Here is a 72,089-nt window from a genome sequence, read left to right as displayed (position 1 = left end):
AGCACTGACCCTCCGACAGTGTGGCACTCCCTCAGCACTGACCCTCCGACAGTGCGGCGCTCCCTCAGCACTGACCCTCCGACAGTGCGGCGCTCCCTCAGCACTGACCCTCCGACAGTGCGGCGCACCCTCAGCACTGACCCTCCGACAGTGCGGCACTCCCTCAGCACTGACCCTCTGACAGTGCGGCGCTCCCTCAGCACTGACCCTCCGACAGTGCGGCACTCCCTCAGCACTGACCCTCCGACAGTGCGGCACTCCCTCAGCACTGACCCTCTGACAGTGCGGTGCTCCCTTAGCACTGACCCTCCGACAGTGCACACTCCCTCAGCACTGACCTCTGACAGTGTGGCACTCCCTCAGCACTGACCCTCCGAAAGTGCCCGGTACCTCAGCACTGACCCTCCGACAGTGCCGACTTCCTCAGCACTGACGCTCAGAAAGTGCGGCGCTCCCTCAGCACTGACCCTCCGACAGTGCACACTCCCTCAGCACTGACCCTCTGACAGTGTGGCACTCCCTCAGCACTGACCCTCCGAAAGTGCCCGGTACCTCAGCACTGACCCTCCGACAGTGCCGACTTCCTCAGCACTGACGCTCAGAAAGTGCGGCGCTCCCTCAGCACTGACCCTCTGACAGTGCGGCACTCCCTTAGCACTGACCCTCCGACAGAGCGGCATTCCCTCAGCACTGACCCTCCGAAAGTGCCCGCTCCCTCAGCACTGACCCTCCGACAGTGCGGAAATCCCTCAGCACTGACCCTCCGACAGTACCCACTCCCTCAGTACTGACCATCTGACAGTGCGGCGCTCCCTCAGCACTGACCCTCCGACAGTGCGGCACACCCTCAGCACTGACCCTCCGACAGTGCGGCGCTCCCTCAGCACTGACCCTCCGAGAGTGTGGCACTCCCTCAGCACTGACCCTCCGAAAGTGCCCGCTCCCTCAGCACTGACTATCCGACAGTGCGGCGCTCCCTAAGCACTGACCCTCCGACAGTGCGGAACTCCCTCAGCACTGTCCCTCAGACAGTGCCCACTCCCTCAGCACTGACCCTCCGATAGCGCCCGCTCGCTCAGCACTGACCCTCCGAAGGTACCCACCGCCTCAGCACTGACCCTCCGACAGTGCCCACTCCCTCAGCACTGACCCTCCGACAGCGCCAGCTCCCTCAGCACTGACCCTCCGACAGTGCCCACTCCCTCAGCACTGACCCTCCGACAGTGCCCACTCGCTCAGCACTGACCCTCCGAAGGTACCCACCGCCTCAGCACTGACCCTCCGACAGTGCCCACTCCCTCAGCACTGACCCTCCGACAGTGCGGCGCTCCCTCAGCACTGACCCTCCGACAGTGCCCACTCCCTCAGCACTGACCCTCCGACAGTGCGGCACTCCGACAGTGCGACACTCCCTCATCACTGACCCTCCGACAGTGCAGCACTCCCTCAGCACTGACCCTCCGACAGTGCCCACTCCCTCAGCACTGACCATCTGACAGTGCCCACTCCCTCAGCACGGACCCTCCGACAGTGCGGCACTCCCTCAGCACTGACCCTCCGACAGTGTGGCACTCCCTTAGCACTGACCCTCTGACAGTGCGGCGCTCCCTCAGCACTGACCCTCCGACAGTGCGGCACTCCCTCAGCACTGACCCTCCGAGAGTGCCCGCTCCCTCAGCACTGACCCTCCGACAGTGTGGCACTCCCTCAGTACTGATCATCTGACAGTGCCCACTCCCTCAGCACTGACCCTCCGACAGTGCGGCACTCCGACAGTGCGACACTCCCTCATCACTGACCCTCCGACAGTGCAGCACTCCCTCAGCACTGACCCTCCGACAGTGCCCACTCCCTCAGCACTGACCATCTGACAGTGCCCACTCCCTCAGCACTGACCCTCTGACAGTGCAGCGCTCCCTCAGCACTGACCCTCCGACAGTGCACACTCCCTCAGCACTGACCCTCTGACAGTGCGGCGCTCCCTCAGCACTGACCCTCCGAAAGTGCCCGGTACCTCAGCACTGACCTTCCGACAGTGCGGCACTAACTCAACACTGACCCTCCGACAGTGCGGCGCTGCCTCAGCACAGACCCTCTGACAGTGCGGCACTCCCTCAGCACTGACCCTCCGATAGCGCCCGCTCGCTCATCACTGACCCTCCGAAGGTATCCACCGCCTCAGCACTGACCCTCCGACAGTGCCCACTCCCTCAGCACTGACCCTCCGACAGCGCCCGCTCCCTCAGCACTGACCCTCCGACAGTGCCCACCCCCTCAGAACTGACACTCCGACAGTGCGGCGTTCCCTCAGCACTGACCCTCCGACAGTGCGGCTCTCCCTCAGCACTGACCCTTCGACAGCGCGGCACTCCCTCAGCACTGATCCTCCGACAGTGCGGCGCTCCCTCAGCACTGACCCTCCGACAGTGCGGCGCTTCCTCAGCACTGACCCTCCGACAATGCGGCACTCCCTCAGCACTGACCCTCCGACAGTGCCCGCTCGCTCAGCACTGACCCTCCGAAGGTACCCACCGTCTCAGCACTGACCCTCCGACCGTGCCCACTCCCTCAGCACTGACCCTCCGACAGCGCCCGCTCCCTCAGCACTGACCCTCCGACAGTGCCCACTCCCTCAGCACTGACCCTCCGACAGTGCCCACTCCCTCAGCACTGACCCTCCGACAGTGCCCACTCCCTCAGCACTGACCCTCCGACAGCGCGGCACTCCCTCAGCACTGACCCTCCGACAGTGCCCACTCCCTCAGCACTGACCCTCCGACAGTGCCCACTCCCTCAGCACTGACCCTCCGACAGTGCGGCGCTCCCTCAGCACTGACCCTCCGACAGTGCGGCGCTCCCTCAGCACTGACCCTCCGACAGTGCGGTGCTCCCTCAGCACTGACCCTCCGACTGTGCGGCGCTCCCTCAGCACTGACCCTCCGACAGTGCCCACTCCCTCAGCACTGACCCTCCGACAGTGCGGCACTCCGACAGTGCGACACTCCCTCAGCACTGACCCTCCGACAGTGCCCACTCCCTCAGCACTGACCATCTGACAGTGCCCACTCCCTCAGCACGGACCCTCCGACAGTGCGGCACTCCCTCAGCACTGACCCTCCGACAGTGTGGCACTCCCTTAGCACTGACCCTCTGACAGTGCGGCGCTCCCTCAGCACTGACCCTCCGCCAGTGCGGCACTCCCTCAGCACTGACCCTCCGAGAGTGCCCGCTCCCTCAGCACTGACCCTCCGACAGTGTGGCACTCCCTCAGTACTGATCATCCGACAGTGCCCACTCCCTCAGCACTGACCCTACGACAGTGCGGCACTCCCTCAGCACTGACCTTCCGACAGTGCGGCACTCCCTCAGCAATGACCCTCCGACAGTGCGGCCCTCCCTCAGCACTGACCCTCCGACAGTGCGGCGCTCCCTCAGCACTGACCCTCCGACTGTGCGGCCCTCCCTCAGCACTGACCCTCCGACAGTGCGGCGCTCCCTCAGCACTGACCCTCCGACAGTGTGGCGCTCCCTCAGCACTGACCCCCCGACAGTGCGGCGCTCCCTCAGCACTGACCCTCCGACAGTGCGGCGCTCCCTCAGCACTGACCCTCCGACAGTGCGGCGCTCCCTCAGCACTGACCCTCCGACAGTGCGGCGCTCCCTCAGCACTGACCCTCCGACAGTGCGGGGCTCCCTCAGCACTGACCCTCCGACAGTGCGGCGCTCCCTCAGCACTGACCCTCCGACAGTGCCCACTCCCTCAGCACTGACCCTCCGACAGTGCCCACTCCCTCAGCACTGACCCACCGACAGTGCCCACTCCCTCAGCACTAACCATCTGACAGTGCCCACTCCCTCAGCACTGACCCTCCGACAGTGCGGCGCTCCCTCAGCACTGACCCTCCGACTGTACGGCGCTCCCTCAGCACTGACCCTCCGACAGTGCCCACTCCCTCAGCACTGACCCTCCGACAGTGCGGCGCTCCCTCAGCACTGACCCTCCGACAGTGCCCACTCCCTCAGCACTGACCCTCCGACAGTGCGGCACTCCGACAGTGCGACACTCCCTCATCACTGACCCTCTGACAGTGCAGCACTCCCTCAGCACTGACCCTCCGACAGTGCCCACTCCCTCAGCACTGACCATCTGACAGTGCCCACTCCCTCAGCACGGACCCTCCGACAGTGCGGCACTCCCTCAGCACTGACCCTCCGACAGTGTGGCACTCCCTCAGCACTGACCCTCCGACAGTGCGGAACTCCCTCAGCACTGACTCTCCGACAGTGCGGAACTCCCTCAGCACTGACCCTCCGACAGAGCCCACTCCCTCAGCACTGACCCTCCGACAGTGCGGCGCTCCCTCAGCACTGACCCTCCGACAGTGCGGCGCTCCCTCAGCACTGACCCTCCGACAGTGCGGCGCTCCCTCAGCACTGACCCTCCGACAGTGCGGCGCTCCCTCAGCACTGACCCTCCGACAGTGCGGTGCTTCCTCAGCACTGACCCTCCGACAATGCGGCGCTCCCTCAGCACTGACCCTCCGACAGTGCGGCGCTCCCTCAGCACTGACCCTCCGACAGTGCCCACTCCCTCAGCACTGACCCTCCGACAGTGCCCGCTCGCTCAGCACTGACCCTCCGAAGGTACCCACCGCCTCAGCACTGACCCTCCGACAGTGCCCACTCCCTCAGCACTGACCCTCCGACGGCGCCCTCTCCCTCAGCACTGACACTCCGACAGTGCCCACCCCCTCAGCACTGACACTCCGACAGTGCGGCGTTCCCTCAGCACTGACCCTCCGACAGTGCGGCTCTCCCTCAGCACTGACCCTCCGACAGCGCGGCACTCCCTCAGCACTGACCCTCCGACAGTGCGGCGCTCCCTCAGTAATGACCCTCCGACAGTGCGGCGCTCCCTCAACACTGACCCTCCGACAGTGCCCACTCCCTCAGCACTGACCCTCCGATAGTGCGGCGCTCCCTCGGCATGGACCCTCCGACAGTGCGGCACTCCCTCAGCACTGACCCTCCGACAGTGTGGCACTCCCTTAGCACTGACCCTCTGACAGTGCGGCGCTCCCTCAGCACTGACCCTCCGACAGTGCGGCACTCCCTCAGCACTGACCCTCCGAGAGTGCCCGCTCCCTCAGCACTGACCCTCCGACAGTGTGGCACTCCCTCAGTACTGATCATCTGACAGTGCCCACTCCCTCAGCACTGACCCTACGACAGTGCGGCACTCCCTCAGCACTGACCTTCCGACAGTGCGGCGCTCCCTCAGCACTGACCCTCCGACAGTGTGGCACTCCCTCAGCACTGACCCTCCGAAAGTGCCCGGTACCTCAGCACTGACCTTCCGACAGTGCGGCGCTCCCTCAGCACTGACCCTCCGACAGTGTGGCACTCCCTCAGCACTGACCCTCCGATAGCGCCCGCTCGCTCAGCACTGACCCTCCGAAGGTACCCACCGCCTCAGCACTGACCCTCCGACAGTGCCGACTTCCTCAGCACTGACGCTCAGAAAGTGCGGCGCTCCCTCAGCACTGACCCACCGACAGTGCGGCATTCCCTCAGCACTGACCCTCCGAAAGTGCCCGCTCCCTCAGCACTGACCCTCCGACAGTGCGGAAATCCCTCAGCACTGACCCTCCGACAGTACCCGCTCCCTCAGTACTGACCATCTGACAGTGCGGCACACCCTCAGCACTGACCCTCCGACAGTGCGGCGCTCCCTCAGCACTGACCCTCCGACAGTGTGGCACTCCCTCAGCACTGACCCTCCGAAAGTGCCCGCTCCCTCAGCACTGACCCTCCGACAGTGCGGAACTCCCTCAGCACTGTCCCTCAGACAGTGCCCACTCCCTCAGCACTGACCCTCCGATAGCGCCCGCTCGCTCAGCACTGACCCTCCGAAGGTACCCACCGCCTCAGCACTGACCCTCCGACAGTGCCCACTCCCTCAGCACTGACCCTCCGACAGCGCCCGCTCCCTCTGCACTGACCCTCCGACAGTGCCCACCCCCTCAGCACTGACCCTCCGATAGCGCCCGCTCGCTCAGCACTGACCCTCCGAAGGTACCCACCGCCTCAGCACTGACCCTCCGACAGTGCCCACCCCCTCAGCACTGACCCTCCGATAGCGCCCGCTCGCTCAGCACTGACCCTCCGAAGGTACCCACCGCCTCAGCACTGACCCTCCGACAGTGCCCACTCCCTCAGCACTGACCCTCCGATAGCGCCCGCTCGCTCAGCACTGACCCTCCGAAGGTACCCACCGCCTCAGCACTGACCCTCCAACAGTGCCCACCCCCTCAGCACTGACACTCCGACAGTGCGGCGTTCCCTCAGCACTGACCCTCCGACAGTGCGGCTCTCCCTCAGCACTGACCCTCCGACAGCGCGGCACTCCCTCAGCACTGACCCTCCGACAGTGCGGCGCTCCCTCAACACTGACCCCCCGACAGTGCGCCGCTCCCTCAGCACTGACCCCCCGACAGTGCAGCGCTCCCTCAGCACTGACCCCCCGACAGTGCGGCGCTCCCTCAGCACTGACCCCCCGACAGTGCGGCGCTCCCTCAGCACTGACCCTCCGACAGTGCGGCGCTCCCTCAGCACTGACCCTCCGACAGTGCGGCACTCCCTCAGCACTGACCCTCCGACAGTGCCCGCTCCCTCAGCACTGACCCTCCGACTGTGCCCACTCCCTCAGCACTGACCCTCCGACAGTGCCCACTCCCTCAGGACTGTGCCCACTCCCTCAGCACTGACCCTCCGAAGGTGCCCACTCCCTCAGCACTGACCCTCCGACAGTGCGGCACTCCCTCATCACTGACCCTCTGACAGTGCGGTGCTCCCTCAGCACTGACCTTCGGACAGCGCCCACTCCCCCAGCACTGACCCTCCGACAGTGCGGCACTCCCTCAGTACTGACCATCTGACAGTGCGGAACTCCCTCAGCGCTGACCCTCCAACAGGGCCCGCTCCCTCAGCACTGACCTCCGACAGTGCGGCACTCCCTCAGTACTGACCATCTGACAGTGCGGCGCTCCCTCAGCACTGACCCTCCGACAGTGCGGCGCTCCCTCAGCACTGACCCTCCGACAGTGCGGCGCTCCCTCAGCACTGACCCTCCGACTGTGCGGCGCTCCCTCAGCACTGACCCTCCGACAGTGCCCACTCCCTCAGCACTGACCCTCCGACAGTGCGGCGCTCCCTCAGCACTGACCCTCCGACAGTGCCCACTCCCTCAGCACTGACCCTCCGACAGTGCGGCACTCCGACAGTGCGAAACTCCCTCATCACTGACCCTCCGACAGTGCAGCACACCCTCAGCACTGACCCTCCGACAGTGCGGCTCACCCTCAGCACTGACCCTCCGACAGTGCGGCGCTCCCTCAGCACTGACCCTCCGACAGTGTGGCACTCCCTCAGCACTGACCCTCCGAAAGTGCCCGCTCCCTCAGCACTGACGATCCGACAGTGCGGCGCCCCCTCAGCACTGACCATCCGACAGCGCCCTCTCCCACAGCACTGACCCTCCGACAGTGCGGTGCTCCCTCAGCACTGACCATCTGCAGCGCCCACTCCCTCAGCACTGACCCTCTGACAGTGCGGCACTCCCTCAGCACTGACCCTCCGACAGTGCGGCACTCCCTCAGCACTGACCCTCCGACAGTGCCCGCTCCCTCAGCACTGACCCTCCGACTGTGCCCACTCCCTCAGCACTGACCCTCCGACAGTGCCCACTCCCTCAGGACTGTGCCCACTCCCTCAGCACTGACCCTACGAAGGTGCCCACTCCCTCAGCACTGACCCTCCGACAGTGCGGCACTCCCTCATCACTGACCCTCTGACAGTGCGGTGCTCCCTCAGCACTGACCTTCGGACAGCGCCCACTCCCCCAGCACTGACCCTCCGACAGTGCGGCACTCCCTCAGTACTGACCATCTGACAGTGCGGCACTCCCTCAGCGCTGACCCTCCGACAGTGCAGCACTCCCTCAGTACTGACCATCTGACAGTGCGGCACTCCCTCAGCACTGACCTCCGACAGTGCGGCACTCCCTCAGTACTGACCATCTGACAGTGCGGCGCTCCCTCAGCACTGACCCTCCGACAGTGCGGCACTCCCTCAGCACTGACCCTCCGACCGTGCGGCACTCCCTCAGCACTGATCCTCCGACAGTGCGGCGGTCCCTCAGCACTGACCCTCCGACAGTGCGGCACTCCCTCAGCACTGATCCTCCGACAGTGCGGCACTCCCTCAGCACTGACCCTCCGACAGTGCCCACTCCCTCAGCACTGACCCTCTGACAGTGCGGCGCTCCCTCAGTACTGACCCTCCGACAGTGCGGCGCTCCCTCAGTACTGACCCTCCGACAGTGCGGCACTCCCTCAGCACTGACCCTCCGACAGTGCGGCACTCCCTCAGCACTGACCCTCCGACAGTGCCCACTCCCTCAGCACTGACCCTCCGACAGTGCAGCACTCCCTCAGCACTGACCCTCCGACAGTGCCCACTCCCTCAGCACTGACCCTCCGACAGTGCAGCTCTCCCTCAGCACTGACCCTCCGACAGTGCGACACTACCTCAGCACTGACCCTCCGACAGTGCGGAACTCCCTCAGCACTGACCCTCCGACAGTGCGGAACTCCCTCAGCACTGACCCTCCGACAGTGCGGCACTCCCTCAGGACTGACCCTCCGACAGTGCGGCACTCCCTCAGCACTGACCCTCCGACAGTGCGGCGCTCCCTCTGCACCTACCCTCCGACAGTGCCCACTCCCTCAGCACTGACCCTCCGACAGTGCGGCACTCCGACAGTGCGACACTTCCTCATCACTGACCCTCCGACAGTGCGGCGCTCCCTCAGCACTGACCCTCCGACAGTGTGGCACTCCCTCAGCACTGACCCTCCGAAAGTTCCCGCTCCCTCAGCACTGACTATAAGACAGTGCGGCGCCCCCTCAGCACTGACAATCCGACAGCGCCCACTCCCACAGCACTGACCCTCCGACAGTGCGGTGCTCCCTCAGCACTGACCATCCGACAGCGCCCACTCCCTCAGCACTGACCCTTGGACAATGCGGCGCTCCCTCAGCACTGACCCTCCGACAGTGCGGCACTCCCTCAGCACTGACCCTCCGACAGTGCCCGCTCCCTCAGCACTGACACTCCGACTGTGCCCACTCCCTCAGCACTGACCCTCCGAAGGTGCCCACTCCCTCAGCACTGACCCTCCGACAGTGCGGCACTCCCTCATCACTGACCCTCTGACAGTGCGGTGCTCCCTCAGCACTGACCTTCGGACAGCGCCCACTCCCCCAGCACTGACCCTCCGACAGTGCGGCACTCCCTCAGTACTGACCATCTGACAGTGCGGCACTCCCTCAGCGCTGACCCTCCGACAGTGCGGCACTCCCTCAGTACTGACCATCTGACAGTGCGGCGCTCCGTCAGCACTGACCCTCCGACAGTGCGGCGCTCCCTCAGCACTGACCCTCCGACAGTGCGGCGCTCACTCAGCACTGACCCTCCGACAGTACGGCGCTCCCTCAGCACTGACCCTCCGACAGTGCCCAATCCCTCAGCACTGACCCTCCGACAGTGCCCACTCCCTCAGCACTGACCCTCCGACAGTGCCCACACCCTCAGCACTGACCCTCCGACAGTGCCCACTCCCTCTGCACTGACCCTTCAACAGTGCCCACTCCCTCAGCACTGACCCTCCGAGAATGCCCACTCCCTTAGCACTGCCCCTCCGACAGTGCTCACTCCCTCAGCACTGCCACTCCGACAGTGCCCACTCCCTCAGCACTGACCCTCCGACAGTGCGCACTCCCTCAACACTGACCCTCCGACAGTGCCCGCTCCCTCAGCAATGACCCTCCGACAGTGCCCACTCCCTCAGCACTGACCCTCCGACAGTGCGGCACTCCCTCAGTACTGACCCTCCGACAGTGCCCACTCCCTCAGCACTGACCCTCCGACAGTGCCCACTCCCTCAGCACTGACCCTCCGACAGTGCGGCACTCCCTCAGCACTTACCCTCCGACAGTGCGGTTCTCCCTCAGCACTGACCCTCCGACAGTGCCCACTCCCTCAGCTCTGACCCTCCGACAGTGCCCACTCCCTCAGCACTGACCCCCCTACAGTGTGGCGCTCCCTCAGCAATGACCCTCCGACAGTGCGGCACTCCCTCAGCACTGATCCGCCGACAGTGCGGCGCTCCCTTAGCACTGACCCTCCAACAGTGCGGCGCTCCCTCAGCACTGACCGTCCGACAGTGCGGTGCTCCCTCAGCACTGACCTTCCGACAGCGCCCACTCCCTCAGCACTGACCCTCAGACATTGCGGCACTCCCTCAGCACTGACCTTCTGACAGTGCAGCACTCCCGCAGCACTGACCCTCCGACAGTGCCCGCTCCCTCAGCACAGACCTTCCGACAGTGCGGCACTCCCTAAGCACTGACCCTCCGACAGTGCTCACTCATTCAGCACTGACCCTCCGCCTGTGCCCACTCCCTCAGCACTGACCCTCCTACAGTGCACACTCCCTCAGCACTGACCCTCCGCCTGTGCCCACTCCCTCAGCACTGACCCTCCGACGGTGCGGCCCTCCCTCATCACTGACCCTCCGACTGTGCCCACTCCCTCAGCACTGACCCTCCTACAGTGCACACTCCCTCAGCACTGACCCTCCGCCTGTGCCCACACCCTCAGCACTGACCCTCCGAAAGTGCCCACTCCCTCAGCACTGACCCTCCGACGGTGCGGCCCTCCCTCATCACTGACCCTCCGACAGTGCGGCACTCCCTCAGCACTGACCCTCCGACAGTGCCCACTCCCTCAGCACTGACCCTCCGACAGCGCCCACTCCCTCAGCACTGACCTTCCGACAGTGCCTGCTCCCTCAACGCTGACCCTCCGACAGTGCTGCGCTCCCTTAGCACTGACCCTCCGACAGTGCGGCACTCCCTCAGCACTGACCCTCCGACAGTCCAGCGCTCCCTCAGCACTGATCCTCCGACAGTGCCCATTCCCTCAGCACTGACCCTCCGACAGTGCGGAACTCCCTCAGCACTGACCATCCGACAGCGCCCACTCCCTCAGCACTGACCCTCTGACAGTGCCCACTCCCTCAGCACTGACCATCCTACAGCGCCTACTCCCTCAACACTGACCCTCCGACAGTGCGGCGCTCCCTCAGCACTGACCTTCTGACAGTGCCCGCTCATTCAGCACTGACCCTCCGACAGTGCGGCGCTCCCTTAGCACTGACCCTCCGACAGTGCGGCACTCCCTCAGCACTGACCCTCCGGCAGTGCGGCGCTCCCTCAGCACTGACCTTCCAACAGCGCCCACTCCCTCAGCACTGACCCTGTGACAGTGCGGCGCTCCCTCAGCACTGACCCTCCGACAGTGCGGTGCTCCCTCAGCACTAACCCTCCGAGAGTGCCCACTCCCTCAGCACTGACCCTCCGACAGTGCCCACTCCCTCAGCACTGACCCTCCGACTGTGCGCACTCCCTCAGCACTGACCCTCCGACAGTGCCCACTCCCTCAGCACTGACCCTCCAACTGTGCCCACTCCCTCAGCACTAACCCTCCGACAGTGCGGAACTTCCTCAGCACTGACCATCCGACAGTGCCCACTCCCTCAGCACTGACCCTCTGACAGTGCGGCGCTCCCTCAGCACTGACCTTCCGACAGTGCCCGCTCCCTCAGCACTGACCCTCCGACAGTGCCCACTCCCTCAGCACTGACCCTCCGACTGTGCCCACTCCCTCAGCACTGACCCTCCAACTGTGCCCACTCCCTCAGCACTGACCCTCTGACAGTGCCCACTCCCTCAGCACTGACCCTCCGACTGTGCCCACTCCCTCAGCACTGACCCTCCAACTGTGCCCACTCCCTCAGCACTGACCCTCCGACAGTGCGGTGCTCCCTCAGCACTAACCCTCCGAGAGTGCCCACTCCCTCAGCACTGACCCTCCGACAGTGCCCACTCCCTCAGCACTGACCCTCCGACTGTGCGCACTCCCTCAGCACTGACCCTCCGACAGTGCCCACTCCCTCAGCACTGACCCTCCAACTGTGCCCACTCCCTCAGCACTGACCCTCTGACAGTGCCCACTCCCTCAGTACAGACCATCTGACAGTGCGGCGCTCCCTCAGCACTGACCCTCCGACAGTGCGGCGCTCCCTCAGCACAGACCCTCCGACAGTGCGGAACTTCCTCAGCACTGACCATCCGACAGTGCCCACTCCCTCAGCACTGACCCTCTGACAGTGCGGCGCTCCCTCAGCACTGACCTTCCGACAGTGCCCGCTCCCTCAGCACTGACCCTCCGACAGTGCCCACTCCCTCAGCACTGACCCTCCGACTGTGCCCACTCCCTCAGCACTGACCCTCCAACTGTGCCCACTCCCTCAGCACTGACCCTCTGACAGTGCCCACTCCCTCAGTACTGACCATCTGACAGTGCGGCGCTCCCTCAGCACTGACCCTCCGACAGTGCGGCACTCCCTCAGCACTGACCCTCCGACAGTGCGGAACTTCCTCAGCACTGACCATCCGACAGTGCCCACTCCCTCAGCACTGACCCTCTGACAGTGCGGCGCTCCCTCAGCACTGACCTTCCGACAGTGCCCGCTCCCTCAGCACTGACCCTCCGACAGTGCCCACTCCCTCAGCACTGACCCTCCGACTGTGCCCACTCCCTCAGCACTGACCCTCCAACTGTGCCCACTCCCTCAGCACTGACCTTCCGACAGTGCCCGCTCCCTCAGCACTGACCCTCTGACAGTGCGGCACACCCTCAGCACTGACCCTCCGACAGTGCGGCGCTCCCTCAGCACTGACCCTCCGACAGTGCGGTGCCTCCTCAGCACTAACCCTCCGACAGTGCCCACTCCCTCAGCACTGACCCTCCGACAGTGCCCACTCCCTCAGCACTGACCCTCCGACTGTGCCCACTCCCTCAGCACTGACCCTCCGACAGTGCCCACTCCCTCAGCACTGACCCTCCAACTGTGCCCACTCCCTCAGCACTGACCCTCTGACAGTGCCCACTCCCTCAGTACAGACCATCTGACAGTGCGGCGCTCCCTCAGCACTGACCCTCCGACAGTGCAGCACTCCCTCAGCACTGACCCTCCGACAGTGCGGCGCTCCCTCAGCACAGACCCTCCGACAGTGCGGAACTTCCTCAGCACTGACCATCCGACAGTGCCCACTCCCTCAGCACTGACCCTCTGACAGTGCGGCGCTCCCTCAGCACTGACCTTCCGACAGTGCCCGCTCCCTCAGCACTGACCCTCCGACAGTGCCCACTCCCTCAGCACTGACCCTCCGACTGTGCCCACTCCCTCAGCACTGACCCTCCAACTGTGCCCACTCCCTCAGCACTGACCCTCTGACAGTGCCCACTCCCTCAGTACTGACCATCTGACAGTGCGGCGCTCCCTCAGCACTGACCCTCCGACAGTGCGGCACTCCCTCAGCACTGACCCTCCGACAGTGCGGCGCTCCCTCAGCACAGACCCTCCGACAGTGCGGAACTTCCTCAGCACTGACCATCCGACAGTGCCCACTCCCTCAGCACTGACCCTCTGACAGTGCGGCGCTCCCTCAGCACTGACCTTCCGACAGTGCCCGCTCCCTCAGCACTGACCCTCCGACAGTGCGGCACTCCCTCAGCACTGACCCTCAGACAGTGCGGCGCTCCCTCAGCACTGACCCTCCGACAGTGCCCACTCCCTCAGCACTGACCCTCCAACTGTGCCCACTCCCTCAGCACTGACCCTCTGACAGTGCCCACTCCCTCAGTACAGACCATCTGACAGTGCGGCGCTCCCTCAGCACTGACCCTCCGACAGTGCGGCGCTCCCTCAGCACAGACACTCCGACAGTGCGGAACTTCCTCAGCACTGACCATCCGACAGTGCCCACTCCCTCAGCACTGACCCTCCGACAGTGCGGCGCTCCCTCAGCACAGACCCTCCGACAGTTCGGAACTTCCTCAGCACTGACCATCCGACAGTGCCCACTCCCTCAGCACTGACCCTCTGACAGTGCGGCGCTCCCTCAGCATTGACCTTCCGACAGTGCCCGCTCCCTCAGCACTGACCCTCCGACAGTGCCCACTCCCTCAGCACTGACCCTCCGACTGTGCCCACTCCCTCAGCACTGACCCTCCAACTGTGCCCACTCCCTCAGCACTGACCCTCTGACAGTGCCCACTCCCTCAGTACTGACCATCTGACAGTGCGGCGCTCCCTCAGCACTGACCCTCCGACAGTGCGGCACTCCCTCAGCACTGACCCTCCGACAGTGCGGAACTTCCTCAGCACTGACCATCCGACAGTGCCCACTCCCTCAGCACTGACCCTCTGACAGTGCGGCGCTCCCTCAGCACTGACCTTCCGACAGTGCCCGCTCCCTCAGCACTGACCCTCCGACAGTGCCCACTCCCTCAGCACTGACCCTCCGACTGTGCCCACTCCCTCAGCACTGACCCTCCAACTGTGCCCACTCCCTCAGCACTGACCTTCCGACAGTGCCCGCTCCCTCAGCACTGACCCTCTGACAGTGCGGCACACCCTCAGCACTGACCCTCCGACAGTGCGGCGCTCCCTCAGCACTGACCCTCCGACAGTGCGGTGCCCCCTCAGCACTAACCCTCCGACAGTGCCCACTCCCTCAGCACTGACCCTCCGACAGTGCCCACTCCCTCAGCACTGACCCTCCGACAGTGCCCACTTCCTCAGCACTGACCCTCCGACAGTGCCCACTCCCTCAGCACTGACCCTCCGACTGTGCCCACTCCCTCAGCACTGACCCTCCGACAGTGCCCACTCCCTCAGCACTGACCCTCCAACTGTGCCCACTCCCTCAGCACTGACCCTCTGACAGTGCCCACTCCCTCAGTACAGACCATCTGACAGTGCGGCGCTCCCTCAGCACTGACCCTCCGACAGTGCAGCACTCCCTCAGCACTGACCCTCCGACAGTGCGGCGCTCCCTCAGCACAGACCCTCCGACAGTGCGGAACCTCCTCAGCACTGACCATCCGACAGTGCCCACTCCCTCAGCACTGACCCTCTGACAGTGCGGCGCTCCCTCAGCACTGACCTTCCGACAGTGCCCGCTCCCTCAGCACTGACCCTCCGACAGTGCCCACTCCCTCAGCACTGACCCTCCGACTGTGCCCACTCCCTCAGCACTGACCCTCCAACTGTGCCCACTCCCTCAGCACTGACCCTCTGACAGTGCCCACTCCCTCAGTACTGACCATCTGACAGTGCGGCGCTCCCTCAGCACTGACCCTCCGACAGTGCGGCACTCTCTCAGCACTGACCCTCCGACAGTGCGGCGCTCCCTCAGCACAGACCCTCCGACAGTGCGGAACTTCCTCAGCACTGACCATCCGACAGTGCCCACTCCCTCAGCACTGACCCTCTGACAGTGCGGCGCTCCCTCAGCACTGACCTTCCGACAGTGCCCGCTCCCTCAGCACTGACCCTCCGACAGTGCGGCACTCCCTCAGCACTGACCCTCAGACAGTGCGGCGCTCCCTCAGCACTGACCCTCCGACAGTGCCCACTCCCTCAGCACTAACCCTCCGAGAGTGCCCTCTCCCTCAGCACTGACCGTCCGACAGTGCGGCACTTCCTCTGCACTGACCCTCCGACAGTGCCCACTCCCACAGCACTTTCCCTCCGACAGTGCCCACTCCCTCAGCACTGACCCTCCGACAGTGCCCACTCCCACAGCACTGACCCTCCGACAGTGCCCACTCCCTCAGCAGTGACCCTCCGACAGTGCCCACTCCCTCAGCACTGACCCTCCGACAGTGCGGCACTCCCTCAGCAATTACCCTCCGACAGTGCGGTTCTCCCTCAGCACTGACCCTCCGACAGTGTCCACTCCCTCAGCACTGACGCTCCAACTGTGCCCACTCCCTCAGCACTGACCCTCTGACAGTGCCCACTCCCTCAGTACTGACCATCTGACAGTGCGGCGCTCCCTCAGCACTGACCCTCCGACAGTGCGGCACTCCCTCAGCACAGACCCTCCGACAGTGCGGCACTCCCTTAGCACTGACCCTCCGACAGTGCCCACTCCCTCAGCACTGACCCTCCTACAGTGCACACTCCCTCAGCACTGACCCTCCGCCTGTGCCCACACCCTCAGCACTGACCCTCCGAAAGTGCCCATTCCCTCAGCACTGACCCTCCGACGGTGCGGCCCTCCCTCATCACTGACCCTCCGACAGTGCGGCACTCCCTCAGCACTGACCCTCTGACAGTGCCCACTCCCTCAGCACTGACCCTCCGACAGCGCCCACTCCCTCAGCACTGACCTTCCGACAGTGCCTGCTCCCTCAACACTGACCCTCCGACAGTGCTGCGCTCCCTTAGCACTGACCCTCCGACAGTGCGGCACTCCCTCAGCACTGGCCCTCCGACAGTGTGGCACTCCCTCAGCACTGACCCTCCGACAGTCTGGCGCTCCCTCAGCACTGATCCTCCGACAGTGCCCTCTCCCTCAGCACTGACCCTCCGACAGTGCGGAACTCCCTCAGCACTGACCATCCGACAGCACCCACTCACTCAGCACTGACCCTCTGACAGTGCCCACTCCCTCAGCACTGACCATCCGACAGCGCCTACTCCCTCAACACTGACCCTCCGACAGTGCGGCGCTCCCTTAGCACTGACCCTCCGACAGTGCGGCACTCCCTCAGCACTGACCCTCCGGCAGTGCGGCGCTCCCTCAGCACTGACCCTCCGACAGCGCCCACTCCCTCAGCACTGACCCTGTGACAGTGCGGCGCTCCCTCAGCACTGACCCTCAGACAGTGCGGTGCTCCCTCAGCACTAACCCTCCGACAGTGCCCACTCCCTCAGCACTGACCCTCCGACAGTGCCCACTCCCTCAGCACTGACCCTCCGACTGTGCCCACTCCCTCAGCACTGACCCTCCAACAGTGCCCACTCCCTCAGCACTGACCCTCCAACTGTGCCCACTCCCTCAGCACTGACCCTCTGACAGTGCCCACTCACTCAGTACTGACCATCTGACAGGGCGGCGCTCCCTCAGCACTGACCCTCCGACAGTGCGGCACTCCCTCAGCACTGACCCTCCGACAGTGCGGCACTCCCTCAGCACAGACCCTCCGACAGTGCGGAACTTCCTCAGCACTGACCATCCGACAGTGCCCACTCCCTCAGCACTGACCCTCTGACAGTGCGGCGCTCCCTCAGCACTGACCTTCCGACAGTGCCCGCTCCCTCAGCACTGACCCTCTGACAGTGCGGCACACCCTCAGCACTGACCCTCCGACAGTGCCCACTCCCTCAGCACTGACCCTCCGACAGTGCCCACTCCCTCAGCAATGACCCTCCGACTGTGCCCACTCCCTCAGCACTGACCCTCCGACAGTGCCCACTCCCTCAGCACTGACCCTCCTACAGTGCCCACTCCCTCAGCACTGACCCTCCGACAGTGCGGTTCTCCCTCAGCACTGACCCTCCGACAGTGTCCACTCCCTCAGCACTGACCCTCCTACAGTGCCCACTCCCTCAGCACTGACACTCCAACTGTACCCACTCCCTCAGCACTGACCCTCTGACAGTGCCCACTCCCTCAGTACTTATCATCTGACAGTGCGGCGCTCCCTCAGCACTGACCCTCCGACTGTGCGGCACTCCCTCAGCACAGACCCTCCGACAGTGCGGCACTCCCTTAGCACTGACCCTCCGACAGTGCGGCAATCCCTCAGCACTGACCCTCCGACAGTGCCCACTCCCTCAGCACTGACCCTCCTACAGTGCACACTCCCTCAGCACTGACCCTCCGCCTGTGCCCACACCCTCAGCACTGACCCTCCGAAAGTGCCCACTCCCTCAGCACTGACCCTCCGACGGTGCGGCCCTCCCTCATCCCTGACCCTCCGACAGTGCGGCACTCCCTCAGCACTGACCCTCCGACAGTGCCCACTCCCTCAGCACTGACCCTCCGACAGCGCCCACTCCCTCAGCACTGACCTTCCGACAGTGCCTGCTCCCTCAACACTGACCCTCCGACAGTGCTGCGCTCCCTTAGCACTGACCCTCCGACAGTGCGGCACTCCCTCAGCACTGACCCTCCGACAGTCCGGCGCTCCCTCAGCACTGATCCTCCGACAGTGCCCACTCCCTCAGCACTGACCCTCCGACAGTGCGGAACCCCCTCAGCACTGACCATCCGACAGCGCCCACTCCCTCAGCACTGACCCTCTGACAGTGCCCACTCCCTCAGCACTGACCATCCGACAGCGCCTACTCCCTCAACACTGGCGCTCCCTTAGCACTGACCCTCCGACAGTGCGGCACTCCCTCAGCACTGACCCTCCGACAGTGCGGCGCTCCCTCAGCACTGACCCTCCGACAGTGCGGTGCTCCCTCAGCACTAACCCTCCGACAGTGCCCACTCCCTCAGCACTGACCCTCCGACAGTGCCCACTCCCTCAGCACTGACCCTCCGACTGTGCCCACTCCCTCAGCACTGACCCTCCGACAGTGCCCACTCCCTCAGCACTGACCCTCCAACTGTGCCCACTCCCTCAGCACTGACCATCCGACAGCGCCCACTCCCTCAGCACTGACCCTCTGACAGTGCCCACTCCCTCAGCACTGACCATCCGACAGCGCCTACTCCCTCAACATTGACCCTCCGACAGTGCGGCGCTCCCTTAGCACTGACGCTCCGACAGTGCAGCACTCCCTCAGCACTGACCCTCCGACAGTGCAGCACTCCCTCAGCACTGACCCTCCGGCAGTGCGGCGCTCCCTCAGCACTGACCCTCCGACAGCGCCCACTCCCTCAGCACTGACCCTGTGACAGTGCCGCGCTCCCTCAGCACTGACCCTCAGACAGAGCGGTGCTCCCTCAGCACTAACCCTCCGACAGTGCCCACTCCCTCAGCACTGACCCTCCGACAGTGCCCACTCCCTCAGCACTGACCCTCCGACTGTGCCCACTCCCTCAGCACTGACCCTCCAACAGTGCCCACTCCCTCAGCACTGACCCTCCAACTGTGCCCACTCCCTCAGCACTGACCCTCTGACAGTGCCCACTCACTCAGTACTGACCATCTGACAGGGCGGCGCTCCCTCAGCACTGACCCTCCGACAGTGCGGCACTCCCTCAGCACTGACCCTCCGACAGTGCGGCACTCCCTCAGCACAGACCCTCCGACAGTGCGGAACTTCCTCAGCACTGACCATCCGACAGTGCCCACTCCCTCAGCACTGACCCTCTGACAGTGCGGCGCTCCCTCAGCACTGACCCCCCGACAGTGCCCACTCCCTCAGCACTGACCATCCGACAGTGCCCACTCCCTCAGCAATGACCCTCCGACTGTGCCCACTCCCTCAGCACTGACCTTCCGACAGTGCCCGCTCCCTCAGCACTGACCCTCTGACAGTGCGGCACACCCTCAGCACTGACCCTCCGACAGTGCCCACTCCCTCAGCACTGACCCTCCGACAGTGCCCACTCCCTCAGCAATGACCCTCCGACTGTGCCCACTCCCTCAGCACTGACCCTCCGACAGTGCCCACTCCCTCAGCACTGACCCTCCGACAGTGCCCACTCCCTCAGCACTGACCCTCCGACAGTGCGGTTCTCCCTCAGCACTGACCCTCCGACAGTGTCCACTCCCTCAGCACTGACCCTCCTACAGTGCCCACTCCCTCAGCACTGACACTCCAACTGTACCCACTCCCTCAGCACTGACCCTCTGACAGTGCCCACTCCCTCAGTACTTATCATCTGACAGTGCGGCGCTCCCTCAGCACTGACCCTCCGACAGTGCGGCACTCCCTCAGCACAGACCCTCCGACAGTGCGGCGCTCACTCAGCACTGACCCTCCGACAGTACGGCGCTCCCTCAGCACTGACCCTCCGACAGTGCCCAATCCCTCAGCACTGACCCTCCGACAGTGCCCACTCCCTCAGCACTGACCCTCCGACAGTGCCCACACCCTCAGCACTGACCCTCCGACAGTGCCCACTCCCTCTGCACTGACCCTTCAACAGTGCCCACTCCCTCAGCACTGACCCTCCGAGAATGCCCACTCCCTTAGCACTGCCCCTCCGACAGTGCTCACTCCCTCAGCACTGCCACTCCGACAGTGCCCACTCCCTCAGCACTGACCCTCCGACAGTGCGCACTCCCTCAACACTGACCCTCCGACAGTGCCCGCTCCCTCAGCAATGACCCTCCGACAGTGCCCACTCCCTCAGCACTGACCCTCCGACAGTGCGGCACTCCCTCAGTACTGACCCTCCGACAGTGCCCACTCCCTCAGCACTGACCCTCCGACAGTGCCCACTCCCTCAGCACTGACCCTCCGACAGTGCCCTCTCCCTCAGCACTGACCCTCCGACAGTGCGGCACTCCCTCAGCACTTACCCTCCGACAGTGCGGTTCTCCCTCAGCACTGACCCTCCGACAGTGCCCACTCCCTCAGCTCTGACTCTCCGACAGTGCCCACTCCCTCAGCACTGACCCCCCTACAGTGTGGCGCTCCCTCAGCAATGACCCTCCGACAGTGCGGCACTCACTCAGCACTGATCCGCCGACAGTGCGGCGCTCCCTTAGCACTGACCCTCCAACAGTGCGGCGCTCCCTCAGCACTGACCGTCCGACAGTGCGGTGCTCCCTCAGCACTGACCTTCCGACAGCGCCCACTCCCTCAGCACTGACCCTCAGACATTGCGGCACTCCCGCAGCACTGACCCTCCGACAGTGCCCGCTCCCTCAGCACAGACCTTCCGACAGTGCGGCGCTCCCTCAGCACTGACCGTCCGACAGTGCGGTGCTCCCTCAGCACTGACCTTCCGACAGCGCCCACTCCCTCAGCACTGACCCTCAGACATTGCGGCACTCCCGCAGCACTGACCCTCTGACAGTGCCCACTCCCTCAGCACTGACCATCCTACAGCGCCTACTCGCTCAACACTGACCCTCCGACAGTGCGGCGCTCCCTCAGCACTGACCTTCTGACAGTGCCCGCTCATTCAGCACTGACCCTCCGACAGTGCGGCGCTCCCTTAGCACTGACCCTCCGACAGTGCGGCACTCCCTCAGCACTGACCCTCCGGCAGTGCGGCGCTCCCTCAGCACTGACCTTCCAACAGCGCCCACTCCCTCAGCACTGACCCTGTGACAGTGCGGCGCTCCCTCAGCACTGACCCTCCGACAGTGCGGTGCTCCCTCAGCACTAACCCTCCGACAGTGCCCACTCCCTCAGCACTGACCCTCCGACAGTGCCCACTCCCTCAGCACTGACCCTCCGACTGTGCGCACTCCCTCAGCACTGACCCTCCGACAGTGCCCACTCCCTCAGCACTGACCCTCCAACTGTGCCCACTCCCTCAGCACTGACCCTCTGACAGTGCCCACTCCCTCAGTACAGACCATCTGACAGTGCGGCGCTCCCTCAGCACTGACCCTCCGACAGTGCGGCGCTCCCTCAGCACAGACTCTCCGACAGTGCGGAACTTCCTCAGCACTGACCATCCGACAGTGCCCACACCCTCAGCACTGACCCTCCGACAGTGCGGCGCTCCCTCAGCACAGACCCTCCGACAGTGCGGAACTTCCTCAGCACTGACCATCCGACAGTGCCCACTCCCTCAGCACTGACCCTCTGACAGTGCGGCGCTCCCTCAGCACTGACCTTCCGACAGTGCCCGCTCCCTCAGCACTGACCCTCCGACAGTGCCCACTCCCTCAGCACTGACCCTCCGACTGTGCCCACTCCCTCAGCACTGACCCTCCAACTGTGCCCACTCCCTCAGCACTGACCCTCTGACAGTGCCCACTCCCTCAGTACTGACCATCTGACAGTGCGGCGCTCCCTCAGCACTGACCCTCCGACAGTGCGGCACTCCCTCAGCACTGACCCTCCGACAGTGCGGAACTTCCTCAGCACTGACCATCCGACAGTGCCCACTCCCTCAGCACTGACCCTCTGACAGTGCGGCGCTCCCTCAGCACTGACCTTCCGACAGTGCCCGCTCCCTCAGCACTGCCCCTCCGACAGTGCTCACTCCCTCAGCACTGCCACTCCGACAGTGCCCACTCCCTCAGCACTGACCCTCCGACAGTGCGCACTCCCTCAACACTGACCCTCCGACAGTGCCCGCTCCCTCAGCAATGACCCTCCGACAGTGCCCACTCCCTCAGCACTGACCCTCCGACAGTGCGGCACTCCCTCAGTACTGACCCTCCGACAGTGCCCACTCCCTCAGCACTGACCCTCCGACAGTGCCCACTCCCTCAGCACTGACCCTCCGACAGTGCCCTCTCCCTCAGCACTGACCCTCCGACAGTGCGGCACTCCCTCAGCACTTACCCTCCGACAGTGCGGTTCTCCCTCAGCACTGACCCTCCGACAGTGCCCACTCCCTCAGCTCTGACCCTCCGACAGTGCCCACTCCCTCAGCACTGACCCCCCTACAGTGCGGCGCTCCCTTAGCACTGACCCTCCAACAGTGCGGCGCTCCCTCAGCACTGACCGTCCGACAGTGCGGTGCTCCCTCAGCACTGACCTTCCGACAGCGCCCACTCCCTCAGCACTGACCCTCAGACATTGCGGCACTCCCTCAGCACTGACCTTCTGACAGTGCAGCACTCCCGCAGCACTGACCCTCCGACAGTGCCCGCTCCCTCAGCACAGACCTTCCGACAGTGCGGCACTCCCTAAGCACTGACCCTCCGACAGTGCGGTTCTCCCTCAGCACTGACCCTCCGACAGTGCCCACTCCCTCAGCTCTGACCCTCCGACAGTGCCCACTCCCTCAGCACTGACCCCCCTACAGTGTGGCGCTCCCTTAGCACTGACCCTCCGACAGTGCGGCACTCCCTCAGCACTGACCCTCCGGCAGTGCGGCGCTCCCTCAGCACTGACCTTCCAACAGCGCCCACTCCCTCAGCACTGACCCTGTGACAGTGCGGCGCTCCCTCAGCACTGACCCTCCTACAGTGCTCACTCATTCAGCACTGACCCTCCGCCTGTGCCCACTCCCTCAGCACTGACCCTCCTACAGTGCACACTCCCTCAGCACTGACCCTCCGCCTGTGCCCACTCCCTCAGCACTGACCCTCCGACGGTGCGGCCCTCCCTCATCACTGACCCTCCGACTGTGCCCACTCCCTCAGCACTGACCCTCCTACAGTGCACACTCCCTCAGCACTGACCCTCTGCCTGTGCCCACACCCTCAGCACTGACCCTCCGAAAGTGCCCACTCCCTCAGCACTGACCCTCCGACGGTGCGGCCCTCCCTCATCACTGACCCTCCGACAGTGCGGCACTCCCTCAGCACTGACCCTCCGACAGTGCCCACTCCCTCAGCACTGACCCTCCGACAGCGCCCACTCCCTCAGCACTGACCTTCCGACAGTGCCCGCTCCCTCAACACTGACCCTCCGACAGTGCTGCGCTCCCTTAGCACTGACCCTCCGACAGTGCGGCACTCCCTCAGCACTGACCCTCCGACAGTCCAGCGCTCCCTCAGCACTGATCCTCCGACAGTGCCCATTCCCTCAGCACTGACCCTCCGACAGTGCGGAACTCCCTCAGCACTGACCATCCGACAGCGCCCACTCCCTCAGCACTGACCCTCTGACAGTGCCCACTCCCTCAGCACTGACCATCCTACAGCGCCTACTCGCTCAACACTGACCCTCCGACAGTGCGGCGCTCCCTCAGCACTGACCTTCTGACAGTGCCCGCTCATTCAGCACTGACCCTCCGACAGTGCGGCGCTCCCTTAGCACTGACCCTCCGACAGTGCGGCACTCCCTCAGCACTGACCCTCCGGCAGTGCGGCGCTCCCTCAGCACTGACCTTCCAACAGCGCCCACTCCCTCAGCACTGACCCTGTGACAGTGCGGCGCTCCCTCAGCACTGACCCTCCGACAGTGCGGTGCTCCCTCAGCACTAACCCTCCGACAGTGCCCACTCCCTCAGCACTGACCCTCCGACAGTGCCCACTCCCTCAGCACTGACCCTCCGACTGTGCGCACTCCCTCAGCACTGACCCTCCGACAGTGCCCACTCCCTCAGCACTGACCCTCCAACTGTGCCCGCTCCCTCAGCACTGACCCTCTGACAGTGCCCACTCACTCAGTACTGACCATCTGACAGGGCGGCGCTCCCTCAGCACTGACCCTCCGACAGGGCGGCGCTCCCTCAGCACAGACTCTCCGACAGTGCGGAACTTCCTCAGCACTGACCATCCGACAGTGCCCACACCCTCAGCACTGACCCTCCGACAGTGCGGCGCTCCCTCAGCACAGACCCTCCGACAGTGCGGAACTTCCTCAGCACTGACCATCCGACAGTGCCCACTCCCTCAGCACTGACCCTCTGACAGTGCGGCGCTCCCTCAGCACTGACCTTCCGACAGTGCCCGCTCCCTCAGCACTGACCCTCCGACAGTGCCCACTCCCTCAGCACTGACCCTCCGACTGTGCCCACTCCCTCAGCACTGACCCTCCAACTGTGCCCACTCCCTCAGCACTGACCTTCCGACAGTGCCCGCTCCCTCAGCACTGACCCTCTGACAGTGCGGCACACCCTCAGCACTGACCCTCCGACAGTGCGGCGCTCCCTCAGCACTGACCCTCCGACAGTGCGGTGCTCCCTCAGCACTAACCCTCCGACAGTGCCCACTCCCTCAGCACTGACCCTCCGACAGTGCCCACTCCCTCAGCACTGACCCTCCGACTGTGCCCACTCCCTCAGCACTGACCCTCCGACAGTGCCCACTCCCTCAGCACTGACCCTCCAACTGTGCCCACTCCCTCAGCACTGACCCTCTGACAGTGCCCACTCCCTCAGTACAGACCATCTGACAGTGCGGCGCTCCCTCAGCACTGACCCTCCGACAGTGCAGCACTCCCTCAGCACTGACCCTCCGACAGTGCGGCGCTCCCTCAGCACAGACCCTCCGACAGTGCGGAACTTCCTCAGCACTGACCATCCGACAGTGCCCACTCCCTCAGCACTGACCCTCTGACAGTGCGGCGCTCCCTCAGCACTGACCTTCCGACAGTGCCCGCTCCCTCAGCACTGACCCTCCGACAGTGCCCACTCCCTCAGCACTGACCCTCCGACTGTGCCCACTCCCTCAGCACTGACCCTCCAACTGTGCCCACTCCCTCAGCACTGACCCTCTGACAGTGCCCACTCCCTCAGTACTGACCATCTGACAGTGCGGCGCTCCCTCAGCACTGACCCTCCGACAGTGCGGCACTCCCTCAGCACTGACCCTCCGACAGTGCGGCGCTCCCTCAGCACAGACCCTCCGACAGTGCGGAACTTCCTCAGCACTGACCATCCGACAGTGCCCACTCCCTCAGCACTGACCCTCTGACAGTGCGGCGCTCCCTCAGCACTGACCTTCCGACAGTGCCCGCTCCCTCAGCACTGACCCTCCGACAGTGCGGCACTCCCTCAGCACTGACCCTCAGACAGTGCGGCGCTCCCTCAGCACTGACCCTCCGACAGTGCCCACTCCCTCAGCACTGACCCTCCAACTGTGCCCACTCCCTCAGCACTGACCCTCTGACAGTGCCCACTCCCTCAGTACAGACCATCTGACAGTGCGGCGCTCCCTCAGCACAGACCCTCCGACAGTGCGGAACTTCCTCAGCACTGACCATCCGACAGTGCCCACTCCCTCAGCACTGACCCTCTGACAGTGCGGCGCTCCCTCAGCACTGACCTTCCGACAGTGCCCGCTCCCTCAGCACTGACCCTCCGACAGTGCCCACTCCCTCAGCACTGACCCTCCGACTGTGCCCACTCCCTCAGCACTGACCCCACTCCCTCAGCACTGACCCTCTGACAGTGCCCACTCCCTCAGTACTGACCATCTGACAGTGCGGCGCTCCCTCAGCACTGACCCTCCGACAGTGCGGCACTCCCTCAGCACTGACCCTCCGACAGTGCGGAACTTCCTCAGCACTGACCATCCGACAGTGCCCACTCCCTCAGCACTGACCCTCTGACAGTGCGGCGCTCCCTCAGCACTGACCTTCCGACAGTGCCCGCTCCCTCAGCACTGACCCTCCGACAGTGCCCACTCCCTCAGCACTGACCCTCCGACTGTGCCCACTCCCTCAGCACTGACCCTCCAACTGTGCCCACTCCCTCAGCACTGACCTTCCGACAGTGCCCGCTCCCTCAGCACTGACCCTCTGACAGTGCGGCACACCCTCAGCACTGACCCTCCGACAGTGCGGCACTCTCTCAGCACTGACCCTCCGACAGTGCGGCGCTCCCTCAGCACAGACCCTCCGACAGTGCGGAACTTCCTCAGCACTGACCATCCGACAGTGCCCACTCCCTCAGCACTGACCCTCTGACAGTGCGGCGCTCCCTCAGCACTGACCTTCCGACAGTGCCCGCTCCCTCAGCACTGACCCTCCGACAGGGCGGCACTCCCTCAGCACTGAACCTCAGACAGTGCGGCGCTCCCTCAGCACTGACCCTCCGACAGTGCCCACTCCCTCAGCACTAACCCTCCGAGAGTGCCCTCTCCCTCAGCACTGACCCTCCGACAGTGCCCACTCCCACAGCACTGACCCTCCGACAGTGCCCACTCCCTCAGCAGTGACCCTCCGACAGTGCCCACTCCCTCAGCACTGACCCTCCGACAGTGCGGCACTCCCTCAGCAATTACCCTCCGACAGTGCGGTTCTCCCTCAGCACTGACCCTCCGACAGTGCCCACTCCCTCAGCACTGACGCTCCAACTGTGCCCACTCCCTCAGCACTGACCCTCTGACAGTGCCCACTCCCTCAGTACTGACCATCTGACAGTGCGGCGCTCCCTCAGCACTGACCCTCCGACAGTGCGGCACTCCCTCAGCACAGACCCTCCGACAGTGCGGCACTCCCTTAGCACTGACCCTCCGACAGTGCACACTCCCTCAGCACTGACCATCTGACAGTGCGGCGCTCCCTCAGCACTGACCCTCCGACAGTGCGGCACTCCCTCAGCACTGACCCTCCGACAGTCCGGCGCTCCCTCAGCACTGATCCTCCGACAGTGCCCTCTCCCTCAGCACTGACCCTCCGACAGTGCGGAACTCCCTCAGCACTGACCATCCGACAGCACCCACTCCCTCAGCACTGACCCTCTGACAGTGCCCACTCCCTCAGCACTGACCATCCGACAGCGCCTACTCCCTCAACACTGACCCTCCGACAGTGCGGCGCTCCCTTAGCACTGACCCTCCGACAGTGCGGCACTCCCTCAGCACTGACCCTCCGGCAGTGCGGCGCTCCCTCAGCACTGACCCTCCGACAGCGCCCACTCCCTCAGCACTGACCCTGTGACAGTGCGGCGCTCCCTCAGCACTGACCCTCAGACAGTGCGGTGCTCCCTCAGCACTAACCCTCCGACAGTGCCCACTCCCTCAGCACTGACCCTCCGACAGTGCCCACTCCCTCAGCACTGACCCTCCGACTGTGCCCACTCCCTCAGCACTGACCCTCCAACAGTGCCCACTCCCTCAGCACTGACCCTCCAACTGTGCCCACTCCCTCAGCACTGACCCTCTGACAGTGCCCACTCACTCAGTACTGACCATCTGACAGGGCGGCGCTCCCTCAGCACTGACCCTCCGACAGTGCGGCACTCCCTCAGCACTGACCCTCCGACAGTGCGGCACTCCCTCAGCACAGACCCTCCGACAGTGCGGAACTTCCTCAGCACTGACCATCCGACAGTGCCCACTCCCTCAGCACTGACCCTCTGACAGTGCGGTGCTCCCTCAGCACTGACCTTCCGACAGTGCCCGCTCCCTCAGCACTGACCCTCTGACAGTGCGGCGCTCCCTCAGCACTGACCCTCCGACAGTGCCCACTCCCTCAGCACTGACCCTCCGACAGTGCCCACTCCCTCAGCAATGACCCTCCGACTGTGCCCACTCCCTCAGCACTGACCCTCCGACAGTGCCCACTCCCTCAGCACTGACCCTCCGACAGTGCCCACTCCCTCAGCACTGACCCTCCGACAGTGCGGTTCTCCCTCAGCACTGACCCTCCGACAGTGTCCACTCCCTCAGCACTGACCCTCCTACAGTGCCCACTCCCTCAGCACTGACACTCCAACTGTACCCACTCCCTCAGCACTGACCCTCTGACAGTGCCCACTCCCTCAGTACTTATCATCTGACAGTGCGGCGCTCCCTCAGCACTGACCCTCCGACAGTGCGGCACTCCCTCAGCACAGACCCTCCGACAGTGCGGCACTCCCTTAGCACTGACCCTCCGACAGTGCCCACTCCCTCAGCACTGACCCTCCTACAGTGCACACTCCCTCAGCACTGACCCTCCGCCTGTGCCCACACCCTCAGCACTGACCCTCCGAAAGTGCCCACTCCCTCAGCACTGACCCTCCGACGGTGCGGCCCTCCCTCATCACTGACCCTCCGACAGTGCGGCACTCCCTCAGCACTGACCCTCCGACAGTGCCCTCTCCCTCAGCACTGACCCTCCGACAGTGCGGAACTCCCTCAGCACTGACCATCCGACAGCACCCACTCCCTCAGCACTGACCCTCTGACAGTGCCCACTCCCTCAGCACTGACCCTCCGAAAGTGCCCACTCCCTCAGCACTGACCCTCCGACGGTGCGGCCCTCCCTCATCACTGACCCTCCGACAGTGCGGCACTCCCTCAGCACTGACCCTCCGACAGTGCCCACTCCCTCAGCACTGACCCTCCGACAGCGCCCACTCCCTCAGCACTGACCTTCCGACAGTGCCTGCTCCCTCAACACTGACCCTCCGACAGTGCTGCGCTCCCTTAGCACTGACCCTCCGATAGTGTGGCACTCCCTCAGCACTGACCCTCCGACAGTCCGGCGCTCCCTCAGCACTGATCCTCCGACAGTGCCCACTCCCTCAGCACTGACCCTCCGACAGTGCGGAACTCCCTCAGCACTGACCATCCGACAGCGCCCACTCCCTCAGCACTGACCCTCTGACAGTGCCCACTCCCTCAGCACTGACCATCCGACAGCGCCTACTCTCTCAACACTGGCGCTCCCTTAGCACTGACCCTCCGACAGTGCGGCACTCCCTCAGCACTGACCCTCCGACAGTGCGGCGCTCCCTCAGCACTGACCCTCCGACAGTGCGGTGCTCCCTCAGCACTAACCCTCCGACAGTGCCCACTCCCTCAGCACTGACCCTCCGACAGTGCCCACTCCCTCAGCACTGACCCTCCGACTGTGCCCACTCCCTCAGCACTGACCCTCCGACAGTGCCCACTCCCTCAGCACTGACCCTCCAACTGTGCCCACTCCCTCAGCACTGACCATCCGACAGCGCCCACTCCCTCAGCACTGACCCTCTGACAGTGCCCACTCCCTCAGCACTGACCATCCGACAGCGCCTACTCCCTCAACACTGACCCTCCGACAGTGCGGCGCTCCCTTAGCACTGACCCTCCGACAGTGCGGCACTCCCTCAGCACTGACCCTCCGGCAGTGCGGCGCTCCCTCAGCACTGACCCTCCGACAGCGCCCACTCCCTCAGCACTGACCCTGTGACAGTGCGGCGCTCCCTCAGCACTGACCCTCAGACAGTGCGGTGCTCCCTCAGCACTAACCCTCCGACAGTGCCCACTCCCTCAGCACTGACCCTCCGACAGTGCCCACTCCCTCAGCACTGACCCTCCGACTGTGCCCACTCCCTCAGCACTGACCCTCCAACAGTGCCCACTCCCTCAGCACTGACCCTCCAACTGTGCCCACTCCCTCAGCACTGACCCTCTGACAGTGCCCACTCACTCAGTACTGACCATCTGACAGGGCGGCGCTCCCTCAGCACTGACCCTCCGACAGTGCGGAACTTCCTCAGCACTGACCATCCGACAGTGCCCACTCCCTCAGCACTGACCCTCTGACAGTGCGGCGCTCCCTCAGCACTGACCTTCCGACAGTGCCCGCTCCCTCAGCACTGACCCTCTGACAGTGCGGCACACCCTCAGCACTGACCCTCCGACAGTGCCCACTCCCTCAGCACTGACCCTCCGACAGTGCCCACTCCCTCAGCAATGACCCTCCGACTGTGCCCACTCCCTCAGCACTGACCCTCCGACAGTGCCCACTCCCTCAGCACTGACCCTCCGACAGTGCCCACTCCCTCAGCACTGACCCTCCGACAGTGCGGTTCTCCCTCAGCACTGACCCTCCGACAGTGTCCACTCCCTCAGCACTGACCCTCCTACAGTGCCCACTCCCTCAGCACTGACACTCCAACTGTGCCCACTCCCTCAGCACTGACCATCCGACAGCGCCCACTCCCTCAGCACTGACCCTCTGACAGTGCCCACTCCCTCAGCACTGACCATCCGACAGCGCCTACTCCCTCAACACTGACCCTCCGACAGTGCGGCGCTCCCTTAGCACTGACCCTCCGACAGTGCGGCACTCCCTCAGCACTGACCCTCCGGCAGTGCGGCGCTCCCTCAGCACTGACCCTCCGACAGCGCCCACTCCCTCAGCACTGACCCTGTGACAGTGCGGCGCTCCCTCAGCACTGACCCTCAGACAGTGCGGTGCTCCCTCAGCACTAACCCTCCGACAGTGCCCACTCCCTCAGCACTGACCCTCCGACAGTGCCCACTCCCTCAGCACTGACCCTCCGACTGTGCCCACTCCCTCAGCACTGACCCTCCAACAGTGCCCACTCCCTCAGCACTGACCCTCCAACTGTGCCCACTCCCTCAGCACTGACCCTCTGACAGTGCCCACTCACTCAGTACTGACCATCTGACAGTGCGGCGCTCCCTCAGCACTGACCCTCCGACAGTGCGGCACTCTCTCAGCACTGACCCTCCGACAGTGCGGCGCTCCCTCAGCACAGACCCTCCGACAGTGCGGAACTTCCTCAGCACTGACCATCCGACAGTGCCCACTCCCTCAGCACTGACCCTCTGACAGTGCGGCGCTCCCTCAGCACTGACCTTCCGACAGTGCCCGCTCCCTCAGCACTGACCCTCTGACAGTGCGGCACACCCTCAGCACTGACCCTCCGACAGTGCCCACTCCCTCAGCACTGACCTTCCGACAGTGCCCACTCCCTCAGCAATGACCCTCCGACTGTGCCCACTCCCTCAGCACTGACCCTCCGACAGTGCCCACTCCCTCAGCACTGACCCTCCGACAGTGCCCACTCCCTCAGCACTGACCCTCCGACAGTGCGGTTCTCCCTCAGCACTGACCCTCCGACAGTGTCCACTCCCTCAGCACTGACCCTCCTACAGTGCCCACTCCCTCAGCACTGACACTCCAACTGTACCCACTCCCTCAGCACTGACCCTCTGACAGTGCCCACTCCCTCAGTACTTATCATCTGACAATGCGGCACTCCCTTAGCACTGACCCTCCGACAGTGCGGCAATCCCTCAGCACTGACCCTCCGACAGTGCACACTCCCTCAGCACTGACCCTCCGCCTGTGCCCACACCCTCAGCACTGACCCTCCGAAAGTGCCCACTCCCTCAGCACTGACCCTCCAACGGTGCGGCCCTCCCTCATCACTGACCCTCCGACAGTGCGGCACTCCCTCAGCACTGACCCTCCGACAGTGCCCACTCCCTCAGCACTGACCCTCCGACAGCGCCCACTCCCTCAGCACTGACCTTCCGACAGTGCCTGCTCCCTCAACACTGACCCTCCGACAGTACTGCGCTCCCTTAGCACTGACCCTCCGACAGTGCGGCGCTCCCTCAGCACTGATCCTCCGACAGTGCCCACTCCCTCAGCACTGACCCTCCGACAGTGCGGAACTCCCTCAGCAATGACCATCCGACAGCGCCCACTCCCTCAGCACTGACCCTCTGACAGTGCCCACTCCCTCAGCACTGACCATCCAACAGCGCCTACTCCCTCAACACTGGCGCTCCCTTAGCACTGACCCTCCGACAGTGCGGCACTCCCTCAGCACTGACCCTCCGACAGTGCGGCGCTCCCTCAGCACTGACCCTCCGACAGTGCGGTGCTCCCTCAGCACTAACCCTCCGACAGTGCCCACTCCCTCAGCACTGACCCTCCGACTGTGCCCACTCCCTCAGCACTGACCCTCCGACAGTGCCCACTCCCTCAGCACTGACCCTCCAACTGTGCCCACTCCCTCAGCACTGACCATCCGACAGCGCCCACTCCCTCAGCACTGACCCTCTGACAGTGCCCACTCCCTCAGCACTGACCATCCGACAGCGCCTACTCCCTCAACACTGACCCTCCGACAGTGCGGCGCTCCCTTAGCACTGACCCTCCGACAGTGCGGCACTCCCTCAGCACTGACCCTCCGGCAGTGCGGCGCTCCCTCAGCACTGACCCTCCGACAGCGCCCACTCCCTCAGCACTGACCCTGTGACAGTGCGGCGCTCCCTCAGCACTGACCCTCAGACAGTGCGGTGCTCCCTCAGCACTAACCCTCCGACAGTGCCCACTCCCTCAGCACTGACCCTCCGACAGTGCCCACTCCCTCAGCACTGACCCTCCGACTGTGCCCACTCCCTCAGCACTGACCCTCCAACAGTGCCCACTCCCTCAGCACTGACCCTCTGACAGTGCGGCACACCCTCAGCACTGACCCTCCGACAGTGCCCACTCCCTCAGCACTGACCTTCCGACAGTGCCCACTCCCTCAGCAATGACTCTCCGACTGTGCCCACTCCCTCAGCACTGACCCTCCGACAGTGCCCACTCCCTCAGCACTGACCCTCCGACAGTGCCCACTCCCTCAGCACTGACCCTCCGACAGTGCGGTTCTCCCTCAGCACTGACCCTCCGACAGTGTCCACTCCCTCAGCACTGACCCTCCTACAGTGCCCACTCCCTCAGCACTGACACTCCAACTGTACCCACTCCCTCAGCACTGACCCTCTGACAGTGCCCACTCCCTCAGTACTTATCATCTGACAGTGCGGCGCTCCCTCAGCACTGACCCTCCGACAGTGCCCACTCCCTCAGCACTGACCCTCCGACAGTGCCCACTCCCTCAGCAATGACCCTCCGACTGTGCCCACTCCCTCAGCACTGACCCTCCGACAGTGCCCACTCCCTCAGCACTGACCCTCCGACAGTGCCCACTCCCTCAGCACTGACCCTCCGACAGTGCGGTTCTCCCTCAGCACTGACCCTCCGACAGTGTCCACTCCCTCAGCACTGACCCTCCTACAGTGCCCACTCCCTCAGCACTGACACTCCAACTGTACCCACTCCCTCAGCACTGACCCTCTGACAGTGCCCACTCCCTCAGTACTTATCATCTGACAATGCGGCACTCCCTTAGCACTGACCCTCCGACAGTGCGGCAATCCCTCAGCACTGACCCTCCGACAGTGCCCACTCCCTCAGCACTGACCCTCCTACAGTGCACACTCCCTCAGCACTGACCCTCCGCCTGTGCCCACACCCTCAGCACTGACCCTCCGAAAGTGCCCACTCCCTCAGCACTGACCCTCCAACGGTGCGGCCCTCCCTCATCACTGACCCTCCGACAGTGCGGCACTCCCTCAGCACTGACCCTCCGACAGTGCCCACTCCCTCAGCACTGACCCTCCGACAGCGCCCACTCCCTCAGCACTGACCTTCCGACAGTGCCTGCTCCCTCAACACTGACCCTCCGACAGTACTGCGCTCCCTTAGCACTGACCCTCCGACAGTGCGGCGCTCCCTCAGCACTGATCCTCCGACAGTGCCCACTCCCTCAGCACTGACCCTCCGACAGTGCGGAACTCCCTCAGCACTGACCATCCGACAGCGCCCACTCCCTCAGCACTGACCCTCTGACAGTGCCCACTCCCTCAGCACTGACCATCCGACAGCGCCTACTCCCTCAACACTGGCGCTCCCTTAGCACTGACCCTCCGACAGTGCGGCACTCCCTCAGCACTGACCCTCCGACAGTGCGGCGCTCCCTCAGCACTGACCCTCCGACAGTGCGGTGCTCCCTCAGCACTAACCCTCCGACAGTGCCCACTCCCTCAGCACTGACCCTCCGACTGTGCCCACTCCCTCAGCACTGACCCTCCGACAGTGCCCACTCCCTCAGCACTGACCCTCCAACTGTGCCCACTCCCTCAGCACTGACCATCCGACAGCGCCCACACCCTCAGCACTGACCCTCTGACAGTGCCCACTCCCTCAGCACTGACCATCCGACAGCGCCTACTCCCTCAACACTGACCCTCCGACAGTGCGGCGCTCCCTTAGCACTGACCCTCCGACAGTGCGGCACTCCCTCAGCACTGACCCTCCGGCAGTGCGGCGCTCCCTCAGCACTGACCCTCCGACAGCGCCCACTCCCTCAGCACTGACCCTGTGACAGTGCGGCGCTCCCTCAGCACTGACCCTCAGACAGTGCGGTGCTCCCTCAGCACTAACCCTCCGACAGTGCCCACTCCCTCAGCACTGACCCTCCGACAGTGCCCACTCCCTCAGCACTGACCCTCCGACTGTGCCCACTCCCTCAGCACTGACCCTCCAACAGTGCCCACTCCCTCAGCACTGACCCTCCAACTGTGCCCACTCCCTCAGCACTGACCCTCTGACAGTGCCCACTCACTCAGTACTGACCATCTGACAGGGCGGCGCTCCCTCAGCACTGACCCTCCGACAGTGCGGCACTCCCTCAGCACTGACCCTCCGACAGTGCGGCACTCCCTCAGCACAGACCCTCTGACAGTGCGGAACTTCCTCAGCACTGACCATCCGACAGTGCCCACTCCCTCAGCACTGACCCTCTGACAGTGCGGCGCTCCCTCAGCACTGACCTTCCGACAGTGCCCGCTCCCTCAGCACTGACCCTCTGACAGTGCGGCACACCCTCAGCACTGACCCTCCGACAGTGCCCACTCCCTCAGCACTGACCCTCCGACAGTGCCCACTCCCTCAGCAATGACCCTCCGACTGTGCCCACTCCCTCAGCACTGACCCTCCGACAGTGCCCACTCCCTCAGCACTGACCCTCCGACAGTGCGGCACTCCCTCAGCACTGACCCTCCGACAGGGCCCACTCCCTCAGCACTGACCCTCCGACAGTGCGGTTCTCCCTCAGCACTGACCCTCCGACAGTGCCCACTCCCTCAGCACTGACACTCCAACTGTACCCACTCCCTCAGCACTGACCCTCTGACAGTGCCCACTCCCTCAGTACTTATCATCTGACAGTGCGGCGCTCCCTCAGCACTGACCCTCCGACAGTGCGGCACTCCCTCAGCACAGACCCTCCGACAGTGCGGCACTCCCTTAGCACTGACCCTCCGACAGTGCGGCAATCCCTCAGCACTGACCCTCCGACAGTGCCCACTCCCTCAGCACTGACCCTCCTACAGTGCACACTCCCTCAGCACTGACCCTCCGCCTGTGCCCACACCCTCAGCACTGACCCTCCGAAAGTGCCCACTCCCTCAGCACTGACCCTCCGACGGTGCGGCCCTCCCTCATCACTGACCCTCCGACAGTGCGGCACTCCCTCAGCACTGACCCTCCGACAGTGCCCACTCCCTCAGCACTGACCCTCCGACAGCGCCCACTCCCTCAGCACTGACCTTCCGACAGTGCCTGCTCCCTCAACACTGACCCTCCGACAGTGCTGCGCTCCCTTAGCACTGACCCTCCGACAGTGCGGCACTCCCTCAGCACTGACCCTCCGACAGTCCGGCGCTCCCTCAGCACTGATCCTCCGACAGTGCCCACTCCCTCAGCACTGACCATCCGACAGCGCCCACTCCCTCAGCACTGACCCTCTGACAGTGCCCACTCCCTCAGCACTGACCATCCGACAGCGCCTACTCCCTCAACACTGGCGCTCCCTTAGCACTGACCCTCCGACAGTGCGGCACTCCCTCAGCACTGACCCTCCGACAGTGCGGCGCTCCCTCAGCACTGACCCTCCGACAGTGCGGTGCTCCCTCAGCACTAACCCTCCGACAGTGCCCACTCCCTCAGCACTGACCCTCCGACAGTGCCCACTCCCTCAGCACTGACCCTCCGACTGTGCCCACTCCCTCAGCACTGACCCTCCGACAGTGCCCACTCCCTCAGCACTGACCCTCCAACTGTGCCCACTCCCTCAGCACTGACCCTCTGACAGTGCCCACTCCCTCAGTACTGACCCTCCGACAGTGCGGCGCTCCCTCAGCACTGACCCTCCGACAGTGCGGCACTCCCTCAGCACTGACCCTCCGACAGTGCGGCGCTCCCTCAGCACAGACCCTCCGACAGTGCGGAAATTCCTCAGCACTGACCATCCGACAGCGCCCACTCCCTCAGCACTGACCCTCTGACAGTGCCCACTCCCTCAGCACTGACCATCCGACAGCGCCTACTCCCTCAGCACTGACCCTCAGACAGTGCGGCGCTCCCTTAGCACTGACCCTCCGACAGTGCGGCGCTCCCTCAGCACTGACCTTCCGACAGCGCCCACTCTCTCAGCACTGACCCTGTGACAGTGCGGCGCTCCCTCAGCACTGACCCTCAGACAGTGCGGTGCTCCCTCAGCACTAACCCTCCGACAGTGCCCACTCCCTCAGCACTGACCCTCCGACAGTGCGGAACTTCCTCAGCACTGACCATCCGACAGTGCCCACTCCCTCAGCACTGACCCTCTGACAGTGCGGCGCTCCCTCAGCACTGACCTTCCGACAGTGCCCGCTCCCTCAGCACTGACCCTCCGACAGTGCCCACTCCCTCAGCACTGACCCTCCGACTGTGCCCACTCCCTCAGCACTGACCCTCCAACTGTGCCCACTCCCTCAGCACTGACCATCCGACAGTGCCCACTCCCTCAGCACTGACCCTCTGACAGTGCGGCGCTCCCTCAGCACTGACCTTCCGACAGTGCACGCTCCCTCAGCACTGACCCTCCGACAGTGCGGCACACCCTCAGCACTGACCCTCCGACAGTGCGGCGCTCCCTCAGCACTGACCCTCCGACAGTGCGGTGCTCCCTCAGCACTAACCCTCCGACAGTGCCCACTCCCTCAGCACTGACCCTCCAACTGTGCCCACTCCCTCAGCACTGACCCTCCGACTGTGCCCACTCCCTCAGCACTGACCCTCCGACAGTGCCCACTCCCTCAGCACTGACCCTCCAACTGTGCCCACTCCCTCAGCACTGACCCTCTGACAGTGCCCACTCCCTCAGTACAGACCATCTGACAGTGCGGCGCTCCCTCAGCACTGACCCTCCGACAGTGCAGCACTCCCTCAGCACTGACCCTCCGACAGTGCGGCGCTCCCTCAGCACAGACCCTCCGACAGTGCGGAACTTCCTCAGCACTGACCATCCGACAGTGCCCACTCCCTCAGCACTGACCCTCTGACAGTGCGGCGCTCCCTCAGCACTGACCTTCCGACAGTGCCCGCTCCCTCAGCACTGACCCTCCGACAGTGCCCACTCCCTCAGCACTGACCCTCCGACTGTGCCCACTCCCTCAGCACTGACCCTCCAACTGTGCCCACTCCCTCAGCACTGACCCTCTGACAGTGCCCACTCCCTCAGTACTGACCATCTGACAGTGCGGCGCTCCCTCAGCACTGACCCTCCGACAGTGCGGCACTCCCTCAGCACTGACCCTCCGACAGTGCGGCGCTCCCTCAGCACAGACCCACCGACAGTGCGGAACGTCCTCAGCACTGACCATCCGACAGTGCCCACTCCCTCAGCACTGACCCTCTGACAGTGCGGCGCTCCCTCAGCACTGACCTTCCGACAGTGCCCGCTCCCTCAGCACTGACCCTCCGACAGTGCGGCACTCCCTCAGCACTGACCCTCAGACAGTGCGGCGCTCCCTCAGCACTGACCCTCCGACAGTGCCCACTCCCTCAGCACTAACCCTCCGAGAGTGCCCTCTCCCTCAGCACTGACCGTCCGACAGTGCGGCACTTCCTCTGCACTGACCCTCCGACAGTGCCCACTCCCACAGCACTTTCCCTCCGACAGTGCCCACTCCCTCAGCACTGACCCTCCGACAGTGCCCACTCCCACAGCACTGACCCTCCGACAGTGCCCACTCCCTCAGCAGTGACCCTCCGACAGTGCCCACTCCCTCAGCACTGACCCTCCGACAGTGCGGCACTCCCTCAGCAATTACCCTCCGACAGTGCGGTTCTCCCTCAGCACTGACCCTCCGACAGTGTCCACTCCCTCAGCACTGACCCTCCGACAGTGCCCACTCCCTCAGCACTGACGCTCCAACTGTGCCCACTCCCTCAGCACTGACCCTCTGACAGTGCCCACTCCCTCAGTACTGACCATCTGACAGTGCGGCGCTCCCTCAGCACTGACCCTCCGACAGTGCGGCACTCCCTCAGCACAGACCCACCGACAGTGCGGCACTCCCTTAGCACTGACCCTCCGACAGTGCGGCAATCCCTCAGCACTGACCCTCCGACAGTGCCCACTCCCTCAGCACTGACCCTCCTACAGTGCACACTCCCTCAGCACTGACCCTCCGCCTGTGCCCACACCCTCAGCACTGACCCTCCGAAAGTGCCCACTCCCTCAGCACTGACCCTCCGACGGTGCGGCCCTCCCTCATCACTGACCCTCCGACAGTGCGGCACTCCCTCAGCACTGACCCTCCGACAGTGCCCACTCCCTCAGCACTGACCCTCCGACAGCGCCCACTCCCTCAGCACTGACCTTCCGACAGTGCCTGCTCCCTCAACACTGACCCTCCGACAGTGCTGCGCTCCCTTAGCACTGACCCTCCGACAGTGCGGCACTCCCTCAGCACTGACCCTCCGACAGTCCGGCACTCCCTCAGCACTGATCCTCCGACAGTGCCCACTCCCTCAGCACTGACCCTCCGACAGTGCGGAACTCCCTCAGCACTGACCATCCGACAGCGCCCACTCCCTCAGCACTGACCCTCTGACAGTGCCCACTCCCTCAGCACTGACCATCCGACAGCGCCTACTCCCTCAACACTGGCGCTCCCTTAGCACTGACCCTCCGACAGTGCGGCACTCCCTCAGCACTGACCCTCCGACAGTGCGGCGCTCCCTCAGCACTGACCCTCCGACAGTGCGGTGCTCCCTCAGCACTAACCCTCCGACAGTGCCCACTCCCTCAGCACTGACCCTCCGACAGTGCCCACTCCCTCAGCACTGACCCTCCGACTGTGCCCACTCCCTCAGCACTGACCCTCCGACAGTGCCCACTCCCTCAGCACTGACCCTCCAACTGTGCCCACTCCCTCAGCACTGACCCTCTAACAGTGCCCACTCCCTCAGTACTGACCCTCCGACAGTGCGGCGCTCCCTCAGCACTGACCCTCCGACAGTGCGGCACTCCCTCAGCACTGACCCTCCGACAGTGCGGCGCTCCCTCAGCACAGACCCTCCGACAGTGCGGAAATTCCTCAGCACTGACCATCCGACAGCGCCCACTCCCTCAGCACTGACCCTCTGACAGTGCCCACTCCCTCAGCACTGACCATCCGACAGCGCCTACTCCCTCAACACTGACCCTCCGACAGTGCGGCGCTCCCTTAGCACTGACCCTCCGACAGTGCGGCACTCCCTCAGCACTGACCCTCTGGCAGTGCGGCGCTCCCTCAGCACTGACCTTCCGACAGCGCCCACTCCCTCAGCACTGACCCTGTGACAGTGCGGCGCTCCCTCAGCACTGACCCTCAGACAGTGCGGTGCTCCCTCAGCACTAACCCTCCGACAGTGCCCTCTCCCTCAGCACTGACCCTCCGACAGTGCGGCACTTCCTCAGCACTGACCCTCCGACAGTGCCCACTCCCACAGCACTTTCCCTCCGACAGTGCCCACTCCCTCAGCACTGACCCTCCGACAGTGCCCACTCCCACAGCACTGACCCTCCGACAGTGCCCACTCCCTCAGCAGTGACCCTCCAACAGTGCCCACTCCCTCAGCACTGACCCTCCGACAGTGCGGCACTCCCTCAGCAATTACCCTCCGACAGTGCGGTTCTCCCTCAGCACTGACCCTCCGACAGTGTCCACTCCCTCAGCACTGACCCTCCGACAGTGCCCACTCCCTCAGCACTGACGCTCCAACTGTGCCCACTCCCTCAGCACTGACCCTATGACAGTGCCCACTCCCTCAGTACTGACCATCTGACAGTGCGGCGCTCCCTCAGCACTGACCCTCCGACAGTGCGGCACTCCCTCAGCACAGACCCTCCGACAGTGCGGCACTCCCTTAGCACTGACCCTCCGACAGTGCCCACTCCCTCAGCACTGACCCTCCTACAGTGCACACTCCCTCAGCACTGACCCTCCGCCTGTGCCCACACCCTCAGCACTGACCCTCCGAAAGTGCCCATTCCCTCAGCACTGACCCTCCGACGGTGCGGCCCTCCTTCATCACTGACCCTCCGACAGTGCGGCACTCCCTCAGCACTGACCCTCTGACAGTGCCCACTCCCTCAGCACTGACCCTCCGACAGCGCCCACTCCCTTAGCACTGACCCTCCGACAGTGCGGCACTCCCTCAGCACTGACCCTCCGACAGTGCGGCGCTCCCTCAGCACTGACCCTCCGACAGTGCGGTGCTCCCTCAGCACTAACCCTCCGACAGTGCCCACTCCCTCAGCACTGACCCTCCGACAGTGCCCACTCCCTCAGCACTGACCCTCCGACTGTGCCCACTCCCTCAGCACTGACCCTCCGACAGTGCCCACTCCCTCAGCACTGACCCTCCAACTGTGCCCACTCCCTCAGCACTGACCCTCTAACAGTGCCCACTCCCTCAGTACTGACCCTCCGACAGTGCGGCGCTCCCTCAGCACTGACCCTCCGACAGTGCGGCACTCCCTCAGCACTGACCCTCCGACAGTGCGGCGCTCCCTCAGCACAGACCCTCCGACAGTGCGGAAATTCCTCAGCACTGACCATCCGACAGCGCCCACTCCCTCAGCACTGACCCTCTGACAGTGCCCACTCCCTCAGCACTGACCATCCGACAGCGCCTACTCCCTCAACACTGACCCTCCGACAGTGCGGCGCTCCCTTAGCACTGACCCTCCGACAGTGCGGCACTCCCTCAGCACTGACCCTCCGGCAGTGCGGCGCTCCCTCAGCACTGACCTTCCGACAGCGCCCACTCCCTCAGCACTGACCCTGTGACAGTGCGGCGCTCCCTCAGCACTGACCCTCAGACAGTGCGGTGCTCCCTCAGCACTAACCCTCCGACAGTGCCCTCTCCCTCAGCACTGACCCTCCGACAGTGCGGCACTTCCTCAGCACTGACCCTCCGACAGTGCCCACTCCCACAGCACTTTCCCTCCGACAGTGCCCACTCCCTCAGCACTGACCCTCCGACAGTGCCCACTCCCACAGCACTGACCCTCCGACAGTGCCCACTCCCTCAGCAGTGACCCTCCAACAGTGCCCACTCCCTCAGCACTGACCCTCCGACAGTGCGGCACTCCCTCAGCAATTACCCTCCGACAGTGCGGTTCTCCCTCAGCACTGACCCTCCGACAGTGTCCACTCCCTCAGCACTGACCCTCCGACAGTGCCCACTCCCTCAGCACTGACGCTCCAACTGTGCCCACTCCCTCAGCACTGACCCTATGACAGTGCCCACTCCCTCAGTACTGACCATCTGACAGTGCGGCGCTCCCTCAGCACTGACCCTCCGACAGTGCGGCACTCCCTCAGCACAGACCCTCCGACAGTGCGGCACTCCCTTAGCACTGACCCTCCGACAGTGCCCACTCCCTCAGCACTGACCCTCCTACAGTGCACACTCCCTCAGCACTGACCCTCCGCCTGTGCCCACACCCTCAGCACTGACCCTCCGAAAGTGCCCATTCCCTCAGCACTGACCCTCCGACGGTGCGGCCCTCCTTCATCACTGACCCTCCGACAGTGCGGCACTCCCTCAGCACTGACCCTCTGACAGTGCCCACTCCCTCAGCACTGACCCTCCGACAGCGCCCACTCCCTCAGCACTGACCTTCCGACAGTGCCTGCTCCCTCAACACTGACCCTCCGACAGTGCTGCGCTCCCTTAGCACTGACCCTCCGACAGTGCGGCACTCCCTCAGCACTGACCCTCCGACAGTCCGGCGCTCCCTCAGCACTGATCCTCCGACAGTGCGGCGCTCCCTCAGCACTGACCCTCCGACAGTGCTGAACTCCCTCAGCACTGACCATCCGACAGCGCCCACTCCCTCAGCACTGACCCTCTGACAGTGCCCACTCCCTCAGCACTGACCATCCGACAGCGCCTACTCCCTCAACACTGACCCTCCGACAGTGCGGCGCTCCCTTAGCACTGACCCTCCGACAGTGCGGCACTCCCTCAGCACTGACCCTCCGGCAGTGCGGCGCTCCATCAGCACTGACCTTCCGACAGCGCCCACTCCCTCAGCACTGACCCTGTGACAGTGCGGCGCTCCCTCAGCACTGACCCTCAGACAGTGCGGTGCTCCCTCAGCACTAACCCTCCGACAGTGCCCACTCCCTCAGCACTGACCCTCCGACTGTGCCCACTCCCTCAGCACTGACCCTCCGACAGTGCCCACTCCCTCAGCACTGACCCTCCAACTGTGCCCACTCCCTCAGCACTGACCCTCTGACAGTGCCCACTCACTCAGTACTGACCATCTGACAGTGCGGCGCTCCCTCAGCACTGACCCTCCGACAGTGCGGCACTCCCTCAGCACTGACCCTCCGACAGTGCGGCACTCCCTCAGCACAGACCCTCCGACAGTGCGGAACTTCCTCAGCACTGACCATCCGACAGTGCCCACTCCCTCAGCACTGACCCTCTGACAGTGCGGCGCTCCCTCAGCACTGACCTTCTGACAGTGCCCGCTCCCTCAGCACTGACCCTCTGACAGTGCGGCACACCCTCAGCACTGACCCTCCGACAGTGCCCACTCCCTCAGCACTGACCCTCCGACAGTGCCCACTCCCTCAGCACTGACCCTCCGACTGTGCCCACTCCCTCAGCACTGACCCTCCGACAGTGCCCACTCCCTCAGCACTGACCCTCCGACAGTGCCCACTCCCTCAGCACTGACCCTCCGACAGTGCGGTTCTCCCTCAGCACTGACCCTCCAACAGTGTCCACTCCCTCAGCACTGACCCTCAGACAGTGCCCACTCCCTCAGCACTGACACTCCAACTGTGCCCACTCCCTCAGCACTGACCCTCTGACAGTGCCCACTCCCTCAGTACTTATCATCTGACAGTGCGGCGCTCCCTCAGCACTGACCCTCCGACAGTGCGGCACTCCCTCAGCACAGACCCTCCGACAGTGCGGCACTCCCTTAGCACTGACCCTCCGACAGTGCGGCAATCCCTCAGCACTGACCCTCCGACAGTGCCCACTCCCTCAGCACTGACCCTCCTACAGTGCACACTCCCTCAGCACTGACCCTCCGCCTGTGCCCACACCCTCAGCACTGACCCTCCGAAAGTGCCCACTCCCTCAGCACTGATCCTCCGACGGTGCGGCCCTCCCTCATCACTGACCCTCCGACAGTGCGGCACTCCCTCAGCACTGACCCTCCGACAGTGCCCACTCCCTCAGCACTGACCCTCCGACAGCGCCCACTCCCTCAGCACTGACCTTCCGACAGTGCCTGCTCCCTCAACACTGACCCTCCGACAGTGCGACACTCCCTCAGCACTAACCCTCCGACAGTGCCCTCTCCCTCAGCACTGACCCTCCGACAGTGCGGCACTTCCTCAGCACTGACCCTCCGACAGTGCCCACTCCCACAGCACTTTCCCTCCGACAGTGCCCACTCCCTCAGCACTGACCCTCCGACAGTGCCCACTCCCACAGCACTGACCCTCCGACAGTGCCCACTCCCTCAGCAGTGACCCTCCAACAGTGCCCACTCCCTCAGCACTGACCCTCCGACAGTGCGGCACTCCCTCAGCAATTACCCTCCGACAGTGCGGTTCTCCCTCAGCACTGACCCTCCGACAGTGTCCACTCCCTCAGCACTGACCCTCCGACAGTGCCCACTCCCTCAGCACTGACGCTCCAACTGTGCCCACTCCCTCAGCACTGACCCTATGACAGTGCCCACTCCCTCAGTACTGACCATCTGACAGTGCGGCGCTCCCTCAGCACTGACCCTCCGACAGTGCGGCACTCCCTCAGCACAGACCCTCCGACAGTGCGGCACTCCCTTAGCACTGACCCTCCGACAGTGCCCACTCCCTCAGCACTGACCCTCCTACAGTGCACACTCCCTCAGCACTGACCCTCCGCCTGTGCCCACACCCTCAGCACTGACCCTCCGAAAGTGCCCATTCCCTCAGCACTGACCCTCCGACGGTGCGGCCCTCCTTCATCACTGACCCTCCGACAGTGCGGCACTCCCTCAGCACTGACCCTCTGACAGTGCCCACTCCCTCAGCACTGACCCTCCGACAGCGCCCACTCCCTTAGCACTGACCCTCCGACAGTGCGGCACTCCCTCAGCACTGACCCTCCGACAGTGCGGCGCTCCCTCAGCACTGACCCTCCGACAGTGCGGTGCTCCCTCAGCACTAACCCTCCGACAGTGCCCACTCCCTCAGCACTGACCCTCCGACAGTGCCCACTCCCTCAGCACTGACCCTCCGACTGTGCCCACTCCCTCAGCACTGACCCTCCGACAGTGCCCACTCCCTCAGCACTGACCCTCCAACTGTGCCCACTCCCTCAGCACTGACCCTCTAACAGTGCCCACTCCCTCAGTACTGACCCTCCGACAGTGCGGCGCTCCCTCAGCACTGACCCTCCGACAGTGCGGCACTCCCTCAGCACTGACCCTCCGACAGTGCGGCGCTCCCTCAGCACAGACCCTCCGACAGTGCGGAAATTCCTCAGCACTGACCATCCGACAGCGCCCACTCCCTCAGCACTGACCCTCTGACAGTGCCCACTCCCTCAGCACTGACCATCCGACAGCGCCTACTCCCTCAACACTGACCCTCCGACAGTGCGGCGCTCCCTTAGCACTGACCCTCCGACAGTGCGGCACTCCCTCAGCACTGACCCTCCGGCAGTGCGGCGCTCCCTCAGCACTGACCTTCCGACAGCGCCCACTCCCTCAGCACTGACCCTGTGACAGTGCGGCGCTCCCTCAGCACTGACCCTCAGACAGTGCGGTGCTCCCTCAGCACTAACCCTCCGACAGTGCCCTCTCCCTCAGCACTGACCCTCCGACAGTGCGGCACTTCCTCAGCACTGACCCTCCGACAGTGCCCACTCCCACAGCACTTTCCCTCCGACAGTGCCCACTCCCTCAGCACTGACCCTCCGACAGTGCCCACTCCCACAGCACTGACCCTCCGACAGTGCCCACTCCCTCAGCAGTGACCCTCCAACAGTGCCCACTCCCTCAGCACTGACCCTCCGACAGTGCGGCACTCCCTCAGCAATTACCCTCCGACAGTGCGGTTCTCCCTCAGCACTGACCCTCCGACAGTGTCCACTCCCTCAGCACTGACCCTCCGACAGTGCCCACTCCCTCAGCACTGACGCTCCAACTGTGCCCACTCCCTCAGCACTGACCCTATGACAGTGCCCACTCCCTCAGTACTGACCATCTGACAGTGCGGCGCTCCCTCAGCACTGACCCTCCGACAGTGCGGCACTCCCTCAGCACAGACCCTCCGACAGTGCGGCACTCCCTTAGCACTGACCCTCCGACAGTGCCCACTCCCTCAGCACTGACCCTCCTACAGTGCACACTCCCTCAGCACTGACCCTCCGCCTGTGCCCACACCCTCAGCACTGACCCTCCGAAAGTGCCCATTCCCTCAGCACTGACCCTCCGACGGTGCGGCCCTCCTTCATCACTGACCCTCCGACAGTGCGGCACTCCCTCAGCACTGACCCTCTGACAGTGCCCACTCCCTCAGCACTGACCCTCCGACAGCGCCCACTCCCTCAGCACTGACCTTCCGACAGTGCCTGCTCCCTCAACACTGACCCTCCGACAGTGCTGCGCTCCCTTAGCACTGACCCTCCGACAGTGCGGCACTCCCTCAGCACTGACCCTCCGACAGTCCGGCGCTCCCTCAGCACTGATCCTCCGACAGTGCGGCGCTCCCTCAGCACTGACCCTCCGACAGTGCTGAACTCCCTCAGCACTGACCATCCGACAGCGCCCACTCCCTCAGCACTGACCCTCTGACAGTGCCCACTCCCTCAGCACTGACCATCCGACAGCGCCTACTCCCTCAACACTGACCCTCCGACAGTGCGGCGCTCCCTTAGCACTGACCCTCCGACAGTGCGGCACTCCCTCAGCACTGACCCTCCGGCAGTGCGGCGCTCCATCAGCACTGACCTTCCGACAGCGCCCACTCCCTCAGCACTGACCCTGTGACAGTGCGGCGCTCCCTCAGCACTGACCCTCAGACAGTGCGGTGCTCCCTCAGCACTAACCCTCCGACAGTGCCCACTCCCTCAGCACTGACCCTCCGACTGTGCCCACTCCCTCAGCACTGACCCTCCGACAGTGCCCACTCCCTCAGCACTGACCCTCCAACTGTGCCCACTCCCTCAGCACTGACCCTCTGACAGTGCCCACTCACTCAGTACTGACCATCTGACAGTGCGGCGCTCCCTCAGCACTGACCCTCCGACAGTGCGGCACTCCCTCAGCACTGACCCTCCGACAGTGCGGCACTCCCTCAGCACAGACCCTCCGACAGTGCGGAACTTCCTCAGCACTGACCATCCGACAGTGCCCACTCCCTCAGCACTGACCCTCTGACAGTGCGGCGCTCCCTCAGCACTGACCTTCTGACAGTGCCCGCTCCCTCAGCACTGACCCTCTGACAGTGCGGCACACCCTCAGCACTGACCCTCCGACAGTGCCCACTCCCTCAGCACTGACCCTCCGACAGTGCCCACTCCCTCAGCACTGACCCTCCGACTGTGCCCACTCCCTCAGCACTGACCCTCCGACAGTGCCCACTCCCTCAGCACTGACCCTCCGACAGTGCCCACTCCCTCAGCACTGACCCTCCGACAGTGCGGTTCTCCCTCAGCACTGACCCTCCAACAGTGTCCACTCCCTCAGCACTGACCCTCAGACAGTGCCCACTCCCTCAGCACTGACACTCCAACTGTGCCCACTCCCTCAGCACTGACCCTCTGACAGTGCCCACTCCCTCAGTACTTATCATCTGACAGTGCGGCGCTCCCTCAGCAGTGACCCTCCGACAGTGCGGCACTCCCTCAGCACAGACCCTCCGACAGTGCGGCACTCCCTTAGCACTGACCCTCCGACAGTGCGGCAATCCCTCAGCACTGACCCTCCGACAGTGCCCACTCCCTCAGCACTGACCCTCCTACAGTGCACACTCCCTCAGCACTGACCCTCCGCCTGTGCCCACACCCTCAGCACTGACCCTCCGAAAGTGCCCACTCCCTCAGCACTGATCCTCCGACGGTGCGGCCCTCCCTCATCACTGACCCTCCGACAGTGCGGCACTCCCTCAGCACTGACCCTCCGACAGTGCCCACTCCCTCAGCACTGACCCTCCGACAGCGCCCACTCCCTCAGCACTGACCTTCCGACAGTGCCTGCTCCCTCAACACTGACCCTCCGACAGTGCGACACTCCCTCAGCACTGACCCTCCGACAGTGCGGCACTCCCTCAGCACTGACCCTCCGACAGTCCGGCGCTCCCTCAGCACTGATCCTCCGACAGTGCCCACTCCCTCAGCACTGACCCTCCGACAGTGCGGAACTCCCTCAGCACTGACCATCCGACAGCGCCCACTCCCTAAGCACTGACCCTCTGACAGTGCCCACTCCCTCAGCACTGACCATCCGACAGCGCCTACTCCCTCAACACTGGCGCTCCCTTAGCACTGACCCTCCGACAGTGCGGCACTCCCTCAGCACTGACCCTCCGACAGTGCGGCGCTCGCTCAGCACTGACCCTCCGACAGTGCGGTGCTCCCTCAGCACTAACCCTCCGACAGTGCCCACTCCCTCAGCACTGACCCTCCGACAGTGCCCACTCCCTCAGCACTGACCCTCCGACTGTGCCCACTCCCTCAGCACTGACCCTCCGACAGTGCCCACTCCCTCAGCACTGACCCTCCAACTGTGCCCACTCCCTCAGCACTGACCCTCTGACAGTGCCCACTCCCTCAGTACTGACCCTCCGACAGTGCGGCGCTCCCTCAGCACTGACCCTCCGACAGTGCGGCACTCCCTCAGCACTGACCCTCCGACAGTGCGGCGCTCCCTCAGCACAGACCCTCCGACAGTGCGGAAATTCCTCAGCACTGACCATCCGACAGCGCCCACTCCCTCAGCACTGACCCTCTGACAGTGCCCACTCCCTCAGCACTGACCATCCGACAGCGCCTACTCCCTCAACACTGACCCTCCGACAGTGCGGCGCTCCCTTAGCACTGACCCTCCGACAGTGCGGCACTCCCTCAGCACTGACCCTCCGGCAGTGCGGCGCTCCCTCAGCACTGACCTTCCGACAGCGCCTACTCCCTCAACACTGACCCTCCGACAGTGCGGCGCTCCCTTAGCACTGACCCTCCGACAGTGCGGCACTCCCTCAGCACTGACCCTCCGGCAGTGCGGCGCTCCCTCAGCACTGACCTTCCGACAGCGCCCACTCCCTCAGCACTGACCCTGTGACAGTGCGGCGCTCCCTCAGCACTGACCCTCAGACAGTGCGGTGCTCCCTCAGCACTAACCCTCCGACAGTGCCCACTCCCTCAGCACTGACCCTCCGACAGTGCCCACTCCCTCAGCACTGACCCTCCGACTGTGCCCACTCCCTCAGCACTGACCCTCCGACAGTGCCCACTCCCTCAGCACTGACCCTCCAACTGTGCCCACTCCCTCAGCACTGACCCTCTGACAGTGCCCACTCACTCAGTACTGACCATCTGACAGTGCGGCGCTCCCTCAGCACTGACCCTCCGACAGTGCGGCACTCCCTCAGCACTGACCCTCCGACAGTGCGGCACTTCCTCAGCACAGACCCTCCGACAGTGCGGAACTTCCTCAGCACTGACCATCCGACAGTGCCCACTCCCTCAGCACTGACCCTCTGACAGTGCGGCGCTCCCTCAGCACTGACCTTCCGACAGTGCCCGCTCCCTCAGCACTGACCCTCTGACAGTGCGGCACACCCTCAGCACTGACCCTCCGACAGTGCCCACTCCCTCAGCACTGACCCTCCGACAGTGCCCACTCCCTCAGCACTGACCCTCCGACTGTGCCCACTCCCTCAGCACAGACCCTCCGACAGTGCCCACTCCCTCAGCACTGACTCTCCGACAGTGCGGTTCTCCCTCAGCACTGACCCTCCGACAGTGTCCACTCCCTCAGCACTGACCCTCCTACAGTGCCCACTCCCTCAGCACTGACTCTCCAACTGTGCCCACTCCCTCAGCACTGACCCTCTGACAGTGCCCACTCCCTCAGTACTTATCATCTGACAGTGCGGCGCTCCCTCAGCACTGACCCTCCGACAGTGCGGCACTCCCTCAGCACAGACCCTCCGACAGTGCGGCACTCCCTTAGCACTGACCCTCCGACAGTGCGGCAATCCCTCAGCACTGACCCTCCGACAGTGCCCACTCCCTCAGCACTGACGCTCCTACAGTGCACACTCCCTCAGCACTGACCCTCCGCCTGTACCCACACCCTCAGCACTGACCCTCCGAAAGTGCCCACTCCCTCAGCACTGACCCTCCGACGGTGCGGCCCTCCCTCATCACTGACCCTCCGACAGTGCGGCACTCCCTCAGCACTGACCCTCCGACAGTGCCCACTCCCTCAGCACTGACCCTCCGACAGCGCCCACTCCCTCAGCACTGACCTTCCGACAGTGCCTGCTCCCTCAACACTGACCCTCCGACAGTGCTGCGCTCCCTTAGCACTGACCCTCCGACAGTGCGGCACTCCCTCAGCACTGACCCTCCGACAGTGCGGCGCTCCCTCAGCACTGACCCTCCGACAGTGCGGCGCTCCTTCAGCACTGACCCTCCGACAGTGCGCACTCCCTCAGCACTGACCCTCCGACAGTCCGGCGCTCCCTCAGCACTGATCCTCCGACAGTGCCCACTCCCTCAGCACTGACCCTCCGACAGTGCGGAACTCCCTCAGCACTGACCATCCGACAGCGCCCACTCCCTCAGCACTGACCCTCTGACAGTGCCCACTCCCTCAGCACTGACCATCCGACAGCGCCTACTCCCTCAACACTGGCGCTCCCTCAGCACTGACCCTCCGACAGTGCCCACTCCCTCAGCACTGACCCTCCGACAGCGCCCACTCCCTCAGCACTGACCTTCCGACAGTGCCCGCTCCCTCAACACTGACCCTCCGACAGTGCGGCGCTCCCTTAGCACTGACCCTCCGACAGTGTGGCCCTCCCTCAGCACTGACCCTCCGACAGTGCGGCGCTCCCTCAGCACTGACCTTCTGACAGTGCCCGCTCCCTCAGCACTGACCCTCCGACAGTGCGGCGCTCCCTTAGCACTGACCCTCTGACAGTGCGGCACTCCCTCAGCACTGACCCTCCGGCAGTGCGGCGCTCCCTCAGCGCTGACCATCCGACAGCGCCCACTCCCTCAGCACTAACCCTCCGACAGTGCCCACTCCCTCAGCACTGACCCTCCGACTGTGCCCACTCCCACAGCACTGACCCTCCGACAGTGCCCACTCCCTCAGCAGTGACCCTCCGACAGTGCCCACTCCCTCAGCACTGACCCTCCGACAGTGCGGCACTCCCTCAGCAATTACCCTCCGACAGTGCGGTTCTCCCTCAGCACTGACCCTCCGACAGTGTCCACTCCCTCAGCACTGACCCTCCGACAGTGCCCACTCCCTCAGCACTGACGCTCCAACTGTGCCCACTCCCTCAGCACTGACCCTCTGACAGTGCCCACTCCCTCAGTACTGACCATCTGACAGTGCGGCGCTCCCTCAGCACTGACCCTCCGACAGTGCGGCACTCCCTCAGCACAGACCCACCGACAGTGCGGCACTCCCTTAGCACTGACCCTCCGACAGTGCGGCAATCCCTCAGCACTGACCCTCCGACAGTGCCCACTCCCTCAGCACTGACCCTCCTACAGTGCACACTCCCTCAGCACTGACCCTCCGCCTGTGCCCACACCCTCAGCACTGACCCTCCGAAAGTGCCCACTCCCTCAGCACTGACCCTCCGACGGTGCGGCCCTCCCTCATCACTGACCCTCCGACAGTGCGGCACTCCCTCAGCACTGACCCTCCGACAGTGCCCACTCCCTCAGCACTGACCCTCCGACAGCGCCCACTCCCTCAGCACTGACCTTCCGACAGTGCCTGCTCCCTCAACACTGACCCTCCGACAGTGCTGCGCTCCCTTAGCACTGACCCTCCGACAGTGCGGCACTCCCTCAGCACTGACCCTCCGACAGTCCGGCGCTCCCTCAGCACTGATCCTCCGACAGTGCCCACTCCCTCAGCACTGACCCTCCGACAGTGCGGAACTCCCTCAGCACTGACCATCCGACAGCGCCCACTCCCTCAGCACTGACCCTCTGACAGTGCCCACTCCCTCAGCACTGACCATCCGACAGCGCCTACTCCCTCAACACTGGCGCTCCCTTAGCACTGACCCTCCGACAGTGCGGCACTCCCTCAGCACTGACCCTCCGACAGTGCGGCGCTCCCTCAGCACTGACCCTCCGACAGTGCGGTGCTCCCTCAGCACTAACCCTCCGACAGTGCCCACTCCCTCAGCACTGACCCTCCGACAGTGCCCACTCCCTCAGCACTGACCCTCCGACTGTGCCCACTCCCTCAGCACTGACCCTCCGACAGTGCCCACTCCCTCAGCACTGACCCTCCAACTGTGCCCACTCCCTCAGCACTGACCCTCTAACAGTGCCCACTCCCTCAGTACTGACCCTCCGACAGTGCGGCGCTCCCTCAGCACTGACCCTCCGACAGTGCGGCACTCCCTCAGCACTGACCCTGCGACAGTGCGGCGCTCCCTCAGCACAGACCCTCCGACAGTGCGGAAATTCCTCAGCACTGACCATCCGACAGCGCCCACTCCCTCAGCACTGACCCTCTGACAGTGCCCACTCCCTCAGCACTGACCATCCGACAGCGCCTACTCCCTCAACACTGACCCTCCGACAGTGCGGCGCTCCCTTAGCACTGACCCTCCGACAGTGCGGCACTCCCTCAGCACTGACCCTCTGGCAGTGCGGCGCTCCCTCAGCACTGACCTTCCGACAGCGCCCACTCCCTCAGCACTGACCCTGTGACAGTGCGGCGCTCCCTCAGCACTGACCCTCAGACAGTGCGGTGCTCCCTCAGCACTAACCCTCCGACAGTGCCCTCTCCCTCAGCACTGACCCTCCGACAGTGCGGCACTTCCTCAGCACTGACCCTCCGACAGTGCCCACTCCCACAGCACTTTCCCTCCGACAGTGCCCACTCCCTCAGCACTGACCCTCCGACAGTGCCCACTCCCACAGCACTGACCCTCCGACAGTGCCCACTCCCTCAGCAGTGACCCTCCAACAGTGCCCACTCCCTCAGCACTGACCCTCCGACAGTGCGGCACTCCCTCAGCAATTACCCTCCGACAGTGCGGTTCTCCCTCAGCACTGACCCTCCGACAGTGTCCACTCCCTCAGCACTGACCCTCCGACAGTGCCCACTCCCTCAGCACTGACGCTCCAACTGTGCCCACTCCCTCAGCACTGACCCTATGACAGTGCCCACTCCCTCAGTACTGACCATCTGACAGTGCGGCGCTCCCTCAGCACTGACCCTCCGACAGTGCGGCACTCCCTCAGCACAGACCCTCCGACAGTGCGGCACTCCCTTAGCACTGACCCTCCGACAGTGCCCACTCCCTCAGCACTGACCCTCCTACAGTGCACACTCCCTCAGCACTGACCCTCCGCCTGTGCCCACACCCTCAGCACTGACCCTCCGAAAGTGCCCATTCCCTCAGCACTGACCCTCCGACGGTGCGGCCCTCCTTCATCACTGACCCTCCGACAGTGCGGCACTCCCTCAGCACTGACCCTCTGACAGTGCCCACTCCCTCAGCACTGACCCTCCGACAGCGCCCACTCCCTTAGCACTGACCCTCCGACAGTGCGGCACTCCCTCAGCACTGACCCTCCGACAGTGCGGCGCTCCCTCAGCACTGACCCTCCGACAGTGCGGTGCTCCCTCAGCACTAACCCTCCGACAGTGCCCACTCCCTCAGCACTGACCCTCCGACAGTGCCCACTCCCTCAGCACTGACCCTCCGACTGTGCCCACTCCCTCAGCACTGACCCTCCGACAGTGCCCACTCCCTCAGCACTGACCCTCCAACTGTGCCCACTCCCTCAGCACTGACCCTCTAACAGTGCCCACTCCCTCAGTACTGACCCTCCGACAGTGCGGCGCTCCCTCAGCACTGACCCTCCGACAGTGCGGCACTCCCTCAGCACTGACCCTCCGACAGTGCGGCGCTCCCTCAGCACAGACCCTCCGACAGTGCGGAAATTCCTCAGCACTGACCATCCGACAGCGCCCACTCCCTCAGCACTGACCCTCTGACAGTGCCCACTCCCTCAGCACTGACCATCCGACAGCGCCTACTCCCTCAACACTGACCCTCCGACAGTGCGGCGCTCCCTTAGCACTGACCCTCCGACAGTGCGGCACTCCCTCAGCACTGACCCTCCGGCAGTGCGGCGCTCCCTCAGCACTGACCTTCCGACAGCGCCCACTCCCTCAGCACTGACCCTGTGACAGTGCGGCGCTCCCTCAGCACTGACCCTCAGACAGTGCGGTGCTCCCTCAGCACTAACCCTCCGACAGTGCCCTCTCCCTCAGCACTGACCCTCCGACAGTGCGGCACTTCCTCAGCACTGACCCTCCGACAGTGCCCACTCCCACAGCACTTTCCCTCCGACAGTGCCCACTCCCTCAGCACTGACCCTCCGACAGTGCCCATTCCCACAGCACTGACCCTCCGACAGTGCCCACTCCCTCAGCAGTGACCCTCCAACAGTGCCCACTCCCTCAGCACTGACCCTCCGACAGTGCGGTTCTCCCTCAGCAATTACCCTCCGACAGTGCGGTTCTCCCTCAGCACTGACCCTCCGACAGTGTCCACTCCCTCAGCACTGACCCTCCGACAGTGCCCACTCCCTCAGCACTGACGCTCCAACTGTGCCCACTCCCTCAGCACTGACCCTATGACAGTGCCCACTCCCTCAGTACTGACCATCTGACAGTGCGGCGCTCCCTCAGCACTGACCCTCCGACAGTGCGGCACTCCCTCAGCACAGACCCTCCGACAGTGCGGCACTCCCTTAGCACTGACCCTCCGACAGTGCCCACTCCCTCAGCACTGACCCTCCTACAGTGCACACTCCCTCAGCACTGACCCTCCGCCTGTGCCCACACCCTCAGCACTGACCCTCCGAAAGTGCCCATTCCCTCAGCACTGACCCTCCGACGGTGCGGCCCTCCTTCATCACTGACCCTCCGACAGTGCGGCACTCCCTCAGCACTGACCCTCTGACAGTGCCCACTCCCTCAGCACTGACCCTCCGACAGCGCCCACTCCCTCAGCACTGACCTTCCGACAGTGCCTGCTCCCTCAACACTGACCCTCCGACAGTGCTGCGCTCCCTTAGCACTGACCCTCCGACAGTGCGGCACTCCCTCAGCACTGACCCTCCGACAGTCCGGCGCTCCCTCAGCACTGATCCTCCGACAGTGCGGCGCTCCCTCAGCACTGACCCTCCGACAGTGCTGAACTCCCTCAGCACTGACCATCCGACAGCGCCCACTCCCTCAGCACTGACCCTCTGACAGTGCCCACTCCCTCAGCACTGACCATCCGACAGCGCCTACTCCCTCAACACTGACCCTCCGACAGTGCGGCGCTCCCTTAGCACTGACCCTCCGACAGTGCGGCACTCCCTCAGCACTGACCCTCCGGCAGTGCGGCGCTCCCTCAGCACTGACCTTCCGACAGCGCCCACTCCCTCAGCACTGACCCTGTGACAGTGCGGCGCTCCCTCAGCACTGACCCTCAGACAGTGCGGTGCTCCCTCAGCACTAACCCTCCGACAGTGCCCACTCCCTCAGCACTGACCCTCCGACTGTGCCCACTCCCTCAGCACTGACCCTCCGACAGTGCCCACTCCCTCAGCACTGACCCTCCAACTGTGCCCACTCCCTCAGCACTGACCCTCTGACAGTGCCCACTCACTCAGTACTGACCATCTGACAGTGCGGCGCTCCCTCAGCACTGACCCTCCGACAGTGCGGCACTCCCTCAGCACTGACCCTCCGACAGTGCGGCACTCCCTCAGCACAGACCCTCCGACAGTGCGGAACTTCCTCAGCACTGACCATCCGACAGTGCCCACTCCCTCAGCACTGACCCTCTGACAGTGCGGCGCTCCCTCAGCACTGACCTTCTGACAGTGCCCGCTCCCTCAGCACTGACCCTCTGACAGTGCGGCACACCCTCAGCACTGACCCTCCGACAGTGCCCACTCCCTCAGCACTGACCCTCCGACAGTGCCCACTCCCTCAGCACTGACCCTCCGACTGTGCCCACTCCCTCAGCACTGACCCTCCGACAGTGCCCACTCCCTCAGCACTGACCCTCCGACAGTGCCCACTCCCTCAGCACTGACCCTCCGACAGTGCGGTTCTCCCTCAGCACTGACCCTCCAACAGTGTCCACCCCCTCAGCACTGACCCTCAGACAGTGCCCACTCCCTCAGCACTGACACTCCAACTGTGCCCACTCCCTCAGCACTGACCCTCTGACAGTGCCCACTCCCTCAGTACTTATCATCTGACAGTGCGGCGCTCCCTCAGCACTGACCCTCCGACAGTGCGGCACTCCCTCAGCACAGACCCTCCGACAGTGCGGCACTCCCTTAGCACTGACCCTCCGACAGTGCGGCAATCCCTCAGCACTGACCCTCCGACAGTGCCCACTCCCTCAGCACTGACCCTCCTACAGTGCACACTCCCTCAGCACTGACCCTCCGCCTGTGCCCACACCCTCAGCACTGACCCTCCGAAAGTGCCCACTCCCTCAGCACTGATCCTCCGACGGTGCGGCCCTCCCTCATCACTGACCCTCCGACAGTGCGGCACTCCCTCAGCACTGACCCTCCGACAGTGCCCACTCCCTCAGCACTGACCCTCCGACAGCGCCCACTCCCTCAGCACTGACCTTCCGACAGTGCCTGCTCCCTCAACACTGACCCTCCGACAGTGCGACACTCCCTCAGCACTGACCCTCCGACAGTGCGGCACTCCCTCAGCACTGACCCTCCGACAGTCCGGCGCTCCCTCAGCACTGATCCTCCGACAGTGCCCACTCCCTCAGCACTGACCCTCCGACAGTGCGGAACTCCCTCAGCACTGACCATCCGACAGCGCCCACTCCCTAAGCACTGACCCTCTGACAGTGCCCACTCCCTCAGCACTGACCATCCGACAGCGCCTACTCCATCAACACTGGCGCTCCCTTAGCACTGACCCTCCGACAGTGCGGCACTCCCTCAGCACTGACCCTCCGACAGTGCGGCGCTCGCTCAGCACTGACCCTCCGACAGTGCGGTGCTCCCTCAGCACTAACCCTCCGACAGTGCCCACTCCCTCAGCACTGACCCTCCGACAGTGCCCACTCCCTCAGCACTGACCCTCCGACTGTGCCCACTCCCTCAGCACTGACCCTCCGACAGTGCCCACTCCCTCAGCACTGACCCTCCAACTGTGCCCACTCCCTCAGCACTGACCCTCTGACAGTGCCCACTCCCTCAGTACTGACCCTCCGACAGTGCGGCGCTCCCTCAGCACTGACCCTCCGACAGTGCGGCACTCCCTCAGCACTGACCCTCCGACAGTGCGGCGCTCCCTCAGCACAGACCCTCCGACAGTGCGGAAATTCCTCAGCACTGACCATCCGACAGCGCCCACTCCCTCAGCACTGACCCTCTGACAGTGCCCACTCCCTCAGCACTGACCATCCGACAGCGCCTACTCCCTCAACACTGACCCTCCGACAGTGCGGCGCTCCCTTAGCACTGACCCTCCGACAGTGCGGCACTCCCTCAGCACTGACCCTCCGGCAGTGCGGCGCTCCCTCAGCACTGACCTTCCGACAGCGCCCACTCCCTCAGCACTGACCCTGTGACAGTGCGGCGCTCCCTCAGCACTGACCCTCAGACAGTGCGGTGCTCCCTCAGCACTAACCCTCCGACAGTGCCCACTCCCTCAGCACTGACCCTCCGACAGTGCCCACTCCCTCAGCACTGACCCTCCGACTGTGCCCACTCCCTCAGCACTGACCCTCCGACAGTGCCCACTCCCTCAGCACTGACCCTCCAACTGTGCCCACTCCCTCAGCACTGACCCTCTGACAGTGCCCACTCACTCAGTACTGACCATCTGACAGTGCGGCGCTCCCTCAGCACTGACCCTCCGACAGTGCGGCACTCCCTCAGCACTGACCCTCCGACAGTGCGGCACTTCCTCAGCACAGACCCTCCGACAGTGCGGAACTTCCTCAGCACTGACCATCCGACAGTGCCCACTCCCTCAGCACTGACCCTCTGACAGTGCGGCGCTCCCTCAGCACTGACCTTCCGACAGTGCCCGCTCCCTCAGCACTGACCCTCTGACAGTGCGGCACACCCTCAGCACTGACCCTCCGACAGTGCCCACTCCCTCAGCACTGACCCTCCGACAGTGCCCACTCCCTCAGCACTGACCCTCCGACTGTGCCCACTCCCTCAGCACAGACCCTCCGACAGTGCCCACTCCCTCAGCACTGACTCTCCGACAGTGCGGTTCTCCCTCAGCACTGACCCTCCGACAGTGTCCACTCCCTCAGCACTGACCCTCCAACAGTGCCCACTCCCTCAGCACTGACTCTCCAACTGTGCCCACTCCCTCAGCACTGACCCTCTGACAGTGCCCACTCCCTCAGTACTTATCATCTGACAGTGCGGCGCTCCCTCAGCACTGACCCTCCGACAGTGCGGCACTCCCTCAGCACAGACCCTCCGACAGTGCGGCACTCCCTTAGCACTGACCCTCCGACAGTGCGGCAATCCCTCAGCACTGACCCTCCGACAGTGCCCACTCCCTCAGCACTGACGCTCCTACAGTGCACACTCCCTCAGCACTGACCCTCCGCCTGTGCCCACACCCTCAGCACTGACCCTCCGAAAGTGCCCACTCCCTCAGCACTGACCCTCCGACGGTGCGGCCCTCCCTCATCACTGACCCTCCGACAGTGCGGCACTCCCTCAGCACTGACCCTCCGACAGTGCCCACTCCCTCAGCACTGACCCTCCGACAGCGCCCACTCCCTCAGCACTGACCTTCCGACAGTGCCTGCTCCCTCAACACTGACCCTCCGACAGTGCTGCGCTCCCTTAGCACTGACCCTCCGACAGTGCGGCACTCCCTCAGCACTGACCCTCCGACAGTGCGGCGCTCCCTCAGCACTGACCCTCCGACAGTGCGGCGCTCCTTCAGCACTGACCCTCCGACAGTGCGCACTCCCTCAGCACTGACCCTCCGACAGTCCGGCGCTCCCTCAGCACTGATCCTCCGACAGTGCCCACTCCCTCAGCACTGACCCTCCGACAGTGCGGAACTCCCTCAGCACTGACCATCCGACAGCGCCCACTCCCTCAGCACTGACCCTCTGACAGTGCCCACTCCCTCAGCACTGACCATCCGACAGCGCCTACTCCCTCAACACTGGCGCTCCCTCAGCACTGACCCTCCGACAGTGCCCACTCCCTCAGCACTGACCCTCCGACAGCGCCCACTCCCTCAGCACTGACCTTCCGACAGTGCCCGCTCCCTCAACACTGACCCTCCGACAGTGCGGCGCTCCCTTAGCACTGACCCTCCGACAGTGTGGCCCTCCCTCAGCACTGACCCTCCGACAGTGCGGCGCTCCCTCAGCACTGACCTTCTGACAGTGCCCGCTCCCTCAGCACTGACCCTCCGACAGTGCGGCGCTCCCTTAGCACTGACCCTCTGACAGTGCGGCACTCCCTCAGCACTGACCCTCCGGCAGTGCGGCGCTCCCTCAGCGCTGACCATCCGACAGCGCCCACTCCCTCAGCACTAACCCTCCGACAGTGCCCACTCCCTCAGCACTGACCCTCCGACTGTGCCCACTCCCTCAGCACTGACCCTCCGACTGTGCCCACTCCCTCAGCACTGACCCTCCGACAGTGCCCACTCCCTCAGCACTGACCCTCCAACTGTGCCCACTCCCTCAGCACTGACCCTCTGACAGTGCCCACTCCCTCAGTACTGACCATCTGACAGTGCGGCGCTCCCTCAGCACTGACTCTCCGACAGTGCGGCACTCCCTCAGCACTGACCCTCCGACAGTGCGGCGCTCCCTCAGCACAGACACTCCGACAGTGCGGAACTTCCTGAGCACTGACCATCCGACAGTGCCCACTCCCTCAGCACTGACCCTCTGACAGTGCGGCGCTCCCTCAGCACTGACCTTCCGACAGTGCCCGCTCCCTCAGCACTGACCCTCTGACAGTGCGGCACTCCCTTAGCACTGACCCGCCGACAGTGCGGCGCTCCCTCAGCACTGACCCTCCGACAGTGTCCACTCCCTCAGCACTGACCCTCCGACAGAGCGGAACTCCCTCAGCACTGACCATCCGACAGTGCCCACTCCCTCAGCACTGACCCTCTGACAGGGCGGCGCTCCCTCAGCACTGACCACCCGACAGTGCTCACTCCCTCAGCACTGACCCTCCGACGTTGCGGCCCTCCCTCATCACTGACCCTCTGACAGTGCGTCACTCCCTCAGAACTGACCCTCTGACAGTGCCCACTCCCTCAGCACTGACCCTCCGACAGTGCCCACTCCCTCAGCACTGACCCCCCGACTGTGCCCACTCCCTCAGCACTGACCCTCTGACAGTGCCCACTCCCTCAGTACTGACCATCTGACAGTGCGGCGCTCCCTCAGCACTGACCCTCCGACAGTGCGGCGCTCCCTCAGCACTGACCCACCGACTGTGCGGCGCTCCCTCAGCACAGACCCTCCGACAGTGCGGAACTTCCTCAGCACTGACCATCCGACAGCGCCCACTCCCTCAGCACTGACCCTCTGACAGTGCGGCGCTCCCTCAGCACTGACCTTCCGACAGTGCGGCGCTCCCTCAGCACTGACCCCCCGACAGTGCAGAACTTCCTCAGCACTGACCATCCGACAGCGCCCACTCCCTCAACACTGACCCTCCGACAGTGCGGCGCTCCCTTAGCACTGACCCTCCGACAGTGCGGCACTCCCTCAGCACTGACCCTCCGCAAGTGCCCACTCCCTCAGCACTGACCCTCCGACAGTGCCCACTCCCTCAGCACTGACCCTCCGACAGTGCGGCGCTCCCTCAGCACTGACCCTCCGAAAGTGCCCACTCCCTCAGCAATGACCCTCCGACAGTACCCACTCCCTCAGCACTGACCCTACGACAGTGCCCACTCCCTCAGCACTGACCCTCCGACAGTGCGGCGCTCCCTCAGCACTGACCCTCCGACAGTGCCCACTCCCTCAGCACTGACACTCCGACATTGCGGCGCTCCCTCAGCACTGACCCTCCGGCAGTGCGGCGCTCCCTCAGCACTGACCATCCGACAGTGCTCACTCCCTCAGCACTGACCCTCCGACGTTGCGGCCCTCCCTCATCACTGACCCTCTGACAGTGCGTCACTCCCTCAGAACTGACCCTCTGACAGTGCCCACTCCCTCAGCACTGACCCTCCGACAGTGCCCACTCCCTCAGCACTGACCCTCCGACTGTGCCCACTCCCTCAGCACTGACCCTCTGACAGTGCCCGCTCCCTCAGCACTGACCCTCTGACAGTGCGGCACACCCTCAGCACTGACCCTCCGACAGTGCCCACTCCCTCAGCACTGACCCTCCGACAGTGCCCACTCCCTCAGCACTGACCCTCCGACTGTGCCCACTCCCTCAGCACAGACCCTCCGACAGTGCCCACTCCCTCAGCACTGACTCTCCGACAGTGCGGTTCTCCCTCAGCACTGACCCTCCGACAGTGTCCACTCCCTCAGCACTGACCCTCCTACAGTGCCCACTCCCTCAGCACTGACTCTCCAACTGTGCCCACTCCCTCAGCACTGACCCTCTGACAGTGCCCACTCCCTCAGTACTTATCATCTGACAGTGCGGCGCTCCCTCAGCACTGACCCTCCGACAGTGCGGCACTCCCTCAGCACAGACCCTCCGACAGTGCGGCACTCCCTTAGCACTGACCCTCCGACAGTGCGGCAATCCCTCAGCACTGACCCTCCGACAGTGCCCACTCCCTCAGCACTGACGCTCCTACAGTGCACACTCCCTCAGCACTGACCCTCCGCCTGTGCCCACACCCTCAGCACTGACCCTCCGAAAGTGCCCACTCCCTCAGCACTGACCCTCCGACGGTGCGGCCCTCCCTCATCACTGACCCTCCGACAGTGCGGCACTCCCTCAGCACTGACCCTCCGACAGTGCCCACTCCCTCAGCACTGACCCTCCGACAGCGCCCACTCCCTCAGCACTGACCTTCCGACAGTGCCTGCTCCCTCAACACTGACCCTCCGACAGTGCTGCGCTCCCTTAGCACTGACCCTCCGACAGTGCGGCACTCCCTCAGCACTGACCCTCCGACAGTGCGGCGCTCCCTCAGCACTGACCCTCCGACAGTGCGGCGCTCCTTCAGCACTGACCCTCCGACAGTGCGCACTCCCTCAGCACTGACCCTCCGACAGTCCGGCGCTCCCTCAGCACTGATCCTCCGACAGTGCCCACTCCCTCAGCACTGACCCTCCGACAGTGCGGAACTCCCTCAGCACTGACCATCCGACAGCGCCCACTCCCTCAGCACTGACCCTCTGACAGTGCCCACTCCCTCAGCACTGACCATCCGACAGCGCCTACTCCCTCAACACTGGCGCTCCCTCAGCACTGACCCTCCGACAGTGCCCACTCCCTCAGCACTGACCCTCCGACAGCGCCCACTCCCTCAGCACTGACCTTCCGACAGTGCCCGCTCCCTCAACACTGACCCTCCGACAGTGCGGCGCTCCCTTAGCACTGACCCTCCGACAGTGTGGCCCTCCCTCAGCACTGACCCTCCGACAGTGCGGCGCTCCCTCAGCACTGACCTTCTGACAGTGCCCGCTCCCTCAGCACTGACCCTCCGACAGTGCGGCGCTCCCTTAGCACTGACCCTCTGACAGTGCGGCACTCCCTCAGCACTGACCCTCCGGCAGTGCGGCGCTCCCTCAGCGCTGACCATCCGACAGCGCCCACTCCCTCAGCACTAACCCTCCGACAGTGCCCACTCCCTCAGCACTGACCCTCCGACTGTGCCCACTCCCTCAGCACTGACCCTCCGACTGTGCCCACTCCCTCAGCACTGACCCTCCGACAGTGCCCACTCCCTCAGCACTGACCCTCCAACTGTGCCCACTCCCTCAGCACTGACCCTCTGACAGTGCCCACTCCCTCAGTACTGACCATCTGACAGTGCGGCGCTCCCTCAGCACTGACTCTCCGACAGTGCGGCACTCCCTCAGCACTGACCCTCCGACAGTGCGGCGCTCCCTCAGCACAGACACTCCGACAGTGCGGAACTTCCTGAGCACTGACCATCCGACAGTGCCCACTCCCTCAGCACTGACCCTCTGACAGTGCGGCGCTCCCTCAGCACTGACCTTCCGACAGTGCCCGCTCCCTCAGCACTGACCCTCTGACAGTGCGGCACTCCCTTAGCACTGACCCGCCGACAGTGCGGCGCTCCCTCAGCACTGACCCTCCGACAGTGTCCACTCCCTCAGCACTGACCCTCCGACAGAGTGGAACTCCCTCAGCACTGACCATCCGACAGTGCCCACTCCCTCAGCACTGACCCTCTGACAGGGCGGCGCTCCCTCAGCACTGACCACCCGACAGTGCTCACTCCCTCAGCACTGACCCTCCGACGTTGCGGCCCTCCCTCATCACTGACCCTCTGACAGTGCGTCACTCCCTCAGAACTGACCCTCTGACAGTGCCCACTCCCTCAGCACTGACCCTCCGACAGTGCCCACTCCCTCAGCACTGACCCTCCGACTGTGCCCACTCCCTCAGCACTGACCCTCTGACAGTGCCCACTCCCTCAGTACTGACCATCTGACAGTGCGGCGCTCCCTCAGCACTGACCCTCCGACAGTGCGGCGCTCCCTCAGCACTGACCCACCGACTGTGCGGCGCTCCCTCAGCACAGACCCTCCGACAGTGCGGAACTTCCTCAGCACTGACCATCCGACAGCGCCCACTCCCTCAGCACTGACCCTCTGACAGTGCGGCGCTCCCTCAGCACTGACCTTCCGACAGTGCGGCGCTCCCTCAGCACTGACCCCCCGACAGTGCAGAACTTCCTCAGCACTGACCATCCGACAGCGCCCACTCCCTCAACACTGACCCTCCGACAGTGCGGCGCTCCCTTAGCACTGACCCTCCGACAGTGCGGCACTCCCTCAGCACTGACCCTCCGCAAGTGCCCACTCCCTCAGCACTGACCCTCCGACAGTGCCCACTCCCTCAGCACTGACCCTCCGACAGTGCGGCGCTCCCTCAGCACTGACCCTCCGAAAGTGCCCACTCCCTCAGCAATGACCCTCCGACAGTACCCACTCCCTCAGCACTGACCCTACGACAGTGCCCACTCCCTCAGCACTGACCCTCCGACAGTGCGGCGCTCCCTCAGCACTGACCCTCCGACAGTGCCCACTCCCTCAGCACTGACACTCCGACATTGCGGCGCTCCCTCAGCACTGACCCTCTGACAGTGCGGCTCTCCCTCAGCACTGACCCTCCGGCAGTGCGGCGCTCCCTCAGCACTGACCATCCGACAGTGCTCACTCCCTCAGCACTGACCCTCCGACGTTGCGGCCCTCCCTCATCACTGACCCTCTGACAGTGCGTCACTCCCTCAGAACTGACCCTCTGACAGTGCCCACTCCCTCAGCACTGACCCTCCGACAGTGCCCACTCCCTCAGCACTGACCCTCCGACTGTGCCCACTCCCTCAGCACTGACCCTCTGACAGTGCCCACTCCCTCAGCACTGACCCTCCGACAGTGCGGCGCTCCCTCAGCACTGACCCACCGACTGTGCGGCGCTCCCTCAGCACAGACCCTCCGACAGTGCGGAACTTCCTCAGCACTGACCATCCGACAGCGCCCACTCCCTCAGCACTGACCCTCTGACAGTGCGGCGCTCCCTCAGCACTGACCTTCCGACAGTGCGGCACTCCCTCAGCACTGACCCTCCGACAGTGCGGCGCTCCCTCAGCACAGACCCCCGACAGTGCAGAACTTCCTCAGCACTGACCATCCGACAGCGCCCACTCCCTCAACACTGACCCTCCGACAGTGCGGCGCTCCCTTAGCACTGACCCTCCGACAGTGCGGCACTCCCTCAGCACTGACCCTCCGAAAGTGCCCACTCCCTCAGCACTGACCCTCCGACAGTGCCCACTCCCTCAGCACTGACCCTCCGACAGTGCGGCGCTCCCTCAGCACTGACCCTCCGAAAGTGCCCACTCCCTCAGCAATGACCCTCCGACAGTGCCCACTCCCACAGCACTGACCCTCTGACAGTGCCCACTCCCTCAGCACTGACCCTCTGACAGTGCCCACTCCCTCAGCAGTGACACTCAGACAGTGCCCACTCCCTCAGCACTAAACCTCCGATAGTGCCCACCCCCTCAGCACTGACCCTCCGACAGTGCCCCCTCCCTCAGCACTGACCCTCTGACAGTGCCCACTCCCTCAGCACTGACCCTCTGACAGTGCCCACTCCCTCAGCAGTGACACTCAGACAGTGCCCACTCCCTCAGCACTAAACCTCCGATAGTGCCCACCCCCTCAGCACTGACCCTCCGACAGTGCCCCCTCCCTCAGCACTGACCCTCCGACAGTGCAGCGCTCCCTCAGCACTGACCCTCCGACAGTGCCCACTCCCTCAGCACTGACCCTCTGACAGTGCCCACTCCCTCAGTACTGACCCTCTGACAGTGCGGCGCTCCCTCAGCACTGACCCTTGGACAGTGCGGCACTCCCTCAGCACTGACCCTCCGACAGTATGGCGCTCCCTCAGCACTGACCCTCCGACAGTGCGGAACTCCCTCAGCATTGACCCTCCGACAGTGCCCACTCCCTCAGCACTAAGCCTCCGATAGTGCCCACTCCCTCAGCACTGACCCTCCGACAGTGCCCACTCCCTCAGCACTAAACCTCCGATAGTGCCCACTCCCTCAGCACTGACCCTCCGACAGTGCCCCCCCCCTCAGCACTGACCCTCCGACAGTGCCCACTCCCTCAGCACTAAACCTCCGATAGTGCACACTCCCTCAGCACTGACCCTCCGACAGTGCGGCACTCCCTCAGCACTCACCCTCCGACAGTGCCCACTCCCTCAGCACTGACCCTCCGACAGTGCACACTCCCTCAGCGTTGACCCTCCGATAGTGCAGCACTCCCTCAGCAATTACCCTCTGACAGTGCGGCGCTCCCTCAGCACTGACCCTCCGACAGTGCGGCACTCCCTCAGCAATGACCCTCTAACAGTGCGGCGCTCCCTCAGCACTGACCCTCCGACAGTGCTGCACTCCCTCAGCACTGACCCTCCAACAGTGCGGCACACCCTCCGCAATGACCCTCTGACAGTATGGCGCTCCCTCAGCACTGACCCTCCGACAGTGCGGAACTCCCTCAGCATTGACCCTCCGACAGTGCCCACTCCCTCAGCACTGACCCTCCGACAGTGCCCACTCCCTCAGCACTAAACCTCCGATAGTGCCCACTCCCTCAGCACTGACCCTCCGACAGTGGCCCCCCCTCAGCACTGACCCTCCGACACTGCCCACTCCCTCAGCACTAAACCTCCGATAGTGCACACTCCCTCAGCACTGACCCTCCGACAGTGCCCACTCCCTCAGCACTAAACCTCCGATAGTGCCCACTCCCTCAGCACTGACCCTCCGACAGTGCGGCACTCCCTCAGCACTCACCCTCCGACAGTGCCCACTCCCTCAGCACTGACCCTCCGACAGTGCCCACTCCCTCAGCACTGACCCTCCGACAGTGCGGCGCTCCCTCAGCACTGACCCTCCGACAGTGCGGCACTCCCTCAGCACTGACCCTCCAACAGTGCGGCACTCCCTCCGCAATGACCCTCTGACAGTGCAGCGCTCCCTCAGCACTGACCCTCCGACAGTGCGGCACTCCCTCAGCACTGACCCTCCAACAGTGCGGTGCCCACTCAGCACTGACCCTCCAACAGTGCGCCACTCCCTCAGCAATGACCCTCCGACAGTGCAGCACTCCCTCAGCACTGACCCTTCGACAGTGCCCACTCCCTCAGCACTGACCCTCTGACAGTGCCCTCTCCCTCAGCACTGACCCTCCGACAGTGCCTACTCCCTCAGCACTAAACCTCCGATTGTGCCCACTCCCTCAGCACTGACCCTCCGACAGTGCCCCCTCCCTCAGCACTGACCCTCCGACAGTGCAGCGCTCCCTCAGCACTGACCCTCCGACAGTGCCCACTCCCTCAGCACTGACTCTCTGACAGTGCCCACTCCCTCAGTACTGACCCTCCGACAGTGCGGCGCTCCCTCAGCACTGACCCTCCGACAGTGCCCACTCCCTCAGCACTGACCCTCTGACAGTGCCCACTCTCTCAGTACTGACCCTCTGACAGTGCGGCGCTCCCTCAGCACTGACCCTTGGACAGTGCGGCACTCCCCCAGCACTGACCCTCCGACAGTGCGGCGCTCCCTCAGCACTGACCCTCCGACAGTGCGGAACTCCCTCAGCACTGACCCTCTGACAGTGACCCCTCCCTCAACACTGACCCTCCGACAGTGCGACAATCCCTCAGCACAGACCCTCCGACAGTGCGGCACTCCCTCAGCACTCACCCTCCGACAGTGCGGCACTCCCTCAGCACTGACCCTCCGACAGTGCACACTCCCTCAGCACTGACCCTCCGACAGTGAGGTGCTCCCTCAGCACTGACCCTCCGACAGTGCCCACTCCCTCAGCACTGACCCTCCGATAGTGCCCACTCCCTCAGCACTGACCCTCCGACAGTGTGGCGCTCCCTCAGCACTGACCCTCCGACAGTGCAGCGCTCCCTCAGCACTGACCCTCTGACAGTGCAGCGCTCCCTCAGCACTGACCCTCTGACAGTGCGGAACTCCCTCAGCACTGACTCTCCGACAGTACGGAACTCCCTCAGCACTGACTCTCCGACAGAGCCCACTCCCTCAGCATTGACCCTCCGATAGTGCGGCACTCCCTCAGCAATGACCCTCTGACAGTGCGGCGCTCCCTCAGCACTGACCCTCCGACAGTGCGGCGCTCCCTCAGAACTGACCCTCCGACAGTGCGGAACTCCCTCAGCACTGACCCACCGACAGTGCGGAACTCCCTCAGCACTGACTCTCCGACAGTGCGGAACTCCCTCAGCAATGACCCTCTGACAGTGCGGCGCTCCCTCAGCACTGACCCTCCGACAGTGCGGAACTCCCTCAGCAATGACCCTCTGACAGTGCGGCACTCCCTCAGCACTGACCCTCCAACAGTGCGGCACTCCCTCAGCACTGACCCTCCAACAGTGCGGTGCTCACTCAGCACTGACCCTCCAACAGTGCGCCACTCCCTCAGCACTGACCCTCTGACAGTGCAGCACTCCCTCAGCACTGACCCTTCGACAGTGCAGCACTCCCTCAGCACTGACCCTTCGACAGTGCCCAATCCCTCAGCACTGACCCTCCTACAGAGTCGCACTCCCTCAGCACTGATCCTCCGACAGTGCGGCACTCCCTCAGCACTCACCCTCCGACAGTACGGCACTCCCTCAGCACTGGCCCTCCGACAGTGCGGCTCTTCCTCTGCACTGACCCTCCGACAGTGCCCACTCCCAAGCACTGACCCTCCGACAGCGCCCACTCCCTCAGCACTGACCCTGACAGTGCCCACTCCCAAGCACTGACCCTCCGATAGTGCCCAGTCCCTCTGCACTGACCCTCCGACAGTGCCCACTCCCTCAGCAGTGACTCTCCGACAGTGCGGCATTTCCTCCGCACTGACCCTCCGACAGTGCCCACTCCCAAGCACTGACCCTCCGACAGTGCCCACTCCCTCAGCACTGACCCTCCGACAGTGCCCACTCCCTCAGCACTGACCCTCTGACAGTGCCCACTCCCTCAGTACTGACCATCTGACAGTGCGGCGCTCCCTCAGCACTGACCCTTGGACAGTGCGGCACTCCCTCAGCACTGACCCTCCGACAGTGCGGCGCTCCCTCAGCACTGACCCCCCGACAGTGCGAACTCCCTCAGCACTGACCATCCGACAGCGCCCACTCCCTCAGCACTGACCCTCCGACAGTGACCGCTCCCTCAACACTGACCCTCCGACAGTGCGGCACTCCCTCAGCGCAGACCCTCCGACAGTGCCTACTCCCTCAGCACTGACCCTCCGACAGTGCCCACTCCCTCAGCACTGACCCTCCGACAGTGAGGTGCTCTCTCAGCACTGACCCTCCGACAGTGCGGAACTCCCTCAGCACTGACTCTCCGACAGTACGGAACTCCCTCAGCACTGACTCTCCGACAGAGCCCACTCCCTCAGCATTGACCCTCCGATAGTGCGGCACTCCCTCAGCAATGACCCTCTGACAGTGCGGCGCTCCCTCAGCACTGACCCTCCGACAGTGCGGCGCTCCCTCAGAACTGACCCTCCGACAGTGCGGAACTCCCTCAGCACTGACCCTCCGACAGTGCGGAACTCCCTCAGCACTGACTCTCCGACAGTGCGGAACTCCCTCAGCAATGACCCTCTGACAGTGCGGCGCTCCCTCAGCACTGACCCTCCGACAGTGCGGAACTCCCTCAGCAATGACCCTCTGACAGTGCGGCACTCCCTCAGCACTGACCCTCCAACAGTGCGCCACTCCCTCAGCACTGACCCTCCGACAGTGCAGCACTCCCTCAGCACTGACCCTTCGACAGTGCAGCACTCCCTCAGCACTGACCCTTCGACAGTGCCCAATCCCTCAGCACTGACCCTCCTACAGAGTCGCACTCCCTCAGCACTGATCCTCCGACAGTGCGGCACTCCCTCAGCACTCACCCTCCGACAGTGCGGCACTCCCTCAGCACTGGCCCTCCGACAGTGCGGCTCTTCCTCTGCACTGACCCTCCGACAGCGCCCACTCCCTCAGCACTGACCCTGACAGTGCCCACTCCCAAGCACTGACCCTCCGATAGTGCCCAGTCCCTCTGCACTGACCCTCCGACAGTGCCCACTCCCTCAGCAGTGACCGTCCGACAGTGCGGCATTTCCTCCGCACTGACCCTCCGACAGTGCCCACTCCCAAGCACTGACCCTCCGACAGTGCCCACTCCCTCAGCACTGACCCTCCGACAGTGCAGCGCTCCCTCAGCACTGACCGTCCGACAGTGCCCACTCCCTCAGCACTGACCCTCTGACAGTGCCCACTCCCTCAGTACTGACCATCTGACAGTGCGGCGCTCCCTCAGCACTGACCCTTGGACAGTGCGGCACTCCCTCAGCACTGACCCTCCGACAGTGCGGCGCTCCCTCAGCACTGACCCCCCGACAGTGCGAACTCCCTCAGCACTGACCATCCGACAGCGCCCACTCCCTCAGCACTGACCCTCCGACAGTGCCCACTCCCTCAGCACTGACCCTCCGACAGTGCCCACTCCCTCAGCACTGACCCTCCGACAGTGCAGCGCTCCCTCAGCACTGACCATCTGACAGTGCAGCGCTCCCTCAGTACTGACCCTCTGACAGTGCGGAACTCCCTCAGCACTGACTCTCCGACAGAGCCCACTCCCTCAGCATTGACCCTACGATGGTGCGGCACTCCCTCAGCACTGACCCTCCGACAGTGCGGAACTCCCTCAGCACTGACTCTCCGACAGAGCCCACTCCCTCAGCATTGACCCTCCGATAGTGCGGCACTCCCTCAGCAATGACCCTCTGACAGTGCGGCGCTACCTCAGCATTGACCCTCCGACAGTGCGGGACTCCCTCAGCAATGACCCTCTGACAGTGCGGCGCTCCCTCAGCACTGACCCTCAGACAGTGCGGCACACCCTCAGCAATGACCCTCTGACAGTGCGGCGCTCCCTCAGCACTGACCCTCAGACAGTGCGGCACTCCCTCAGCAATGACCCTCCGACAGTGCGGCACTCCCTCTGCACTGACCCTCCAACAGTGCGGTGCTCACTCAGCAATGACCCTCCAACAGTGCGCCACTCCCTCAGCACTGACCCTCCGACAGTGCGCCACTCCCTCAGCACTGACCCTCCGACAGTGCAGCACTCCCTCAGCACTGACCCTCCAACAGTGCGGTGCTCACTCAGCACTGACCCTCCAACAGTGCGCCACTCCCTCAGCACTGACCCTCCGACAGTGCGGCGCTCCCTCAGCACTGACCCTTCGACAGTGCCCAATCCCTCAGCACTGACCCTCCTACAGAGTCGCACTCCCTCAGCACTGATCCTCCGACAGTGCGGCGCTCCCTCAGCACTGACCCTCCAACAGTGCGGCGCTCCCTCAGCACTGACCCTCCGACAGTGCGGCGCTCCCTCAGCACTCACCCTCCGACAGTGCGGCACTCCTTCAGCACTGACCCTCCGACAGTGTGGCACTCCCTCAGCACTGACAGTCCGACAGTGCGGCACTCCCTCAGCACAGATGTTCCGAGAGTACCCACTCCCTCAGCACTGACCCTCCGACAGTGCCCACTCCCTCAGCACTGACCCTCCGACAGTGCCCACTCCCTCAGCACTGACCCTCCGACAGTGCCCACTCCCTCAGCACTGACCCTCCGACAGTGCAGCGCTCCCTCAGCACTGACCCTCCGACAGTGCCCACTCCCTCAGCACTGACCCTCCGACAGTGCCCACTCCCTCAGCACTGACCCTCCGACAGTGCAGCGCTCCCTCAGCACTGACCCTCTGACAGTGCAGCGCTCCCTCAGCACTGACCCTCTGACAGAGCCCACTCCCTCAGCATTGACCCTCCGATAGTGCGGCACTCCCTCAGCAATGACCCTCTGACAGTGCGGCACTTCCTCTGCACTGACCCTCCGACAGTGCACACTCCCAAGCACTGACCCTCCGACAGCGCCCACTCCCTCAGCACTGACCCTGACAGTGCCCACTCCCAAGCACTGACCCTCCAATAGTGCCCAGTCCCTCTGCACTGACCCTCCGACAGTGCCCACTCCCTCAGCAGTGACCGTCCGACAGTGCGGCATTTCCTCTGCACTGACCCTCCGACAGTGCCCACTCCCTCAGCACTGACCCTGACAGTGCCCACTCCCACAGCACTGACCCTCCGACAGTGCCCACTCCCTCAGCACTGACCCTGACAGTGCCCACTCCCACAGCACTGACCCTCCGACAGTGCCCACTCCCTCAGCACTGACCCTCTGACAGTGGCCACTCCCTCAGCACTAAACCTCCGATAGTGCCCACTCCCTCAGCACTGACCCTCCGACAGTGCCCCCTCCCTCAGCACTGACCCTCCGACAGTGCAGCACTCCCTCAGCACTGACCGTCCGACAGTGCCCACTCCCTCAGCACTGACCCTCTGACAGTGCCCACTCCCTCAGTACTGACCACCTGACAGTGCGGCGCTCCCTCAGCACTGACCCTTGGACAGTGCGGCACTCCCTCAGCACTGACCCTCCGACAGTGCGGCGCTCCCTCAGCACTGACCCTCCGACAGTGCGAACTCCCTCAGCACTGACCATCCGACAGCGCCCACTCCCTCAGCACTGACCCTCCGACAGTACCCACTCCCTCAGCACTGACCCTCCGACAGTGCGGCACTCCCTCAGCACTGACCCTCCGACAGTGCGGCACTCCCTCAAC

Source organism: Chiloscyllium plagiosum, unplaced genomic scaffold (genome assembly GCF_037043375.1).
Source record: "Chiloscyllium plagiosum isolate Xiang-an unplaced genomic scaffold, Cpla_swu_hap1 HiC_scaffold_4, whole genome shotgun sequence".
Taxonomy (NCBI): Eukaryota; Metazoa; Chordata; class Chondrichthyes; order Orectolobiformes; family Hemiscylliidae; genus Chiloscyllium; species Chiloscyllium plagiosum.
This window is presented reverse-complemented; position numbering follows the sequence as displayed.